This window comes from Carassius gibelio, chromosome B3 (genome assembly GCF_023724105.1).
Source record: "Carassius gibelio isolate Cgi1373 ecotype wild population from Czech Republic chromosome B3, carGib1.2-hapl.c, whole genome shotgun sequence".
NCBI lineage: Eukaryota > Metazoa > Chordata > Actinopteri > Cypriniformes > Cyprinidae > Carassius > Carassius gibelio.
Window position 1 is genome coordinate 47,568,807 of NC_068398.1, and position 72,089 is coordinate 47,640,895.

A 72,089-nucleotide genomic window follows, 5' to 3' on the forward strand; every position below is an offset into this window, starting at 1 on the left:
CGGGCCAATTTTCACGTTATAGCTCACATGCGTGCCGGGCCTCGGGCCTTTTTTGGGTTATCCTTCTATTTATATTTTTAGACATTACATAACAAAATTAGAAGTTGATGTCGACGATAGAAAAACAAACATAGAAAGACATTTCATAACCTCATAACTTTCATAATCTGATTATTCAACCCGTTATAATTAAACTGACATACTGACATGACAGTCTAATGCACGCGTGCTTTTCCATCAGCGCGACCCACGATTACACTTCACTTATATCCACTTGTTGTAGTAGTAGCTATAGGCCTCTAAAGTAATGTAAATTAATGTAAACAGCACGAGACCCTGCTACCGCGACTGTCAAGACTGGCTCGCTCTGTGTTTAATGTCCCGCCAGCAGCATCAGCGAACGTGTCTTCAGCGCAGCGGGAAGAGTGATAGAAGAGAGGAGGACTGGGTTAAAACCTTCCTCTCTGGAGGCTATTCTTTTTCTCCACTATGCTCTGTTAGAGACTGTTCTAACTTTTCATTTGACTGGACTTTATTTTTGTTTAACTGTTGGAAACTAATGGAAAAAAGATTTCTGTGGTGCATTTTTGAGGTAAGATAACCTGCAAGTTTGTTTTTAATTAATATTTTTGTTTAGATTGTAGGCTATTTCTCATTTCGTTTGCGAGTGCTTTTGCGAGCCTGCTTCAGTATTTCATTTTTATTTTATTTTTTTTACTCACTGTGGTTTAATAAATAAACATTTATTATACTAACTGTGTGATAAGCTTGAAGTGTTTTATATATGGATTTTATTGTAGCCAAGTAAAGTATTAGCGTTCATTTGAGAGGCTTAATTGATTAAATATGTTTTAGGCTACTCGCTGTCGACTCGGCTGTTTAACGTTAATCGTCATTTAAAAAAATAAAATGCTCCATTTTTCTAAATTAACTTGATAAAGAAACTAAAAGAAACATAACACAAAACTGCCACCTTTTTTAAGCAAATAGGGCAGGCTTCCGCTGTGTAATAAAATAAATAAATAAAAACACGGGCTCGTGTCGGACTCGGGCTGATAATTCTGATGAGCTGTCGGACACGGGTCGGGCTAGGGCCTGAGCGTCTCGGGCCAGGGCTGGGCTCGGGCCTAGATTTGAGGCCCGTGCAGGGCTCTACTAAGGATTACAAAAAAATTTGGCTATATATGTGTGTGTGTGTGTGTGTAGGAAAATGCATATTTTCAATTAAACATAATTTAATATGGGCTACTTCTGGTGCTTGACACTTGTTTTTATTGGTCATTTTGTTTGTTTAACGAAGAAAATACGCTACAAGTTATGCATTTTACAAGTTTTACTTTCTTTTATGTAAAGCACTTTTAATTACCATTGTGTACGAAACGTGCTATATAAATAAACCTGCCTTGCCTGGCCTACAATGATCTTTTACAAAGTCTTGACATTTTGTTTTAGGGGTGTACTAGAACAGGCTCTCTTATTCGAGGATTGTATTGAAAAACATTATCTTTCACATATTTTACATTATTATAACACTTGTCTCCCCAGTCTGGCATGAATGTCGCGAATAGTTGCTGTATCAAAAGAAGGACCGCCTTCTGAAATGTAAAATGTGCTGCAATGGGTTAGCTGGGCCAGTTTCAGCTGGGCCGGTGTGTGCTGTGATTGGTTAGGTGGGCCGGTGTGTGCTGTGATTGGTTAGCTGGGCCGGTGTGTGCTGTGATTGGTTAGCTGGGCCGGTGTGTGCTGTGATTGGTTTGCTGGGCCGGTGTGTGCTGTGATTGGTTAGCTGGGCCGGTGTGTGCTGTGATTGGTTAGCTGGGCCGGTGTGTGCTGTGATTGGTTAGCTGGGCCGGTGTGTGCTGTGATTGGTTAGCTGGGCCGGTGTGTGCTGTGATTGGTTAGCTGGGCCGGTGTGTGCTGTGATTGGTTTGATGGGCCGGTGTGTGCTGTGATTGGTTAGCTGGGCCGGTGTGTGCTGTGATTGGTTAGCTGGGCCGGTGTGTGCTGTGATTGGTTAGCTGGGCCGGTGTGTGCTGTGATTGGTTAGCTGGGCCGGTGTGTGCTGTGATTGGTTTGATGGGCCGGTGTGTGCTGTGATTGGTTTGCTGGGCCGGTGTGCGCTGTGATTGGTTAGCTGGGCCGGTGTGCGCTGTGATTGGTTAGCTGGGCCGGTGTGCGCTGTGATTGGTTAGCTGGGCCGGTGTGCGCTGTGATTGGTTAGCTGGGCCGGTGTGTGCTGTGATTGGTTAGCTGGGCCAGTGTGTGCTGTGATTGGTTAGCTGGGCCGGTGTGTGCTGTGATTGGTTAGCTGGGCCAGTGTGTGCTGTGATTGGTTTGATGGGCCGGTGTGTGCTGTGATTGGTTAGCTGGGCCGGTGTGTGCTGTGATTGGTTAGCTGGGACAGTTTATTATTTTGTGTAATGCTATATGTTTATGTGGTTTAAGTTTCAAAAAACACATTCTCCACCCTTGCAGGAGTTTTAAAAAATCAGTTTCAGTAACCTGACACTTGTGTTTACGCGTGGACGGAATGGCCAAACCACGTAGAAAAAGCTGTGATTTAAAAAATAATCATGTTCATGTGGACAGGGCTTTCACAATGAAACACACAGCAAGTCCACGACATGCCAGCAGCGGCAACAGAGAGAATAAAAGTTACGCCTTCTTTCTTTACATGAACATTTAGGCAGCTATTGCAATTCTTAAGATAATTGCAAAATACGTAACGCCGTTAAATGGATTCTTTTGCGACTCTTTTTCACATAAAGTTTGGTCCATTCATTAAAGAAATCTATTGTATAACTGTGCCAGTTGTTTTAGCTACTTTTATTATGTGTTTTGTGTGTTTGGATTCGTTTTGAAGCTTGGAATGCAGCATGAAACAGTACAGAATCCCATTCATTGTATTCAGATTGAATTTATATTGATTATAAGATTTACATTACATGAAAAAAAATTTGTTCATAGAAATTCTGTGGAAAACTGATGTTCTTAAAAATAAAATGCAAAGAAAACTATATTATAGCTGGTAGACGTTGGAAAGCATAAAAACAAGACATCAAGTTCATATGTTCCTTTGTGTAACAAAGCTTAAGTATTTCAAAGTATTCTAAAGTATTTTGATTAAGTTACTAAACGTGGGTAATCTAATGGAATACGTTACGGATTACTTTTGAAAGCTTGTATTTTGTAATCTGTAGTAAAAAACGTTTTAAAAGTAACCTTCCCAGCCCTGATCATGACTGATAATGCTGCATTTATTACCCAAAATAATTGTACCAGGAACTTTTTTATCCAAAATTATTCTCCCCCAGACCTGTTGGTTTCTGTTAAAAGTTAAAAGACAAAAGTCCTTCCAGCACAGTCAACTGCTGGTATCCAATAACATTCAGCTGCAAGCAAAATGTGAACAAAATTGCTTAAAAAGTTGCTTTCCTCAAATTCATTTTCAATAAAGTTGTTGAAAAGTCCATCACTGGCACTAAATGAGACTTGTGTTAAATCCAATGTTGCTACTGCCATCTATTGGCACCTGTGCATTACGATGAACTTGAATGCACATTATATGAAAGGCACTTAGGAGGTTATCCATATAAATTTTCCCCCGGCCTTTATTTGTCCATGTTGACCACGCTCCCGGCCACTATCAGAGGCCTGGCGTTTATTTGACTACAGATTTTTATTTGAGGAATTACAGTATACAGCCATTATAATGAAACAAAATATTATATCAATTGCTTCTCTTTATTTTAACTTTAACATATAGATATAATGAATACAGACCAAAGATTATCTGTTAGATTTACCTAAAACGAATTATATTTTATGTTTACCACTAAAGTGACATCAGATCCAGCGGCACACATCAGAAGCACTAGCCGAGGTGAGGCTGCTCTCAGCGGATAGATGATCACTGAGCTTTCGCTGATCGTGTGGAGCTCACCGTCAAAACCACAGATTTGAGTTTTAAACAACTACTGAAATACTTTTAAAACTACATTTAATGACACAATAATTGTAATATTTTGAAAATTATCCAAATAAATGCTGCGTGAACCGCCAGCAGGGACTTTGAGGGGCATTTGTTTTTTACCCTGAACTTTATTAAGATCCTGGTTCCTGCGGTGGAAACACACCGAGTCCCAGCCCACAGTCCCTAGTTCCTGGGGAAAGTTCCAGAGGTGGAAACGCTGTTCTAGACGTGGGGGCGTATTAGATAGAAACGTTTTAGGTGGGAGTGGCTCTCGTAACTTTTATAAAGAATATCTCTTTGGCTTTGAGACTTCAGTCTTTGAAGCTTTACAGATCTTCGTTATGCACCAAGAGCTTGTAACACTCCAAAGAGAACGGAAAATTTTTGGACTTTGAGCTTACTTTTTGAGCTTACATTACATACTAACTAAAGTTGAAAAAATGACAAAGCACAATAGGACCCCTTTAAATGTAAAATGTTTTTTTTTCTCTGTTTTGCAATAGTGAAAGACGGCTTCCCTTATTGATCACGTCTCAGGTAGATTGCATATTTTCTTGCACAGCTGGATGTTGGACTGCTTAAAAATAATCATGTTGTTTGTATTTGCCAAACCTGAATCACTGAAGTAAAAACGTGGACGGATTTATCTGTATTGCGAGCGATACTTCGTGAAGGGGCAAGAAATGGGCCAAGAGAGGTCACTTATGGGACCCATAAAACAAAACCAATAACCAGGACTGTCTTAGCCAGGACGGTTGGCAACTCTAGCCTTATCCCATCTGTTCTGGCATCCTGGCACACAGCAGCGGTCTACCATGTTGAAAAAGTAAGATTTCTAAGGTCTAAACAGTCTGGTTTTAAATTATTGTTCAACTACTGTCGAAACCAATGCTACAGTCACTCTAGTGCTCTCCTGATTGAGAGCAGAAGCTAAAGGCTTTTGTGCCTGTGCTGAATATGATTACACATCGCTCCAGTAGTTATTAAGCCAATTTGACATTACACAGTTTACACAAAACTTGACAGTTTTCTTCTCATTCTTAACAATCCTTGCTCATCTTCCATTTGATCATTTTTGAGCTTGCTGCTACAGACACGAAGAAAATGCATGCAAGATCTGAAGTAAAAACTGAGTTTCCGCCAAGATACACCTTTGAAACAGTGTTCTTTTTCCAAACGTTTTATTTTAACTTATTTAATGTAACACAGAAATTATGTTAATCAGTTTTATGAAAAAAATTTGTTTTCTCTGTCTTGTTTAATTGACTAATTGTTTCCAGTGTCGACTAGCTGGAGCTGTACCGTTTAGTCAACTAGACCCACACATCCCTAGTGAATACCTTCACGAGTCTGCAGCTGCAGCCATGCTGACGTCAAGCTCAAGCTTGAGGTGTGAAACAGGCCCGAGTCTTTAAATGACGTTTCAAGCTTGAGTGATACATGAAAGTCTTCTCACACTGAAGACACTTGTAAGGCCTCTCTCCAGTGTGAACTCTCATGTGAATCTTAAGGTTTCCTTTGTACAGGAAACTCTTTCCACACTGAGGGCAGATGAATGGCTTCTCTCCACTGTGAACTCTCTTGTGATTCTCAAGGTTTGCTTTGTTTGCGCAAGTCTTTCCACAGTGATCGCACATGAAAGGCTTCTCTCCAGCGTGAGTTTTTACATGATTCTTCAGGCATTTGCTGTCTTTAAAACTCCTTCTACATTGATGACATATAAAAGTCCCCTCTCTTGTGTAAATCTTAATGTGATTGTTAAGGTTTTCTGTAAATCTCATAGTATGAGTTTGCATGTGGACATTAAGGTTTTTTTTTTGTTTAAAACTCTTTCCACACTGATCGCATGTGAATGGCTTTTCTCCAGTGTGAACTCTCATGTGGGTCTTAAGATTTCCTTTTTGTGAGAAACTCTTCCCACACTGTTTGCAGGTGTGTGGGCATCGTCTAGTGTGAAGACTCATGTGGATATTAAGGTGTTTTTTCTGTGTAAAACACTTTCCACACTGAGAGCAGGTAAAAGGTCTCTCTCCAGTGTGAAGACTCACATGGGTGTTGAGATGTGTTTTGTCAGAGAATCTCTTTCCACACTGTTGGCAGGCGAAAGGCTTCACTCCAGTGTGAATGTTCATGTGCCTGTCAAGGGTTTGTTTGAGACTGAAACTTCTTCCACACTGTTTGCAAGTGAAAGGCTTTACTCCGGTGTGAATTTTGAGGTGCCTCTTAAGGGCTTGTTTGTGATTGAAACTTCTTCCACACTGTTGGCAAGTGAAAGGGCTCTTTCCAGTTTGCTCTTTCATTTGGCCTTTGTTTTGTGAGGATGTTTTTTCAGTATTTGAGTTGCTAAAATATTTTTCTCCAGTCATGAACTGATGAGGTTTCTCACATTGATATTCTTCTTCCATATCATTGAGCTCTTGAATCTCCTCTTTCAATGGCATCAGGTCTAAAGCAGAAAGAAACATACATAATTCAACCCTGGTTTAATGGCACATAGCAACAAACAAAAAAAAACATTTATAGATGTAAAGCATCAAACAACCATGTCTGCCAGATCCTATACCCACAAAGTTACTGTGACCTGTAGTTTCAGAACCTTTATGTCAATATTGTGAGCTCTTTGGTTTCTTTAGGACATATCCCAAATTCTTTCAAGCTGCCAGTTTTCAAGACCCTCAGAAAGCAAAACAAAACATAACAAAGAGGAACTGCTTTGGAACTGGGATCCTGTGGGTCTCGACCCACAAGATTTAACAAGCACAGAGTAAATGAAGTTGAGAAGATGATTAAGGGTGCTCTCACACTAGCACTAGCACTTTTGGTGCACACCCGTGCACGATTGACGTCAGAGTTTGGTTCATTACAATGATGTGAACGCTGTCACCCGGGAACTGTACCGGAGTCCGCTTAGAAAGGGTGATCCGGGGTACGGTTTGTGTGAACTCCGGTATGGTTTCACTGCTGATGTGAACGCAATCGTGTCAAAAACGCGGAAGTGAACCGCTATTAATGACAAATAATTTGATAAAAATGTGTGTGTTTCACTCACTTTCCTGAAAAGCGTGACTGACGCGCTGCAACAGAGAGCTGTACATCTCATTTCTGTTTACCTTCAGCATTCTTTCAAGCATTTGTAGTACATTTGTAAGACAGACGTAAGTGCCGTTTTGTACCAAAGCTTTGTAAACGATTAAAAAAAGTAAATATATGAAAGTAATGTTATGCAGTTGCTGCCTTCTCCTGCGCCGTCATTACTAGGCATAGGGGTAAATAGCTGGTGTCTTGATGACGCAAGCTAACCGTGGTTGGGACCCAAATAAAACGTGATCAGCTGGTCTCCAGATAACCTTTCTATTACGCACAACATGTTTTGTCTTTGTTAAGATGTATCCAATAGCATATCTGGGAAATATACTGAATTCATAAAGCATTTCAAATGATGGCTGAATTATGGAATTAATTATTATATTTGTAGATATATAAAATATTTGTCATCAAGATGACAAAACAAAATAGTTTGCTTAGCAAATGGTGATCATTGTGAATGACATGTTTGTAAATGACTGAGAATGAGTATTGTGACAATGAACATTTAAACTAGCATTTGTTCTGTAACGGTCAACTTCCAGCACAGACATGGAGGAAAAAGTTATAAATCTACTTTCATTGGAGTATGCTGTGGAGTTCAGCCAGTTTGACAACACCACGCTGAACTCCCTGTTCTGGATCGGGGCTAGTTACCATTGCCCTGTTGACCTCCCAGACACCACTGGACTGTGCTGGAGGGAGGCAATCATCCGGTGTCTAGAGAGCATCTACACCCAATCCAGAACACAGCCAGACCCAAAGCACAGAGCCCACCATCACCCTGCTGTGCAGAGCCAAAGCTCGAAACCATCATTGACAGAGCGCCAAAGTCCACTGGAACCGATAAGCCGCGGTGGTTGGTTGTCTACTGCCACCGGCGGTAGTGCAGGTGACGTCACAAACTCATTACAAAGTTTTGTATATAAGTGTAATAACTGTGATAGTTGCAAATTCTAAGTCTATGGTAATTGACAAATTAACTCAAACACAGCGTTTCCTTTAGATTGGCAGATCTGAGCGCAGGAAAATACAGTTTATGTAAGTGAAAGTGACATTCAGCCAAGTATGGTGACCCATACTCAGAATTTGTGTTCTGCATTTAACCCATCCGAAGTGCACACACACAGAGCAGTGAACACACACACACTGTGAGCACACACCTGGAGCAGTGGACATCATTTATGCTGCGGCGCCCGGGGAGCAGTTGGGGGTTCGATGCCTTACTCAAGGGCACCTAAGTCGTGGTATTGAAGGTGGAGAGAGAACTGTACATGCACTCCCCCCACCCACAATTCCTGCCGGCCCGGGACTCGAACTCACAACCTTTCGATTGGCAGTCCAACTCTCTAGCCATTAGGCCACGACTTATGCATTCAGCAAATTAATTTAGGGTTGGGTGATGGATCTTGTTGGGAAAGCAAATACCACATCGCCGATCTGGAGTCATCTGCATTCATGTCACCCATCAGCACAAGTTTGCACAAGTTCTCGTGATGGCAAATGCTGGCTGGTCAGGTTTGGTGAGGCTTTCTCCAAACTGGCCAAATACAAACGAGACTGCGATAAATAAAAGATGTTAACAAGAAATATGGCAACGATTCCTATTTCAAAGAGAGCATGTGCAGATGAGGAGTTACTGAGCTTGCTAGGTCGCGAAAAAGTAAACCGGATGCAACACAACCGCGTTGCGACAGGTTTAGTCTGTCTAGTGTCTATACAGGACATTTGAACTCTGTGTCAGTACCTGATATGAATTATTATATTTGTAAATATATAAAATATTTGTCATCAAGAAGACAAAACAAAATAAAAATATTTTGCTTAGCAAATGGTGATCATTGTGAATGACATGTTTGTAAATGACTGAGAATGACACTTGTGACAAATGAGCATTTAAACTAGCATTTGATCTGTAACAGTAACAGTCAACTTCCAGCAGACAGACATGGAGGAAAAAGTTATAAATCTACTTTCATTGGAGTATGCTGTGGAGTTGCCAGTATGCCATTTCGACAACACCTCGCTGAACTCCCTGTTCTGGATCGGGGCTAGTTGACATTGCCCTGTTGACCTCCCAGACACCACTGGACTGTGTTGGAGGGAGGCAATCATCCGGTGTCTAGAGAGCATCTACACCCAATCCAGAACACAGCCAGACCCAAAGCACAGAGCCCACCATCACCCTGCTGTGCAGAGCCAAAGCTCGAGCCCACCGTTGACAGAGAGCCAAAGCCCACTGCAACCAATAAGCCAATGCCAAATAGTGCTACATAGCTGAAGATCGCTGTGGAGCCGGAGCTTCTAGTGACATCATACCAAGTGCAAGAGTCAGCTACAGCGATCGCCACAATGGAGAGGGCTGTGGACAGCAAAAGTGCCTCCGGCTCCACTACGGATTTCCGGATCCCCGCCTCGGTTGCTGGAACCATCTGCTCTTCCTTGGCCCTCCGGTTTCTCCCAGCTGTCCTGGCTAATTGGCTCTCCTTCTCTACCTAGGGCTCCACATCCACCTGCACTGCCACCGTTTGCCGGCCCCTGGAGTTGTTGGCCCTTCCTCCGTCGGCTCCACCATAGGCCACCATCAGGGCTATGGCCTGGGTCAAGCCTGACTCCTCTAGCTTTCTCCTGACTTCTCCCTCCATGAGCTCCACCCTGGACTTGTGTTGTCATCCTCCTCCCGGGTGTCTTTTTTCCACCAGAGCCTCCACCTGTCTGGTCTGCCTGTCTTCCTGCCAGCCCTTCGCCAATCCCGTCACCAACTCAGGTGCTGTCCATTTCTTCTGATCGTCTTTGAGATGGTTCTACATCTTCATTTGAGTCCAGCTGTGTTTGATTAAACTGATTGGACTTGATTAGGAAAGCCACACACCTGTCTATATAAGACCTTATACCTCACAGTGAATGTCAGAGCAAATGAGAATCATGAGGTCAAAGGAACTGCCTAAAGAGCTCAGAGACAATTGTGGCAAGGCACAGATCTGGCCACGGTTACAAAAAAAAATCCTGCTGCACTTAAGGTTCCTAATGGCACAATGGCCTCCATAATCCTTAAATGGAAGACATTTGGGACAATCAAGACTTATTATTAGAGCTGGCCGTCTGGCCAAACTGAGCTATCGGGGGAGAAGAGCCTTGGTGGGAGAGGTAAAGAAGAACCCACAGATCACTGTGGCTGAGCTCCAGAGATGCAGTCGGGAGGTGAGAGAAAGTTGTAGAAAGTCAACCATCACTGCAGCCCTCCACCAGTCGGGGCATTATGGCAGAGTGGCCCAACGGAAGCCTCTCCTCAGTGCAAGACACATGAAAGCCCCCATGGAGTTTGCTGAAAAAAAAAGCGGTATGTGTGTAGAAAACCAGGCACTGCTCATCACCTGTCCAATACAGTCCCAAAGGTAAAGCATGGTGGTGACAGCATCATGCCGTGGGGGTGTTTTTCAGCTGCAGGGACAGGACGACTGGTTGCAATCAAGGGAAAGATGAATGCGGCCAAGTACAGGGATATCCAGACCAAAAACCTTCTCCAGAGTGCTCAGGACCTCAAACTGGGCAGAAGGTTCACCTTCCAACAAAACAATGACCTTATAGGGTTAGTTCAACCAATAATCAAAATTATGTAATTAATAACTCACAAGTGGAGCACGTTTCACGCCAGAGTTAGGACCCCGCCCTGCCACTGGTGCTATGGGCGGGTGTGCCTAGGAGGTACGGTTTTAACCAGGGCGACGCACCGTGTCTGGCACATGCGTGCATGAGACGGGGCCCTCCCAGGAAGGAGTCAAAGGTGACCAGGGATGAGGTGCTTTTCCCGGCCTACCCCGGAGCCTTGGGGAGGGTGGATGTCTGGCCAAAGCCCGCATTTCAGACGTAGTCGTTTTTTCCCCCCTGAATTCCTCCAGGCTGAAGTGATACCCTCCTGTCCTTCCCTCAGAAGAGCAAGCTGTCCAGCAGTTAACTCTGCCTCCTCAGCACTGTCTGAAAGAGTCTTCTCCACAGTCAGTTATCAGAGATCGCAGATTCTCCTGAGAAAGTCAACACGCTCATTTTCCTAAACAAAAGCTTTGGTTTTAGGGGTGGGCCAAATAATACAGGAGAGATAACATCATTATTTAACCTGTTAACCTGAACCTCGAAACCTGCATCCTCAACACCCCTCAACTCGCACGAATTTATTTTACGAATCGATTAACCCTAAATCAGGCAATGTGACCCACGAGTCACACTTTTTATTGTATTTGTTGGGGTTAAGAACAATTTTTTTATTAAATCCTTTTATCATGTATCAATGCCTGGCCTGTCTCAAGTATGTTGGTCACATGATTTGCTTCAAGTTTTCAGTGATCTACTAGTCAGCCTGATCTAAATCCAACATGGCTGCCAGTGGTGGAGAACATTCATATTTTGAAGTAGATAATTATATATTAAACTTACTTTTCTTTTGGAAAAAAAAATTACATCACTAGTAACATTAATTTTGAACATTGTCTTAGGGTGCTGAAGAAAAAGATAGAGTCATATGTTGTTTATCTTGTTATTTAGCACGTTTTGAAACGTATGCAACTCCTGAGTCACGTTGCCTGTTTAGGTTATAAAAAAGAGAATAGAGTATATTGAGAATACACGTAACATTACACTAAATTTCAATGGTTGTAATTTAAGCATGTTTTGGAATATAGACATAAGTTTGGTCTTGTTTTTTTTTTTTTTAAAGAAAAAATAACTTAAAATTATTCCATTTACTGTAACTCAAATGTACTCGAAATATTTTATATAAAATATATACATTTCAGTCTCAATATCAAAAAAACAGTCGGCAGTTGGGACCTTGAGACCTTGAGACTCTTTCCGATGATATGTGTTTTGTTAAGATTAGAAAAGTTTTTTTTCTATAAAGTAGTTCAAATAAATTGTGTAATACAAAACCTGACACCACCCACTAGGTGAGGAGCTTGCTAAAATAAATGAACTATACCCTTAATAAGACAAACGTTTTCAATTGATTTTATTGTGTAATCTTTGAACTGGTGTGTTCAGTTTTCTGTGCTCATAACTTAACACTTCGCATGTTTAAAGGGGGGGTGAAATGCTGTTTCATGCATACTGGGTTTTTTACACTGTTAAAGAGTTGGTTTCCCATGCTAAACATGGACAAAGTTTCAAAAATTTGTTCCAAAAATACTACTTCCGGTTTGTCACAAGTTTCGGAAAGTTTTTTTCGAGTATGGCTCTGTGTGACGTTAGATGGAGCGGAATTTCCTTATATGGGTGCTAAGGACACTTCTCCCGGAAGAGCGCGTGCTCCCGTATAGCAGAGCACTGAGAGCACAACAGACTTCACTGATCAGAGCGAGAGCGTCACGACATGTCACAAAAGAAGTGTGTTTTTGGTTGCCAGGGCAAGACAACCCTGCACAGATTACCAAAAAAAAAACAGCATTAAGGGACCAGTGGATGGAGTTTATTTTTACAGAGCATCAACGGAGTTGTGCAAGTGTTTTTGTTTGTTCCCTGCATTTCGAAGATGCTTGTTTTACAAACAAGGCACAGTTTGATGCCGGATTTACGTATTGTTTATTTCTTAAGGATAATGCAGTCCCAACAAAAAAGGGTCACGATTGTGTGTTGGAACCACAGGCTTGTTAACTTAGCTATCGGCGCGTAAGCACATCAAGTAAACAACATGCGATGTTGTCATCAAACTGCACTTTCCACATGGACAGCTTAAAACAGAAAAGATGACATAAAGTGGAACTTAGTCATTTTCCAAAACCGCTAAGCAAATATATACAGTTTTAGTACATACCACATAGAGACGTCGTTTGCTGATGCTGCTCTTGTTAAATTTCAGCCTCTGGATCTGTGTCACAGCTTCCAAACGCTCTCAACGCAAAAGCCTACTGGCGCTCGTGATTCTTTAGCTCCGCCCACACGTCACGCCTCTAGGCACTCGTGTTTTTCCGGGAAAAATCGGTACAGACTATCTTTCTCTAATGAATATAATAAAACTAAAGACTTTTTGGAGTTATGAAGGATGCAGTACTACTCTATAGGTACTCAAGATTAACAGGAGATTGAGTGAAAACGAGCATTTCACCCCCCCTTTAAAGAACAGGAGCAATGTCCAAAATGTTTTGGCTTAGTACTTCTAGAAAGTAGCACTGAATAAAAGTTGATTTGTGAATGAATACAGTGTTTTTGTCTATTTTCTATTAGAATTGAATGTTTTTGTATTGGTTTGCATTGCATGTATGTAAAGAATGTATTTACTATAAATCCCCATTAATGACATTATTATTAGGTTTCATAAGGTTTATTTTTCACACCACAGATTTGGTTTACAAGATTAGTTCTGTATGTATTTATTGTATTATGTATTCAAGGTTATGGTCGGAGCACATCAAGACCCGGACTAAAGGTGAGATGTGTAAATATTAAAAATAAAGGTGTACATGGTATTTCGGTCGTTAGGATGTTCTAACAATGTTTCATTTCCATTCCACATTTATTTGGTATGCCACTGCAACAAATATGGTTGGGTCCAGTTACATAGTCAGGACATATCTGCGTTAGCTGTCTGGTCCGTTTAATCAAGTGAAATTAACTATCCCTTAAAGTTTAGCTCAAGAGAGCTGAATAATTACAAACATAATTCTGTATAAGCTATTCTAATTTAATGTGTAAATGTCATTTATTTCTGCAGAGCTGGACTTTTTATTATGGATCAATTGACTGAGTTTATCTTTGAGAATGAAAACCAACCTGTTTGTTCCTCACTTTCTTCTTGTTTCAGACTGAATACTTCTTCAATCTTCACATCTCCAATCTCCTCCTTAATGAACGCCATCTTTGTTTGTTCCTCAGAATCTTCTTGTTTGACTCTGAATGGTTCTTCAGTGACGTCTTCAGTCTCCTCCTTAATAAATGCCATCTTTATAATAGTGTGTCACCTGGATCTCAACTTCAGTTTTCTGTGACATTTAAGATGAGAATAAATAACAGAAAAAACAAAACAGAAAAACTAAACCATCTCAATCAGCTCCCTAGTTCAGTATAGTCAGCGCACTGATAAGGGAGTCAGTCAAAGTGGGAGTAAATGGCATGATAATTATAAAATAAACTAGCACAATAAATAAACTATCACAGATATTCTAGAAAGTACATTATTATAATTTATATCGCTGGTATTTGTAGATAACGTGTATTATATCATATTTTAGTTAGTGAGCTTGTTTAATACTGGTTTCTAAGAGTTATCTTCTCATGTTTATGTTTTGTTGTGTTTACGTTGAGCGGATCGTCAGCGCGCGCGAGTCAAATGATTCGAATCACTGAATCAGTGCGAGAAGCAATTGATTCAATACTTAGAGATTCAAAAGTTCCGTTTCTCCATCACTTGCTCATCAATTCGTGTTTAAGGCAAACTAATTCACGATAAAGGAAGCAAAGTGGGGCGCACTCTCCTGTTGCAGATGTGTGGATTAGTTTTAATCACTGATCTATACGTTATATCTCTATTATAGGTCAATGGATTTTATCCCAGACATTAGCGCTCATTAATGTTAGATAAAGCGCTACAGTATGACATTAAACAATAATTAATTTGACATCGCTTATTAAACACTATGAAATGGCTCCAATGGGTTGAATCGATTTAAAACACTTCACTTTAAATGGCTAAAAACACAAACCTTTCTTCAGTCGAATCACAGCGTGGCGCGGTTTTATGACGTCATACCACCAGAGTAAAATAAAAGTCCTCATCATTGCATAAATGTATAAGAAAAAGGTTTTATATGTGGCATAGTATATATATATATATATATATATATATATATATATATATATATATATATATATATATATATATATATATATATATATAAAACTACCAATGAAAGGTATAAGGCTGTGTGAGATTCTGTCTGAAAGGCAAAAAAGAATAACTATAAATATATAAGGTTTGTCAACCAAATGTAACCTTTATTAGGGCAACAGACGCATACTACTTAATAATTGTTGCATGCTTTAATGTTAGTACCGGTATTTACTGTGTGCAGAATTTGAAAATTAAAGATTGGCTTCTATAAACATTCTGCCAAGATGAAATGTATTCTCATATTTCAATATGCATTTAAAAATTTATATTTAAATGCCCTCCTCTGGTGAATTGTGTACTACACTGCTGAAATAAGTTTAGCATATTTTGCAATGATTCAACATTTTTTAATAAACTGATTATTCTGTGCAGCAGCAAAATCATCCGTTTTACTGAAAAATCAAACTCGGGTCGTCCAGGTCACCGAACAAAGTGTGAAAGCACCCTAAGATGTCCTCTGTCTATAATTTTACTTCAATACTCGATTTCTGGGACTATAGCGGATTATGTTTCTATGATTTTTTTTTATTTTTTTTTTAAATAGTTTATATATTTGAACTTGAAAGTGCATGTCTACAGACAATAAATAACCAATCAATTTAAAAACGTACCTCACGTTAATAGTATTGTCAGCACTTGTCATTATTGGAAGCATCCATGTATGGTTCAAATACAGATCCCTGCCATTTAGAGAAGAGCCACTGCCATTCATGCCAGATTGTATCTGCCCAAGAAGGTTACTTACTTACTGGCACAGATGACTTGTCTTTTGATTAAAGTTAATAATAGAGAGTCTTTGAAACTGGAGGACATGTGTGCAAAGAAAGTCGCTAGGATTTTCCAGGTGTGTCTAATAAGCCAATGAGTTTCATTGGATTGAAGTTATTGCTTCTTTTTACATTATGGATTACTAGGGTATGTAAGCTAGCGGAACGGAAATGCTGTACAATGTTGCTAGTTAGCTAACGCCAACATAATCTCCCTAGTCTCTTTTTATGGATGTATGGATCTCATACCTGTCAACACTCCCATTTTTCCAGAGAGTCTCACGTATTTCACACCAATCTCTCGTCCCCCTCCCATTTTGTTATTTCTCCTGGGAAACTACCGTAATTTGTATGGCCCTACCTCGTTATATGAATAATCACATCAATACATTATTCCAAGGTTGTCCAGTTGCCAGATCTTGTATGAAACGCATCCTACTCACACAATAGATACGTCAAACAATTTTGAACCCATTTGTGACCTCAACCTGGCAACCTAAAGCTCTGTCGCATAGTTGATATATGCGCAGATAGAGGGGGGGATTTTAATCAAGCGTCACTAAAAATGGCATTAGAAAACTCAGGTGGTGCTACGGTGAACAAACCTAAATACAGCTGCAAATATAACAGCTAGTCGGAAGAATTAATTTCTTATCATGAAGAAGCATCGACAATTCCCACACTTTTTGCAAGAAATGACACACTGATTTCAGTATCGGACACGGTAGAAAAAAACGACGTTAATGCAGCACAATAAATCCGGCACAATCGTGCTGTGGAGGCAGAAAGGGGCACACCTGCGATTTCAAACTTTATCACTAAAGGACGGACGGAGGCAGAAACCATATTACAGAGTGAACTAAAAATGGCTATGCTGACTGCAGAAAAAAAAAAACATTTCATTTTCAACATTTCATTTTTGCAACGTTTTACATTTTACATTATTTTTAAAATTCACATAAATTTTAATCATGGTGAGAAATGTGATCATTTCATAGTTAAGTGGAAGATTGCTGCCATCTAATGGAAAACTAAATCTTTTGAAAGGGCTCAGTGAAAAAATCTGTGCATGATTGTAGGCCTAATCACTCCTGTTATTTGTGTTTAGGCTGTAATGTGGCTTAGGTGTTATTTAGTATAATTTAACCATCCATATAGAAGCCTATAGAACCCCCTTCCTCAAATCTTACCCTGGAGGTCCAGTGCACTGTAGAGTTTAGCTCCAACCTTTATTAAAGTCACCTGTCTGCCATTTTCGAATGATCCCAAAGACATTGATTGACACTGATTAGCATGCTCAGGTGTGTTTGATTAGGGTTAGCGCTAAACTCTGCAGGAAAGTGGATCTCGAGGTCCAGATTGGAGGATCCCTGCTATAGAACATAAATAAATAAATTCATGAACACAATTACTTCTCATCTGTATTTGTTCTCATGTGTAAGTCGCTTTGGTTTAAAGCGTCTGCTAAATGATTAAATGTAAATTACTGTGTGCAATGGGCTGTCGAGGGGCCCCATAAAAAATATTGCCTAGGCTGGCCCTGTCTATTAATGCTAGTTTTACAATGTGTTAGCCTTTTGACAGAAACTGAAACAAAACACCATCATCTTTTTTTTTTTTTTATCTATTATCATCGCCATCTTTGACCACTTCTTTTTCTTCTTATTATTTTGTAGGTGCCATTGCCCCAGAGCTTGCTTATGAGGTCAAAAACATCTGCCAGACCCAGCCATTTGGATTACTTTGTGATGAGTCAAACAACATGCAGACAGAAAGAACTAGTGATACTGGCATGAGAACATGCTATGATGAGAGCAGTCTAGAGGTTGTGACCAAACTTACAGTACTGACATGCGTGATGAAAGGAAAGCACCATTCATTCATCACCAAACTAAGAGCTTGTCAGCCTTATGTTCAGGATGTGGGTTGCATATGACACCTTGCTCAACTTGTCAGTGCTGTGGCATGAAGGCCATCAAGGCTCCAGTGGAGGATGTTAAATACATGAAGTACTGTACCACATGTTTCACATGCACCACTGTTTTAATGTAAAATTTGTTATAATAGGGGTGAATAAAAAAGAAACATGAATAAAACAAACATCATTCTGTGCTTAAAACAATAAATCTTGGTTTTCTCTCTTTTTCCAAGACTTCTCCTGATAGAAGTGCAGGAATCATTTGGTATATTTGAGGGAAAACCCAAGAATCTGATCGTTGCATGTAATCAACAAGCACTGTTGCAGAATAATACCACACTGCTGGAAAACTCATCATGCAGAGATCAGATGTCTTAACCAGGATCTTTTTCAACTCATATGTGACCAGAAACCACATCTGAGCACATTTAACATAGAAATGTTCCAGGATGCAGATTTGCAACAGTGACTGAAGAAACGTACTCCTATTGTGTAGAAATATATATAGTGCTTCAGTCATTGTCAATGTTAGATATTTTAATGTTACAATGTTGCATTCACAGATTCCTTATTCTGTTTTTGCCAAGAGGTATTTCAGAAGAAACTGAATTTAAAGACCTCCTGCTGCTGGCCTTAAAATGCTCCTTTGGTTTTGGAAAGGCTTACATGTAGTTTTGTTTGTTTTACAGTGACATTGTTGACATCAATTTGAATGTAATCCATGTAAATATTGTTAGAGTATAAAGTTTGGAATATTTTTTGGCTATTAATGAAATTAAATAAATATTACATTTGAAACATCTTAACAAAATGATGTCCCTCCCTCTTCTCCTTCCCTTCCTCCTTACTCTAATGGGACGACAGACTCCCAAATATTAGACAGGACACAACAAATAACCCCAATCTTGTCAATCATTGCTAGTGCCTCACCTGGTTTTGTTGCCATGTGCTCTATGGGCATAACCCTGCTTTGCAGAATCTGATATTTTCTTCTGACTAAACCAATGACTCGCTCAACATGAATACGCAAATTCGCCATTTTTCTAGTTTTTGCCACCTCATACAATGACAGCAGTTTTCTTCCATTGGTAAATGCAGGTATCTGTAGTGAAGCAAAGTAAAATCCCACACTTTCACCAATATTGAACCCACGGTCTGCTAGAACACTATCTCCAGGTAACAGGTTTTTTTAGGAGGCCACTCTCTATTGTGATCTGTTTATCGCCGACTCTCCCTCCCCAGGCACACGATATGTAAGTGACATATCCCTTACGAAAATTAACCATGGTTTTACTACAAATAAAACCAAAAAACCATGGTTTTTGTAGTTAAACCATGGTAACCACAAATTAACCATGGTTTTGCTATATTAACCATAGTTTAACCATGGTATTTGTAGTAAATCTGTGGTTTTACAAATGGCAGTCAATACGCCAAAAAACCATGGGTTACTACAGTTTTACTATAATAAAACCATGGTTATTTTTCGTAAGGGTAGCCTTGGGGTGCAACACCAAGCAGAAATTTTACAGTATGCTGATGCTTGTAATTTGACCACGTTTGAGCTTGGGCTAGTAAATTAGAGGGCTTCTCAATAAAAACTTTGAAACAATCAATTATCACAACAACTAACTACATCTAAATGCCTGTCTGAATGCCATTGGCATTGTAGCTTGAAGTACATGCCGCTCTGGCCACTCAATTTGAAGCCCTGTGTAAAACTTTGGAAAACTCTTGTCTTCATTTTTTTCAAAGGACTCCTGGTTGAACTGTGCGTCCAGTGCTTTGGTCCAAAGATCTCCCAGCTCTGCTGTGTTCTGTCCAGGACATCCTCCATCTTCTCAATGTCATCCATCGTTAGTTCAGTCTGGCATCCTGCATCTGCATAGTCTGCAATATAGTAGTCGGGAGCATAATTAGTTACAGGTGAAACTCAAAATTAGAATATTGTGCAATAGTTAATTTATTTCGGTAATTAAACACAAGAGGCGAAACCTTTTTCACAATATTCTAAATTTGAATTTGGGGTTTCATAAGCTGTAAGCCATAATCATCTCAATTATAACAGATATCGGCATGAAATATCTCACTTTGCATGAGTCTATATAATATATTAGTTTACTCTTTTAAGTTGAATTACTGAAAGAAATGAACTTTTGCACAATATCCTAATTTGGTAAATGGACTGCATTTATATAGCGCTTTCAACAGACCACATGGCCATCCAAAGCGCTTTACAATTTGCCTCACATTCACCCATTCACACACTCATTCACACACCGACTGCGGTGTCTGCCATACAAGGCGCCATCCAGCTCGTCAGGAGAAGCTGGGGTTAGGTCTCTTGCTCAAGGACAAGGCTCATTTGAGATTAATAGCGAAAGTGAAACCATTTCTGTCCACTCGTGATCTCGAAAAGCTCATTCATGCATTTATATTTACAAAACTAGATTACTGCAATGCACTTTACGTCGGCATAAATAAGTCACTGATTAAACGCTTACAACTTATTCAAAATGCCGCTGCGAGACTTTTGACAGGTACCCACTCGTATTGGGCTCTTTAAATTGGCTACCGATTGACTACAGAATAAATTTTAAAATTATTCTGTTCATAAATCACTGCATTTTATGGCTCCGTTGTACCTGGCAAATCTTATTGAGAAATATACACCAAAACTGTCCTTGAGGTCAGCTGACCAGCTGGTTTTAACGACTCCAAGAACAAAGCGGAGAAGTGGAGATCGAGCTTTTGTAGCAATAGCTCCTAAACTCTAGAATGACCTACCCCTTTCTATTAGATTGGAACGTACATGTACAGTTTTTAAACATAAGCTTAAAGAATACCTCCTGGCTCTAGCATTAAATGGGGTATAGTAGTTGCTTTTGTAGGTTATCAAACTGAGGGGTTTAATTCATTATTTATATGTGGTGTAAATTATGTATGTTTTTATGATTGCTTATGTGTTTGTACAGCACTTTGTTCAATGACAAGTTGTGTAAAAGTGCTTAATAAATAAATAAGAAGAAGTAAGAAGGACACCTCGACACTTGGTCAGGTGGAGCCGGGGATTGAACCACCAACCTTTCGGTTTGTAGACAACCTACATGAACCACTGAGCCACTGCCGCCCTAATTTCTTGAGTTTCACCTGAAATTCATGAATATGTATTGTAACGGAAACAAGACAATTTAGCTCAAAGGGAATCATTTAATAATTTAAAGGGAATTTGAACAGAATCACTGTTTCACGGCTGGTCACTTAGACGCTCTGCGATTCAGTGAACGAGCCATTTAACATCCAGCGCAGATTTGATATTAATATCCAAAGTATAGTGAAAACACTATCAATTAGCACAGTAACAAGATTGGCAGTTTAAGACATTAACTTGTAAGCACAAAACACAAGATATTTCTCTTTTCAATATGAATAAGGCTTTATTAGACAAATCTAAGACATATAAACTAATCTAACACATAAACGCACGCACTCACACATTCACACAAGTTGCAGGAAGATCGAAAGTTAGGAAAAGATGAGTTTAAGAGAATGGAAATATGGAATCCCAAGTTTACAGCAATACGTTAAATTGCATAGACATGAACAACCATCAATCACTTAATTAACGCTCGCACTGAGTTCCTCAATGAGGTTAAAATTATATTAGATACACCAGCACAAATGTCTGAGGATACATTGCCTTGGTTTCCTGTGAAAGGGAGTCCCGTTGAGAGGGGTATCCCGGTGTCGCTGATTGGCTGGAAGTTCAGTCGCTGATGTGACGTCTTGGGAAGCCCGTGGTTGTTGGACGTTGACTGAAAGTGCAGAGTCGTGTGCGCTGGTTGAAGTTGAACGGGCACTCGAGGTCAGGCGTCGGAGACTCGACGTTACAAAACTTAACTCAGAACACGAAACTCTCAAACGGAAAAGAAAAGAAATAAAGTTTGACGAGACAAGGTTGTGTTCCTTCTCACGCTGGAACCACGCTCAAAGAACAATGATGACTAAACAGCATGGCTAGAGACTAAAACTAGGTAGCACAGCTACAAGCTAAAAGCAAGCATGGCTGATAGCAGAAGCACAGCTAGAGATTAAAAACAAAGATTTTATGGTGTCCTAAGTATTTAAACTGGCCTGTTGGCCACACCTCAAATGTTGTCTTGACCAATCAGATATTGTCTTGGCTCGGGGGTATCATAAATCATATGTTTATCTTACAAAGCATGTGGTTCGAATTTTCCTGCTCTTGCAGGGTATAATTTTGGACATGATTCCTTTAACACGAATATGATTCATGTGACAAATAAATGATTGTCAGGGCTATTTCAAGCAAGTAGATTCAATCACACACATACCAGACATGACTATGTATCCTTCAGCTATCCCATAGTTATTAAAAAAAAACCATACACAATAAGTGATTATAACATGATAGTCAAATGTGTGGGTTACACATAAATGAATCTGGAGTGAAGCGATGGACTGATTCATTTATAAGTCTTTTTGAGTTTATTCTGGTCCATATATGTACAAAAAGCAGTTTCTTTGCCATTCTCATGACAAAAACTTCTGTGGAGACCAGAGGTTCAAAGCCCTTCCCCCCTTTGGAATTTCAGTCTGGTCCTGCTGGGTGGGGGAAGTCAATGGAACTTGTGCAGTACTCTCATGCGTTTTCATGTAATGTCCAGCGTTGCATTTCAATTACGAACAACAAATTTGACAATCTCTTCTGCGAATTAAAATTGTCAATAATTGTTCTAGTGGTGTTAATGTTGAAAGCTGTTGTGTGAACAAGTTGGTTGGTTGTTATCTTCCTTGGGACTTGTGGCACAGAATGTTTTATGACTTCCTGAGGAATTTGGCTCGTGTTCAACACAGCTTTGATAGACTCTTTAATTTGTCTGGTTCTATGTGCATTTATGTGAAGTTATCTTTTTGACAAACTTTTTACAAACATGCAAGTTCTCTGGTCCAGTTACTCAGGTTGATTTTCTGACAATCACAATTGTAACATTTAATAATCATGCTTAGTTACACATCTTAGTACAATAATTTACCTTGATCATTTAATGTCCCATTCCCGCTGATGTCCTTTGACTGTGAGTTGTCAGCTGACTGCTTCGGTTCAGAGCTCTCGGCTGTCTGCGTTAGATCCGGGCTCTCAGTTGTCTGTTGGAGATTCAACAAAGCATCTGCCAGAGATGGGGACTCGAGTTTGAGACTCGGACTCGAGTGGGACTTAAGTCGCACAAACAGTGACTTCAGACTCGACTTGAGACTCGTCCTCGAAAGACTTCAGACTCGACTCGGACTCGAGCTCCGGGACTCGTGAACAATGTTTATTTTTAGTAAACGTCAGATGAGCTCGCTGTTAGAGTTGTGACGTTCGCGAACGAACCGATTCTTTTGAACGGCTCATAAACATGAACGATGGGAGCCGAGTCACGGCTGGAGGGGAGCCGTTCTTTCTGTCGCTCTTTTTTCCTATGCGTGTTTCAGAGCGCGTGTTTCACACAGATGCACACAAATGAGCTCCTCCGCGAGATAGAACAGTTATAGGGGGAGGGGCGCACCCAGCGCAGGCCAACCCTTTATAGCGTGATGATATTAGTTATTAGTTGTGCACGCATCCTTCACGTGAGTACTCCAGTGGAAAAAAACCTGCGTGCCTCTGTCATTGGGTAGGAGCGGAGCCATGACGTTTTGCACAGATATTCATTGCAGCCCACTTTGTTATTGTTCATTGACTTGAAGGGGCTGATGTCCTATTTGCAAAGTTTACAGTCAGGGGCGGATTTAGACATTTTGGGGCCCAAGGCAAACACAGACATGGGGCCCTCTACATCTCTTGTTTCCTTCCTTTTGTCAATCCTTATTTTAAAAAAAAAGCCCTACTTGTTACTTCTCTTCAGCAGTCTTCACACAGCAATGATGTATAGACATCTGGAGTTGTATCTGTAAGAAAAAAGGAAGAAAAATAAAAAGGATAAATTCTATCCTTGCTCTGAACAGGGCCTCTCTGCACTATTAAGCAGCGTTCTTTGTCAGTGAGATGTTTTGGCCAGAGTGCTTGGTCATCTTCAAGTTCAAGTGTAACAAATTGGTCAGAATAGCCGTGTTTCCACTACCGAGCTAGGACCGGGCGTGCTAGTGCATGCCAGGGCCAGTCGCGTTTCCACTGTCACTTCCGGGGCTTGATCGTGCCTCGCCGGGGCTTCCTCGGGGCCAACGGCCAGGGTTTTTTGGCCCGACGAAAACCTTGGGCCAAAGCGGGCCAGCTGGGGCTAGAGGAGGAGTTATGAACAAAGGCGGAGTTTCTCCGTGTCTAGAGAGCGTCAGCGCGGATCATTTCAGAAAGATGACAGCTTAAACACCAGCATTAAAGACGTTTTAAAATAAGTTGAGCTCAAAACTCACTCTTAGTTCGCAGCAAGTGTTTGCTTGATCCGATGTGGATTATAATCACTAAACAAGGCAGAAATATTTATAAGCGATGTAAAAGACTATGCACGCTAAACATTAACGTTACACAGTAAGCATGTTAAATATGACCGCTTGGAGAAATCAGACGTCAGCTTCTTACTCTCTATTACAATTGTGTATTTATTAAGTAACATTTTATCTGTCGTCTCGTTTCAAGAGTTTAGCTCCATGTTGCATATCATCAAAATATAATAATGATTTTTGTTCGGGAGCTTTTATAAAAATAGCGAGTCTGCGCCGAGGCTATTTTCATAAGCGTTAAAAATAAATAAATAAAATTGAAATTAATTGTATTTATGTGTGATTCATTTTGAGTCCTGATAAATTAAAAAAATTCTATAATTAAAACATCGATGATTTTGAATTTGAATACATAACAAAGCATGCAAACAAACGGCCTCTTTTAAGCCCTGGCTCGCACTGGGCCGACAGTGGAAATGCGGCTAGTGACTGCTAGTACTCATTACTCATCAATTTTGCTAAAAACTTTTTGCTTTCCTCCTGTTTCTTCCTTTTTTCAGCACCGCTTGGGTAGCTTCACTTCATTTTTACTGTCAACACTCTCTCTCTGTACACAATGTCTATCACTGTCAATCACTTCTTCTTCGTCAGTTTTTTGGCGCATTACAGCCTTGTCACTTTCGCAGATGCGCAGTAAGTGAAATAATGGAATAGTCCAATGTAGTGAGGTGGGGGGGGGGCCCTCCTGTCTGCGACACTAATGATTTGATGCCATTTTTTCGCAAATGGAGTTTTAGAAATATGTATTTTGCACAAAGTAAAAAAAAATAAAAATCTTTAAGCAAGTTAATGGGGCATTTTGGGGGCCCCTAGGTAGCTCGGGGCCCAAGGCAATTGCCGACCTTTGCCTAATGGTAAAGTCCGCCCCTGTTTACAGTAGTAATAGTATGTAGACATTTCCATTTTATTTATTCTAATTTTATCTACTTTAAATATTTTTGGTTCTCTATCAAAATGTTCTTGTGTGATAACAATGTTCGGTAACACTTTAGAATAAGGTTCCATTAGTTAATGTTAGTTAATGTATTAATTAACATGAACAAACAATGAATAATACATTTATTACTGTATTTATTCATCTTCGTTAATGTTAGTTAATGAAAATACAGTTATTCATTGTTAGTTCATGGTAATTCACAGTGCATTAACTAATGTTAACAAGAATAACTTTTGAGTTAAATAATGCATTTAGTAAATGTTGAAATTAACATGAACTAAGACTTATAAATGCTGTAGAAGGATTATACTTGCTTAGTTCATGTTAACGAAAGTAGTTAACTAACATTAACTAATGGAACCTTATTCTAAAGTGTTACCCAATGTTCTTGTGTGGAAGTGTTTGTAGTAAAAGCTGTTTTGCACAGAAATTCATTGCAGCCGGCTTTGTTTTTGATGTTTATTTGTGAGTAGGTATTGTATGAATAACATAAGTCAGCGTAGCTTTGTTCATTCTTAAGCCAGACAAGAGGTGTGCAGCTATACAGCCAGGACAGACAGAAGGCCATTACTGAATCCATACATGCAAAATACAGATATTAACTTAAAAGTAAAGCATTCTTGGTGTTTTTGTCATGTTGCAATAGCCTGTTTACACTGATTATATACCAAAATCAAAGTTGATATTGTATGCTAATAGATAGAGTTGTCATAATAACATATTACATGCTTTGAATTCCTTATATATAGCTATTCAGTGTTCTAAGCAGCTTGGATGGGTCGCTGTACGTGATGCAACATTTATTATAACCAGAGACTTAATATAATAAAGAGACTTGAGACTTGACTTGGACTCTAGCTCAGAGACTTGAGACTTGACTTGGACTCGAGCTCAGAGACTTGAGACTTGACTTGGACTCTAGCTCAGAGACTTGTGAGCATCTCTGGCATCTGCACACTCTGACCATCTTTGACTACCTTGAGCTTCATTCTCTGCTCTCGTTGCAGAGATGCCTCTTGATTTGGGGTTAGTAATTTGGTAACCGAAGTTGACTGTCAGAGCCCAGTCTACCGACTCAATGTCAACCAAAGCACTAGGGCAGCCTAAAAAGCATTAATAATCATTACTAAGTAAATCAGCATTTAACGACAACCTATAGATATATAAACACAGCCACAAAAAAAGTAATCTAGCTTACATACCTCCGACAAAGTGGGTCGCTGCAGACACGGGCATTAGCCGACTCTGCTCCTCCCGACCGCAGACGTACGTTTAAAATCCACTTTTTACGTCGTTGTTCTGTGAGATTTTTACATTTCTCACCTTTATGAATGACAATCTTAGGAACTCTGAAAAAACCCTTTCCTTTTTCGCGGTTAGAACGATTGGAGCAGCCATAAACTGTACAAAACATGGCCATTTTTATAGACGGCAGATCCTCGCTAATTCACTTCCTGCCCTCCATCTGAATTATACGCGTTCGCGAAGCAGCAATGTGACGTCACGTGAAACCAACCTATTGAGTCTTTATTTTCATTTTAACATATACACAAATTGAATACAGATCAAAGATTACCTGTTAGATTTACCCAAAACTATTTATATTTTATGTTTAGCCACTAAAAAGGGACATCAGATCCAGCGGCACATATCAGAAGGTCTAGCCGAGGTGAGGCTGCTCTCGGCGGATACATAATTATTGAGCTCCCGCTGATCGCGTGGAGCTCACCGTCTCTGAGATCAGAGAAACACATTTTTAAATAGGCACTGTCTTTATAAATTAACCACAGATTTGAGTTTTAAACCACTACATTCTCACCTAAAATACTATTAAAAATCCATTTCATGACACAATAACAGTCATATTTTGAAAATGATCCGAATAGATCGTTGTTTTTACCAGCCCAAAGTCCCTAGTTTCTGGGTAAAGTTCCAGTGGTGGAAATGCGACTTAAGGCTAGAACTAGGAACTGAGACTAGGAACTAGAAATTAAGATAGGGAAATGGCTCTGTAAAGTGCTATCACTTGGAGAGCAATAAACGCAGACAATACTCTACAGCAGTACCATCAGGAAACAGGGAGAATTCATTAACATTCTCCTTAGCTAGACAGGTACAGCATTCATCAACGGTTCCTCTGACCGTGACATGACAGGCTGAAAGAGCATTGCTGGGCAATAGTTCCAAACAAATATCACAGTACCGTTTTGTGTCTTTGATCAACATACAGCGTATTGTTTCCTTAATGAATGAATCAGCCTTTTGAACAAATCAGTTGAATAAATGATTCAGATTATCAAACCTTAAAAGGATAAGTTCACTTCCAGACAACATTATTTTTCTCATATAATGAAGATATTTGAGAAAAAACATCCATAGGAATTTTCTCCATATTCTCCATATTAGTTCACTTCAATGGTGGCCAACAATTTCAGCTGTGACCTTTAGATAAGACCATTATTCTTTGGCTGAGATTGTGTAGAGCCTTTTGAAGCTGCATTTTTTGTTTTTACCTTTAAATGGTTGGCCATCATTGAAGTTCACTATATAGAGAAAATTCCTGGAATGGTTTCCTCAAAAAACTTGATTTCTTTGCGACTGAGGAAAGAAAGTAATGAACATCTTGGATGACAATGGGGTGGGTAAATTATCAGGAAATTTCTATTCTGGAAGTATACTTATCCTTTAACAAAGTCAAATGTTTAGTTCCTGGATGAATCAGCTGTTAATGAGCATACATGCACGTTTTATGTAAAAATGACTCAAATTCATAAGCATGTTAAACCCTCAAATCTGATGGTTTACAACATTTTTGTGATTTCAAGCTCTTTTTTTTTATGGGTAAATTACTCAGAATTGGCTCAAAAGTTTCATCAATGAGGCCCAGAGTCTGTAAGGTTTATCTTTCAATTAGAAAACATGCACCGGCCATATGAACATCCAACTCATTATTGCACTCGATAATCCCTTTATCCATTCATTTAGTAGCTTTTAGTTACTCATCTTTTTGTAAAACCACTTTCATTACAATTGTGTCTTCCTTGTGTTGACGTTAAAGTAGGCAGCTCTACAAGTTAATGAGATCTCACCAATCTTTCATATTGTTTAGATGACAAACGTCCTCCAATTTATCCAATTATTTATACAACAATCTTCTATGGTTCATCTACCATATTCAAGTCAAGACTGACAACATTTACTTAATCATTTAAATTTAATAACGGTGCGGAGTTCATTATAATTTTTTTTATAACAAAAATTCTAAAGCATAGATAAGTGAACGATGTAAATAAAACAAGTGGTTGTGATAGTAAACAATCAGATGTAGCTAACATCCAGCTGAGGTGTGAACAGAGCATTACTTTTACACACACGTATACATTTTCTGTTGCTTTACTATTTTACAAAAAACATAAACAGGGTCCCACATTTATAAGTCCTATCATATGTATTTGTTAAGTGCGATGGCAAAATATATATTTATTACACTGATCACAATTGAACTGATGTTCTTCAGAATTAATGCATATGGCTCAGTTTTGTAAATCAACTTTTTAAAACTAATTTATAGCTGTCTTTTTAAAGAAATGTGTAGTTTTGCAGCTGCTGCAGCAACGCTGATGTGAAGTTCAAGCTTGAGGTGTGAAACAGGCGGAAGTCTTTAGATGATGTTTCAAGCTTGAGTGATACATGAAAGTCTTCTCACACTGAAGACACTTGTAAGGCCTCTCTCCAGTGTGAGCTCTTATGTGAATCTTAAGGTTTCCTTTGTACGGAAAACTCTTTCCACACTGAGGGCAGATAAATGGCTGCTCTTCAGTGTGAACTATCACATGATTCTCAAGGTTTGCTTTGTTTGTCCAAGTCTTTCCACAGTGATCGCACATGAAAGGCTTCTCTCCAGCGTGAGTTTTTACATGGTTCTTCAGGCTTATCCTGTCTTCGAAGCTCCTTTCACACTGATGACATATTAAAGCCCCCTCTCTTGTGTGAATCGTAGTGTAATGGTTAAGGTTTTTTGTAAATCTCGTATGATATTGCATGTGTACAGTAAGGGTTTTTTTGTGTGTGAAACTCTTTCCACACTGATCGCATGTGAATGGATTTTCTTTACTGTGAGTTCTCATGTGCGTCTTAAGATTTCCTTTTTGTGAGAAACTCTTCCCACACTGGCTGCAGATGTACAGGCATCGTCTAGTGTGAAGACTCACGTGGGCATTAAGATTTCTTTTCTGTGTAAAACCCTTTCCACAGTGAGAGCAGGTGAAAGGTCTCTCTCCAGTGTGAAGACTCACGTGGATGTTAAGGTGTGTTCTGTCAGAGAATCTCTTTCCACACTGTTGGCAGGCAAAAGGCTTCATTCCAGTGTGAATTTTCATGTGTCTGTTAAGGCTACTTTTTTGTGTGAAACTTCCTCCACACGTTTGGCAGGTGAAAGGTTTAATTATTCTAGTTTTTTTGTTTTGTGAGGACGTCTTCCCAATCTTTAAATCTCTAATATATTTTTCTCCAGTCATGAACTGATTAGGTTTCTCATATTGATATTTTTCTTCCATATCATTGAGCTCTTGACTTTCCTCTTTCAGTGTCACCAGTCCTAAAGCGGAAAGAAACATGCAAATTAACCCCAGTTTAATAGCACAAAAGCAACAGACATTCAAATATTTACTGGCTCGCTAGTTATCGCCACAGCGCACACCTGGAAATCGTAAACTTATTCAGAACCGGTTTTGTTCCTATGAAAAGAACCGGAACCGTGAGCAATTTCTAACGCCGCCTTCACACTGGCAGTTGAAATCAGCTCCGATATGACTACGAAATCATATTTCAGCGGTGTAGTACGATATCCACTGGGGGAATATTGCGTATTACGGAGCGGATTTCAACTGCCAGTGTGAAGGCGGTGTAAGTTTCGGTTCCGAAATAGGTTCTTGTGTAACATGTGACTAAGCCCCCCCGCGCTGTGAGCAGCCTTGCGCCACTGTTCTGAGTATTCGGCGTTTCCCGTAAAAGATGTCACGAACCGAATAACAGACACACCTTGAAACTGTGCATTTTTCTACTGTAATTATAGTACCTAGCTTGTTTGGCTTGGCTTAACTCACCCTCCTTGGCCATCACATCCTTTTGTTCCACCAGGGAATACGCAGCCTGATCAGTTGAAGGTGGTCGTTGGTAGGGCTGTCACTTTTAGTTCGAAAATCGACTGCACAATCGATCGTGCCAACCCAAAAAAAGTTTCGAAAATGAAAATAGGGAATCGATTTTAACCAAATATGTCTACTATTAATTTTAAAAGAGTTAAACAATTAAAAAATGATAGATGTAACAAAACTCGCAAACAAGCAGGAAAAGAAATTAAAGAATTCCGAAAGTGCAGTATGCGTTGCGAAAGCTAGACAGAAAATACCAGACCCAGTGACTTCGAAAGCGACCTCTAAAGCGTCTGGCGCGAATGACTTAAATGTTAAGTCAATGTAAAGACACGTTTATGCATGTCTGGAGGTCTCGCGGCACGGTAGACGTGAATTCGTCTCATTCGCGCATCTGGTTACAGGAGATTCTGAGTTATGAAAAGGACATTGATTACATTCACATTGCAAGCTGAAAGCGACCGGCTTTTGTGGTGGAAAATTTGCAGTAATACCCCCACCTTGCGCAGCTGTACCTGAGTGTCCCTGGGACATCAGTGCGGTCGGAGCGCGTCTTCTGAACAGCTTGACATATGTAGTGAATAAAAAACACTCTGCTCTGGACCCCAAAAATGTTGATCGACTTGTTTTCCTGTCCAATAAATTTTTAATGGCCCTAGTTTTTTTTGCGCATTTCCTTATGTCTGCCTAGTGCCGTCTAGCCTAAGTGTCGGTTACGTTCAAGAAGAAAAACACACATGGCCTGTTCTCAAGTCCATTTAAAGTTTAATTTTTTTGAACAGTTGTTTGAAATGGATTGAATCATTATTTAAAATAATCTTGGAGATTTTTGAATTGCCCAAATCTTAAATTCAGCCGGGTTGAAGCCTGCAGTGATGTTTTTCGTTTATGTTATGGCAGCTGTCCCCTCTGCATATATTTTTTCAAGAATGTTGCACTCCTGTTGCTGTTTGTTATTCTGCACGAAACTTCTTGCCAATAAATAAGAAATATTGCTGACTTTTGCTTTCCCAGCACTCTCTTTACATTCGTCTGTTATTTGAAGTTGAAAAAGGAAACGTCTTTTTTTTTTTATATATGGAAAATCGATTTTACAATCGATTTCAATAAACACTTATGTCTTAAAAATCGAATTTTTTTTATTTTTTCACAAAAGTGACAGTCCTAGTGTATTTAGGTGTTCCAGAGATTTAGGATTAGGTGTTCCAGAGATCCCAGCATTTGCCTACCCTAGCTCCGCAAGAGTCTTCCTCGTGCCTTCCTGCAGGGTGGTGTTGATGGCATAGCGGAATTCTGGTTCCCACTGGTCCCAGGTTTGATTTTGTTGTCTAACATAGGCAGCAATAATTGTTTTTACAGTCCGGTTTATTCTTTCTGTTAGGTTTGCTTGTGGATGATAACTTGTTAGTTTCTGAACTCAACCTCTGTCTTGCACAGATCACCCAGGATGCTGGAGGTGAACTGGGGTGTCCGGGTCAGAAACCAGAAACTTAGGGACTCCCCAACGAGTAAAAATATTCTCCGGAAGAAACTTCACTATTTTCTGTGTCTTGGAATCTCTAAGTGGGAACATCTTCACCCACTTCGTATTTTGACAACCACAAGGATGTAACTGTTCTGTTAACTGGTGGGGAATGGACCCATTAGATCAATCCCTAGACTGTGTCCAGGCTCAGTGACCTGGGAATTTGTAAAAGTCCTGAAGGTTTGGTATTGCTGGGTTTATAACTCTTATTAATAAGTGTCTCCAAACTGGCTCTGTTCCCGCCGACTTTAAAGTTGCTACAGTCACTCCTCTACTCAAGAAGCCTTCAATGGACCACACTGTTCTAAAAAAAATTCGTCCAATTTCTGTTTTGCCTTTCATTTCAAAATTTCAAAAGGAAAATTGTGCTGAATCAACTTCAAAACTTTTTGACTAGTAATTCTATTTATGAGGTTTTTCAATCTGGTTTTAAGTCTGCTCACAGCACTGAGTCCGCCCTGTTAAGAGTGTTAAATGATATTTACCTCTCCACTGATTCCGGGGACTCTGTGGTTTTTATTCTTTTAGATTTATCGGCTGCTTTTGATACCATAGACCACTCCATACTATTATCTAGATTAGAGTCTTGGGTAGGTCTAAAAGAAAACACTCTGAAATGGTTTCAGTCATACCTATCTGACAGAACTTTTTAGTGAAACTGGGAAATGTTTTCTCTTCCCCTGCTCCTCTGACCTGTGGCGTTCCACAAGGCTCTATTTTAGCTCCCTCTCTATTCTCTCTGTACATGCTGCCTCTGGGTTCTATTCTAAAAAAACATGGTGTGTCTTTTCATTTCTACGCAGATGACACTCAAATCTATCTTCCAGTTAAGAAAAACAACTGAAGAAAAACGATCACTTCTCTTCTCCAATGTTTAGAGGAGGTTAAATTATGGATAGCCCAAAATTTCCTCTTCTTAAACGAGGACAAGACCGAGGTAATTGTTTTTGGTCCTAATGATAACTCTCAGTGTATAAGCCCTGAGCTTGAAAGTTTATCCATTTTCAGATACTCACGGGTAAAGAACCTAGGTATTACCATTGGTCAACACTTAAAATTTGATAGACATATCTCTTCTGTTATATATCTCTTCCAGTTTCTATCAGCTTCGTTTCCTGTCTATAATTAAAAACTTTCTCACTTCAAAAGCTCTAGAAATGGCTGTTCATGCATTTGTTACATTGCGTCTAGATTACTGCAATTCTTTATATTGCGGTATATCTAAATCTCAAATTGCACGACTTCAGCTTGTCCAAAATGCTGCAGGCAGACTTCTTTTAAACTGTCGTAAACATGAACACATGACTCCAATTCTAAGATCCCTTCACTGGTTGCCGATTTCTCAGAGAATAGACTTTAAAATTCTCCTCTTCATTTATAAATCCCTTCATAACGAAGCTCCTATTTATCTGAACTTCTTCAACCTTATACTCCATCAAGAAGCCTACGATCCTGTGACCAGGCTCTGTTGGTTGTCCCTCGCGTTAGGCTAAAGCATAGAGGGGAGCGTGCATTTGCGGTGGCTGGGCCACGACTCTGGAATACCCTGCCTTTAGAGATCAGACTGGCCCCTTCCTTGTCTATTTTTAAGTCCTTGCTAAAAACTTTTTTATTTTCCTTAGAGTACTGACTACTGTGTTATGCTAAATTTTGAATTGGGTGGTTTTAAATTTTTGTCTGGTCTATTTTTCATGTATGTGTAATATTCTTGCTCTTCTTTAAAGCACCTTGGTCAGCCTGGAGGCTGTTGTGAATGCGCTATACAAATAAAATTGAAATTGAAAATTGAATTATAATGGTTATAGTGCATGAAGTCAGTTCTTAGTGTCTGGGGGTACCACCAGCTGATATTTAACTCCTTTATTTTTCAAAGGAACTTTGAGGTACCATATCCCTTGGAGGTCTTCAAAGATGATGGGATGTTCTTTGGCTGGGTGAGAGTGGATGTCAGTAACAAGCCTAATTAGTTTTGCCACTGTATTACCTTCATATTCCTTGAGCATTCAATGATGTCATTAAAAAGTGATGCCGAGCATCGTTCACAAGTTTCTGCATGGACCTAACTAGGCCACAAAATGGGATGCTTTAAGGAAAATGCATAGCCTATAAAGGTAATAGGCTAAATATATCTGACTTAAAATAACAGATTTAAAGCGTGTTAAGTTTAGATAATTAGCTCAAGAGAGCTGGTTAATTACAAAAAAATTTAATTTCTAAAATATTAGAAAAAAATTGTCTCAAGTATAATCAGTTTTAATGAAGGATTGTGAATACATAATACTTAAAAAAAAAATTTTTTTTTATGTTTTAGCTTATCTCAAGGGCATCCAAGATGTAGGTGTCTTTGTTTCTGCAGTAGTTTACATTTTGATATTTTTAGGTCAAACTGTTCTTGTCTGTGACTCATATAATGGAGGTCTATGGTCACCACCAACATTTACACAGAGATTTCGGAAGTGTTACCTTTCACTGTGAAGATCTAAACATATTTAGATGTACAGGAAATTGCAATGGAAGATAATTTTGATATATCAAAAGAAAACGTTGATTTTTTTTCACAACCATATTTATATGAACCAGAATACACAGATCAAGCACTCATGAGCGATGGAGGAAGCATCAGCTGCAGCAGCATGTCTTCAGAGATCTCTTCAAAATTGGTGGTGTTTTAGTAACAAGTGTTGTGAGATGCCAACAGAAGTGGAGAGCATATGTTGTCACGAATGGAACATAGCAATGCCACAACTACTAGACAACGACGATTGGTGGTGTATCGTGTGGTAAACAATGAGTGACGTACACGCGCGAGAGATCGCTTTCCGCGCTTTTGCAGACTAAGCCAGAACGCGCGAACATGTCACTCAGATCAGTTGGACGTGGTTGTGTATAAGATGTAAAAACTATATAAATACTATTCGTTTTCTCACACAAACTGCTCGTTTCATGTCTTAGGTCATCAGTGTGTACTTACGATGGGGAACTGTTTAATTTGGACTCCTCTGTTCATGCTCTTTGAGGTGGTGACCTTAGACTAGGGATGTGACGGTTAGTATATAACCATTAGACCGGCGATTATAGTTGAACACCGTCATTAGAACTCTATAACCGCCAAAACCATGTCATTAAAATATTTTTTACAAACATTTTTTATCAAAAATTATTTTCATTTTTTAGATAGGATCATGAGATGCGCAATATATCGGAAGACATGGTTTTTACCACTTAATGAAGTTTTGTAAATCGTCAGACATTATATTTACCACTTCATTAAATTTTGCTTTGTAGAAAACCTTTCTTAAAAACGAATTTAGTTTTGAACAAATTTTATCTTAATTTTAATAAATGTTTCATCAACCAATTGCATGTATTTTAATAAATAAAAATCAAATATAGCAGAAAATGATAACCGTGAAATGGAAGCACCAGCGCAGCCGCGTTCACTTGCACTGCACTGTGAACTAGAGTGCATCTCATTGTAAATGAAACTCAGCGTAGGCCTATGCCTCATACATTAGCATTAAATATCTTTGCTGCATTCTTTCTAGAACAGACAATGGCTTTTTTTTGCGGCTCGCATCAGCAAAGCATTGCATCGTAAAATAGACCGCAAAACAGTCAGTCAGCTAATCAGCGGATGGCGGGCGGGTGCGGCTTTGAAATTTGCTCAAAATACTTTGGCGCGGATGATGAGTTTTGTGACAGATCTCCTTAATAAACGGAGGTCTGAAATCTCTACCCCTTTACCGATCAGAGCGCGCGCTGACATGGAGTTAACCCGCTATCTCCAAGATCAACCAATTGACTACGGCAGATCCACTAGCATGGTGGCGAGACAATATGAAACAAAATGAAACACGCTATCCGCTCCTCCAACCCCCCCACCCCACCGACGGTTATGTTATGAACCGTCACATTTGACTCGCGCACAGGCGTAACTATCGGTAAGCAGGGTAAGCGGTTGCTTACGGGCCCGGACCAATCAGGGGCCCGCCCGCGTTACTGGAAGATTTTGATTAACAGCCAGGTCCCCCTATCGCATTTGACTACTTTTAGTTTGATCGCATTTAATTTTTTTGAGAATTGATTTGAATAAACAATGACAACAGCATATTTGACTGAAAATTAAATAAATGTTTGAAACGAATAATGATGAATTTGGTGTAATTTGTTTCTAATTGGAACTGGGGAATCCCCGGGTGAACATGGCATTGCGTGCAAAACAGTAAAAAAACATTGAACTTGAGACAGACATGGAGTCGTCAAATTATAAACACAAAAGTGGTTTGCACTGCTTTCATGATTTTTCTGACCATCCCAGTGACAGTGGCCTCTGCAGAGCGTTCTTTTTTAAAACTAAAACTGATAAAAAGCTATCTCAGGAGCTCAATGGGACAGAGTTGTCTCTCTGGACTTGCCATACTGTCAATTGAGAATTCCCGTACGTGCAGTCTGGACCTTAAGGATATGAGTTGTAGTAGGGGGGCCCGCCTTGATAATCCTGCTTAAGGGCCCGGTGTTGACTCGTTACGCCACTGGACTCGCGTCATAACCGTCATCACCAATTCTGAAACCGGTGTTCTGTCGATTTGTCCTACGCTGTCAGATTTTCCTACCTCCCACCAAAACAGTGGGTAGTACAATTCCACAACGAAAATTCTACTGTAAAGTTATGGTTTATTAACGTCTACATCTACCACAACCCTAATCATACCCTTACAGTACTGCAAATACAGTAATTATGTGTTATATTCGCGGTTGTAGCTAAAAGGGATACAGTTACAGAAAACCAACAATAAATATTATTTTCTACCAATTAGATTGCGTTTTTATTAAAGTCTACACCTACCCCAACCCTAAACCTACCCTTACAGTAAAGCAGATACATTAAATATCGTTGTTTAGCATGAGACAAAGGACACGATATTGATGTGCGCGTGCGCAGTAAACCCAGATAGGAAAATCTGACAGGGTAGAATAAAATGTCAGGACACCGGCACACCCCTACCTTAGACTTCCATTATATGAGTCACAGACAAGAACGGTTTGACCTAAAAATTTCTAAATGTAAACTACTGCAGAAACAAAGACACCTACACCTTGGATGCCCTTGAGGTAAGCTAAAACATACCAAAATTTAATATCAAAGATAACTAACCCTTTAAGCTTCCATGTGCATCACACATAAGTGTGATTTAAAACGGCATCAACTACATTTCTTTCTCAAAACATAATGTGTACATGTCATTTATTTCTGCAGAGCTGGACATTTTATTAAGGATCAAATGACTGAGTTCATCTTTGAGAATAAAAACCAACCTGTTTGTTCCTCAGTTTCTTCTTGTTTCAGACTGAATACTTCTGTAGTCTTCACGTCTTCAATCTCCATGTCTTCAGTCTCCTCTTTAATAAATGCCATCTTTATAACTGTGTGTCACCTGAATCTCAGTTACTTCAGTTTTCTGGGACATTTAAGATGAGAATAAAGCGTCAGCTAAATGAATAAATGTAAATGTGAGAATAGATAACAGAAAGGAAAAAAAATACATGAAAACTAAATGATTCAATCAGCTCCCTAGTTCAGTATTTTTAGATAACATGTATTATATAATGTTTTTGTTCAATTTGTAAGAGATATCTTCTCATATTTATGTTTTGTTGTGTTTGCATTGATCGTCAGCGCGCGCCGAGTCAAGCGATTCGAATCACTGAATCATTTTGAGAAGCAATTGATTCAATTGGCTCAGAGATTGGTTTAAACCCTTTTCGTTTTATTTTCCCCATCACTAGTACTCGCTCATCAATTCGTGTTTGATTAACGATAAAAGAAGCAAAGTGAGGCGCACTTTCCTGTAACAGATGTGTAGGTGCGTTAAAATCACTGATCTAAGGTTACATATTTCTATTATAGATTAGTGGTTTAAATCCCTGAAATTAGCGCTTATAAATGTTAGATGAAGCGCTGCAGTATTACATTAAACAATAATTAATTTTACATCGCCTATAAAAAACTATGAAATTGCTCCAACGGGTTGAATCGATTTAAACACTTCAGTTTAAATGGCTAAAAACACAAACCTTTCTTCAGTCGAATCACAGCGCGGCGCGGTTTTATGACGTCATGCCATGAGAGCAAAATAAAAGCCCTAAACATTGCATAAAAATTAATAGAAAATTAAATAGGTTTTTTATGTGGCAACGTATGTATTCCATTATGTTGTACAGTGAGATTCTGTCTGAAAGGCAAAACAGTAATAAGTGCGGAAACTGACCAGGAGTCAGAAGTATATACACATGGTGGTTTGGGGCATTTTTATAATGGACCATATTATTTTTTTTTAGTTTGCTCCTAAATATAGAATGTTTGTCAACCAAATGTATCCTTTATTAGGGCAACAGATAAAAGCATGCTACAATCATTAAGTAGCATATGTTTCAAATGTTATTATTTATTGTGTGCAGAATATAAAACTTAAATTGCCTTCTTTCAACATCCTGTCAAGTTTAAATATATTAAATTATGCATTTAAAGTTTGATGTTTGAATGCTTTCCTCTGGTGAATTATGTGGGTTTCCACATTTATAATCTTACATTAGATTATTTTGCACTAATTCAACATTTTCTAATAAACTGATTATTCTGTGCAGCCGAAAAAAAAAAAAAAAAAAAACAAACATCTGTTTTACTGAAGAAAAAAAAACACCTCTTAGATATATAAATGCTCTATTCACATCTGAATAATTACAGTGCAAAGGATGCAGAACAAGCTTCTCTGTTGGCCTCTGTGTGGTCCCCTGGGTACCTTGACACACATACCTGAGTATAATTGTTGTGGCACTGCAATTTGAAATGTCAGCCAGTTTGCTTTCAGAGTCAGTTTTCTTCAGAGGGCAGTGTTATTGTGCATATAATTATGCCTAGAAAACAGAGATAGCCTCCTGTATTTTCGAAAAGAGAGCCGGAACGTCTAATGAAAAAGAGCCAAAAAATAATAAATAAAAACTCAAACAGATATTTTGCTAACCTCACTGTTCTCCAGTGATTTCTTTAGAGGAAAGTGAAATGAGGAGACGGTTCCAGGAACGCCTTTAAAGAAAGTATTCTCTCCACCGCTAGGTCAAGGAAAAGCCTGCAGAGAGTGTTCTCCGCAAGCCACTTCATCCACCTAACTTTAAATTGAAGAACTGCAATTACACAGCATACACCCAGCACAATGCAACACAAGGCGCAGCGCAAGTGTGTTTGCTAGTTTCAGTCCGGCGCTGTTCGCTGTTCTTTTCTCAGTTGAAACCTTCTAATTTCTGTACTACGTGATGAATACTTAAAGCTGCAGTAGGGAACTTTTGACACTCTAGCGGTTAATAAACAGAACTTCTTGCGTCTTGCGGAGGAACATCGTAGCCGGAACTACTTCTCTCTGTTTATGTCTATGAAGAATCACAGAGGTACTGGGTTACTCCGCCGCGGTACCCCCGAAGCAATCTAAAATAGTCCGCATATAAACACTTATTATAGGTGCACCCTAGTGATTCAGGACAAGCTAAAAACACGGTTTGGAAAATGGATTCATGGTGTACTATATACATTTTTCTACCTTTTGAACACAAACAAAGTTACGGACCGCAGCTCTGATTGGTTGTTTCCTAACGGGAGCGATGGAGTTTCTGCAAATGGCAATAGGACACTGGGAGGAGCCATAGGAGCTTGATTTTTTAACAGATTATCTGTCTCCTATTCTACTGTCAGGACATAATGACAGGTTTAACAAATATGTTAAAAATATATTTTTACAAAAGTTACCTACAGCACCTTTAAAGGTAAATGGCTGTAATGGTGTCACGGTTCATGGGTCAGTGCGCTCATCTTGCGTCTGATTGTGTGCTTCTGTTAACTAGCAGCAGCTGCGTTAATGAGCAACAGCTGCAGCTCATTTGCGCTGCCTTTAAGTTTGGCTGGATTCCTGTTCGTGTTGTTGGTTCGTTGATTCTCGTCTGTCTTTCTTGTGTAGTTGTGCTCCTGTCCCTCCAGTTGGGATTGTCTTCTCTGGACTTTATTCCTCGCCCGCCTAGGATTCCTGTGCTGGGTTTGAGAGTACTGTTGCTTGAGTGATCTGGACGCGATTCATCTGGGGTTATGCCATCGTCTTCCTACGTTCTCATTGCTGACTGTCTGAGTTACAATTAAGCAATTTTTACCTCACACTTAGATCTCGTGACTCGATCATTGTGACAAATGGTCATATGTATAATTGTACTCCTTTGTTTGGAATAATCACATTACCTATGTCCACTCTGTAAGATTTTTGGCAAATCGCTACAGAGTTTTTTAGATCAACCATCTGCCTGAGTCCAGAGAAAGTTTTGACTCTTTGCGTGTATTTGCCTGCACAACGTTTTACGCAATCAGAGATCTGATGCCTATGTACCACCTGCCTATGTGGATTATGAGGATGCCAACCATCAGCTTATTGATGCGGCATGGAGGAGAGAGGGAGCCTTACAGTCTGCATCAACAGAAATCCCTCTGTGGAAGCCAAGAAGCAACGAGACACACTCTGCCAATACTTGGTTTCACCTGCAGGGAGTGTTTCATGGCAAGAGGATATGGTGTAGTAATTGTATTGGTTATTACAATATATAATTAGTTTGCAGTAAAAAAAAAAAAAACTTGTAACCAAGTTGGATGGTGGACATGCTTTTGAAAAAAAAAAAGATAAACTTCCTTTGAGATGACACAAATCTTAAGAACATTATTTTTTACTGCACAGATAACAGATGTTAGTCAAATGACTGATTCCCTGAAATCAAAACCAAACAACTGCATTAATATATTTAAAAATATTCTTTTATTTTAATTTTTTTCAAACACAAATGTTTTCTTACATTACAACCCTTCAACCTTTACTACCACATAAGAGGTACATTACAAATTCTCCCAAAGTTAGTGAAGGTAAACTAAGATAACACAGATAGTTTTTGCACATGCATTCAAACACGGCTGTGCAAATATACATGAACAAAAATAATAATATTGATACATACTCCCATATAAAATATTACGTTTTTCAAAAATAATTTACTTGTTGAATCTGTATGTGTGATAAATATGTGCCCTAAGCACAAATGCTTGGCAGTGCTTTTTTTTTATTTTTTTGCAGTTTTCACTGCAAGTCAGTTGAAAGGAGTAGAACAGACAGGTACATAACTTTCAATATTTATTGCACGTCAACAGACAGCAAGAGTTTTATCCAGCACTTCAAGTATTATCTTTGTGAGAAAGGGTGTTTTTGGCCACTAGCTTTGTAGATGCGTGTCACACATTACATGTACACATTACATGCACGTTCTTGCCTTTGACCACAATGAATTTGAAGTAGTGTTTATATCTTCACCTTGAAAATGCCAACTTTTCATCAGATTGCTGCTGACTCGCCATCTCGCCATCTCTGCTGCGAATCTCTGTGTAGCTGTTGCGTGTGTGTGTGTGTGTTTGGCGCCGCTGGCGCAGCCGCGTGTGCCGGCATGTGTGTAAAAACACTGGCTCTGATTGGCTACCATGAAACACATGACTCAGCCTTAGCCAATCACAACCGCTTATCTCGTTATTAGCCCACCTCCTCACAGCCAGGGGTGCGTTCGGATTGAATAGTTTATTAAATCAATGCATAGTAACGCACCGCATTTAACGTTCAGTAACGTTAATGGCGTTGTAACGACGGGAAAAGTAATTAGTTAGATTACCGCGTTACTGAAAAAATAACGTTGTTTACCTAACGCCGTTCTTTTAAAACTAACATTTTTATTTAAAACATTGTCTTACCTGCAAGCGACGTGTGAGCATCATCCCGCTGTCTCTTCTTTTTTCCGCCCCCGACTCTTGGTGCCTTTTCGAGGCCATGTCTGAGGTCGGTGTCTGCCAAATTTGACATTGATTGAGGCATAATGGAACAGACCACTGGGAGGTGGGGAAGGGGGGGCACCAGAGGGAGACTGGCACAGAGATTCACCTTTTTCTAGACTAATTTGGTCTAGGCCTATATTACTTTTGTATTGCTTTTGTATATTAATATGCTTTTAGAAATATTTTATTTGTTATTTATAGTAGGAGCCTATTGTGATGATTTTTTCACGACCCAGATTTTTTGGTGCCCCTCCCCCCCCCCAAGCACTTGGTGCCCTATGCGCAGTGCGTGATGTGCGTGTGCGGAGCGACGGCCCTGTGTACCTCCAAATAAAGTAAACCAATATGTGAACAAAACTTTTGGTGAAGGTGCAATAGCAAATAACATTGCAACCCTTTACAGGGGTAGATAATTTTTTTTTTGTATTAAAGTAAGCATCCTTACAAAAGACAGTGGTAGGGGCTGACTTTGTGACTGGGCCTGGTGGTCCAGTTCACTTTGAGGGCTCTGCTGGGCCTTGGTTCTGCTTAACCTAGGCCTTTTAGCAGTGTCACCATGTACAGACTCTGAGGTTTCCTCTTCCAATGCTGGGCAGCTTGGAGGCTCGCTGCAAGAAGCATTTCAGACCATAGGCCATTATCAATGGTGCACACATCAAGCATGTGATCATCTTCTACTTGGCTGATGGTCCAATGTCCTCTGAGTCAGAGTCAAGCTATAAACAGCACAGGTAAAGACAAAAGTTTAGTGAAGACTTTGTAAATTTTGAGTAGGTAATTAACTTTCACATTTACATTTATTAATTTAGCTGACACAATTGTCAAAATGTACTTACACTGAACTTAACAGTATAAAGTATAACAATGAAGTTACAATGTAATAAATGCCATCAGTCTACGATAACTTACTACCTTTGCATGCAAAATAAAATCAGAGGATGACAGAGCAGATTGCAATTTAAGGCAAGGGATGTAGCCTAGTAGATACAAGACAAGACAACTTTTACTCTCAGAGTTGATTCGGTGGGTCTGTGTGTCACATGGGCCTTTAAACAGTCCAGATGTCTAAGGTTTTTTTCCAGTTTTGCTTGGAGGTAAGGGGTTTCTGTCCACTGCTACTGGGTTTAGGCTTTAAAAGTTTGTCATATTGGGTTCTTAGCATTGCTATTCTTGTTTTCACCTCATTTACTTCAAAGTAATAAAAAAACACCTCTGTTATAACTGCATCCTCCTGTTATAACAGTATTTTTATCATCTCTGTCTCACTCACACACACACACACACTTTTTTTAACTAATCACCTTGTAATTAATATATTTTCATTCATTACAAATAAGAGCAAAATTAAACACAATTAGAGACTATTACTAACAATATGACAAATACAATAGAATAAAGATACAAATGACAGTTTATAGTATATTAGCTCAATAATTTTCTCTCTTTCCCCTCTTTCTCTCTCAATGGGACAAGCGGTAATCTGAACAAAAATACATTAACTTGCATGTGCAGTGAGGGAAACGCAGAAAATTAGTTCATATCCCTAGTTCAATAGTGCGATACCTCACGAGAGGCGACCAAAATTTCGGACATGTCAGAAATCCATCCGACCAACCGATTGCAGGTTGGGAGAGGTTAATCGCCTCTCGTTTCCCCTTGTACACTGCACGAACACTGCACGACAAACGACGCACAACAATGCTGAAAATAAGCCAGAGCCGAAAAAGAGTCTGACGAGTCATAATTCGGCTCAAAATCTGATGAAAATCGCACAGTGTATGCCCGGCCTTAAAGCGCGGGTTGAGAGATGCACATTTGTTAAGAAGGCTAGTCTCCTGCTCAGTGGTGTATGATGTATATGACCCTCTTTATCTCCCTGATCATCACTGATTTCTCCTCAGTGTTTTCTTTCATGTCCTGGATCAGTTTAGCTTGCAATGGGACAATTAAACATGCCGTGGGGCTGCTCTCTTCTTACATTAGAAGTGTGGCACTTGAAAAATTAGAATATCGTCCAAGTAGACGAATACAAACTGATTGAGCATGTCTCGGAGGACATAATTCATCAGAGCCTGGAAAACTGCCGGAGCATTGGTGAGGCCAAAGGGCATAACTAGGTACTCATAGTGCCCAATGGGCATGTTAAATGCTCATCCCCTTGTCTACCAGAGCAGTAACTGTCAGAGGGGTAGCGAGTGATTCAGAGGGGATCTGGAGACTCCTAGCAAGTGAGAGGTCCATAAAGTACCTGGCTACACCAAAGTACACCAAGGCTTTGGGTTGATGCTTATGATTTCCCACAGTGAGTGTGATTGGGAGAAACAATCCTGACTTGGAAGGTGGGGCAATGTGAGTAATTCCCCTTACAGTCCTTCCTTGCCTGTACGGGACCAAGCATTTTCCTAGAGCTCTGGACAGGCAGAATGGAAATGTCCAGGCAGTCGTATAAGTCGTATAACTGTATAAGCAACAACGCTCCCTTATGTTGCGGTCACATTCTGATGGGGAGATCCGAGTACCACCCAACTGCATAGGTTCGGGAAATCCTTGGAATTGAGGTAACTTCACAGTTGGAAGCGAAGTGACATTGGGTGTGAGAACAGACTGTTAATTCAAATTCCTCTCCCTCAAGACGATTATACAGCCACACTGCCAGGTCAATTAGTCTCTCAAGATTGTGGGTAGGCTCCCGTGTTGCAAGTTCATCTTGGAGTTCCTCAGAAAGACCTTTCCGGAAGCATTTGAGAGATTCATTGTTCCAACCACTCCCTGCTGCAATGGTATGAAAGTGGATGGAATACTCAGCAACACTGCGGGTACCCTGTTGGAGAGACAGCAAACTTTTAGATGCTTCTCGGCCACTAATGGGATGATCAAAGACAAATTACAAAGGGCTGTAGCTCAAATCTGAGTGAGAACCATCAGCACTGGGTGAGAAATTCACAGCAAGCACTGGGGTCTCCAGAGAACCATTGTGGTAGAGGTAGGAGGGGTTCTACAAGGGGAGCTGACGTTTGAGGACCCAGAAGGGGAACAGAAACTGCAGTTGAGGCTGTAGCTTGAGTAGAGGGTCATGACATCAGACAATAATTGTGATGGCTTAACCGTCAAGGCCTCCTGCTGGACTAGGACTGCTTCATGACGTTGGACTGAAGCCTCATGCTGAGCAACAGTAGTGAGTAGCTCTTGTGTGCTGGGCATCTCTGGGTTCATGCTGGCTTGGAGTTTCTGTCAAAGCCAGGACTAGAACTCGGGTCTCCGCACTTTGGAGAATTCGAGATGCAGAGAAAAAAAGCGATAACCAGCAAAAGAATTTCTCAAAAACAAAAACTGTCCAAAGGGGCATTCCACAAGAAATAATTCAAAGATTCAAAAAGATATTGAAGCAAAAACTCCACAAGAGAAAGTCCACAAAAATAACAGAAAAGGAATAATCCACAGGGAAGAGGGGAAAAAAATCCCAGATACAGAGAATACTTACTCAGGCAACTGGCTTCAGAACAACTAAACTCCAAGCAAACAAGCTATGAGACAAAGTCATTTAAAGGTCCCATGACATTGATTATTTCCTTTTCTTTAAATGTTTTTTTAATGTTCTCTTAGGTGTACTTATATTGTTAGTATGATTTTTACATTTAAATTTTAGAAATAAAAAAGCATTTTTATATCCTGACATTAGCCCTCTGGCTTGAATGCTCTGTTTGAAGGGGCGTGTCTGCTGTGAGACGCTGAGTAAATGACAACTGTTGTGATTGGCTGACATCTTTGCATACGAAATGTGAGGAACATGTGGAAATATATTTATATTTATATATATTTACTATTACATCTGTTGAGATTAACGAATCGTGGAAGTGTTGATTATATAATTATTTTTCAATCTTTCCCCATCACATGAAAGGCTGCAGTGATGAGCATTGAGTAGACAGAGTCTGTTTATCGCGTGAATGCAGTGATCTCGTCATTATTGCAACACGTTATCTCACAAAATGCTTTCACCACAACTAACAGCAAACACATGAATACACCACATGAATACAGTAAGAGCTTTGTTGTGCAATATAACGGCGTCATTCATTGTAACGGCAGTTTAGTCAAGAGTGCAAACATACTCGAGATGTGTGACAGCTCCGAAAAAATAAATTTAAATAACAGATTTGTTTCATGCTACTAAGAGAAACAATGTGATGTTGATAATTTAGTCACTGGCTTGATTCACTGATGCATAAACAGTATTAAACGATTTAGAAAGAAAGTCTGTGTGAACTTGAATGATTAGCTACCCATCAGAAATCACTGATCACAGATCAGGCATTAATGAACACTGTTACTCACTGTTTTGGCAGTGCTGTCGAATACATATCATAAAAGTCTGTTTGTAACGCCTGTGTTTGTAATTGTATATTTATATTTGTGGTATCTCATTATATTTTTACAGCTCCTTTCTCAGGTCTGCTAAGAACAGGTTGATTTTAGCCTGTCTAATTAATATTCATGAACCTTTCTTCTGATTGTTCTGTTGTTTTCTGAGTGACACCCGGACAGGCCAACCTGGAGACTGGACAGAAAAAATGTCAAAAATGCTTGTGTTTGCAGCGGACACTTAGTGAAAAGGTTAAATAAAGTATTGTCTTTTGTTGTTATGGATGAGTCTACAGATTTCTGGCTGTATGTTTCTTGCATCTCACAATGTCTTGTATGAAAAAATGTCTTTGCATGTGTGTAAAACAACAAATTGACAAATTATATACAATCATTTGTAATTGTATATACATTGTTGTGATAAATTGTGGCTGGAACAATAATGTAGCTGTAAAAATGGTTGCCTGCTAAAATCGAAATGTATATACATCTTCAATATGACTGGATAGACACGATGAGTTTGTCTCTACTGTACATGTTACATGTGATCCACTTCACAGTAACAATCCTGTCAGATCATCCATCCTTGAGTGAGAGTGGCCGATCTGGTTCCGTGGTTGAAATTAACCTTTTCGACATGTTTCAGTGCTGTTGTTGTTAAAAGTTCAGCAATGGCACGGACTCAATGTAGCCTGGGGGTTTGACAAAAGGAGAGTGGGACTGTGGGCGTAGCTCAGGGTGTTTTGACTGATGGAGGTGACTGTGTAGTTCGGACATAAACTTTTTATGGAATTCACAATAGTTTGTGACAAATCACAGCTACTTTAAACAGGCTGTGTGCATTTTACTTTGGACTGAGTGTTTAGAAATGTATATGGTAGTTAAAATATCCCTAGATCTCAGTTATGTGAAAAAACCCAGAAAATTTAAACTTTGACAATATGGGACCTTTAAGACTCAAAATATGTGAGAGTAATACATATTAATCAAGATAATTTATTTTAGGAATTCAACTCAAATTGTGAAACTCATGTATTAAATAAGTTCATTGCACACAGACTGAAGTAGTTTAAGTCTTTGGTTCTTTTAATTGTGATGATTTTGGGTCACATTTAACACAAACCCACTAATTCACAAATCTCAACAAATTAGAATACTTCATAAAAAAAAAAAAAAAACATTTTTAGTGAATTGTTGGCCTTCTGGAAAGTACAAACCCGACTCCAAAAAAGTTGGAACACTGTACAAATGGTGAATAAAAACAGAATACAATGATGTGGAAGTTTCAAATTTCAATATTTTATTCTGAATACAACATAGGTGACATATCAAATGTTTAAACTGAGAAAATGTATAATTTTCAAGGGAAAAGTAAGTGGAATTCAAATTTCATGGCATCAACAAAAATCTAAAAAGTTGGGAAAAGGCCATATTTATATTTACCACTGTGTGGCATTCCCTCTTCTTTTAGAAGTCTGCAAACATCTGGGGACTGAGGAGACAAGTTGCTCAAGTTTAGGAATAGAAATGTTGTCCCATTCTTGTCTAATACAGGCTTCGAGTTGCTCAACTGTTTTAGGTCTTCTTTGTCGCATCTTCCTCTTTATGATGCACCAAATTTTTTCTGTGGGTGAAAGATCTGGACTGCTGGATGGCCATTTCAGTACCCGGATCCTTCTTCTACACAGCCATGATGTTGTAATTGATGCAGTATGTGGTCTGACATTGTCATGTTGGAAACTGCAAGGTCTTCCCTGAAAGAAACGACGTCTGGATGGGAGCATATGTTGTTCTAGAACTTGTATTCCTTTCAGCATTGATGGTGCCTTTCCAGATGTGTAAGCTGCCCATGCCACACGCACTCATGCAACCCTATACCATCAGAGATGCAGGCTTCTGAACTGAGTGCTGATAACAACTTGGGTTGTCCTTGTCCTCTTTAGTCTGGCTTACATGGCGTCCCAGTTTTCCAAAAATAACTTCAAATTTTGATTCATCTGACCACAGAACAGTTTTCACTTTGCCACAGTCCATTTTAAATGAGCCTTGGCCCAGAGTAAACGTCTGCACTTCTGGATCATGTTTAGATATGGCTTATTTTTTGACCAATAGTTTTATTGAGTGTTAGCTGGCAACCGTGATTGTGTTCACGGACAATGTTTTCTGGAAGTATTCCTGAGCCCATGTTGTGATTTCCATTACAGTATCATTCCCGTATGTGATGCAGTGCTGTCTCAGGGCCTGAAGATCATGGGCATCCAGTATGGTTTTCCGGCCTTGACCCTTACACAGAGACTGTTCCAGATTTTCTGAATCTTTAGATGATATTATGCACTGTAGATGATGATAACTTCGAACTCTTTGCAATTTTTCTCTTAAGAAACTCCTTTCTGATATTGCTCCACTATTTTTCGCCCATCTTGACTTCTGAGAGACACTGTCACTCTGAGAGGCTCTTTTTATACCCAGTCATGTTGCCAATTGACCTAATAAGTTGCAAATTGGTCCTCCAGCTGTTCCTTGTGTACATTTAAATTTACCGGCTCTTATTGCTACCTGTCACAACTTTTTTGGAATGTGTAGCTCTCATAAAATCCTAAATGAGCCAATACCTGGCATGACATTTCAAAATGTCTCACTTTCAAAATTTGATGTTATCTATATTCTACTGTTAATATGATATACATTTATGAGATTGTAAATTATTCCATTCCTTTTTTACTCAAAATTTGTACAGTGTCCCAACTTTTGGAATCGGGTATGTATGTTAATTTACTATATATGTACTCAATACTTGGTAGGTGATCCTTTTGCTTTAATTACTGCCTCAATTCGGCGTGGAATGGAGGTGATCAGTTTGTGGCACTGCTGAGGTGGTCTGGAAGCCCAGGTTTCTTTGACAGTGGCCTTCAGCTCATCTGCATTTTTTTGTCTATTGTTTCTCATCTTCCTCTTGACAATATCCCATAGATTCTCTCTGGGGTTCAGGTTTGGTGAGTTTGTTGGCCAACATCATGGTCATTTAACCAACTTTTGGTGCTTTGGGCAGTTTGGGCAGATGCCAAATCCTGCTGGAAAATAAAATCAACATCTTCAAAAAGCTGGTCAGCAGAAGCAAGCATGAAGTACTCCTTAATTTCTTGGTAAACATGTGCAGTGACTTTGGCTTTTAAAAAAATATAATGGACCTACATGGAAACTTAACACTAGACTTCAAGCAACTTGGGCTATGAGCTTCTCCACCCTTCCTCCAGATTCTAGGACCTTGGTTTCCAAATGAAATACAAAACTTGCTCTCATCTGAAAAGTGGACTTTGGACCACTGGGAAACAGTCCAGTTCTTCTTCTCCTTATCCCAGGTAAGACACCTCTGACGTTATCTGTGATTCAGCAAATTCCTTGACATTTCTGTGTGTAGTAGCTCTTGATGCCTTGACCCCAGCCTCAGTCCATTCCTTGTGAAGTTCACTCAAACTCTTGAATTGATTTTGCTTGACAATCCTCATAAGCAGCAGTTCTCTCGGTTGGTTGTGCATCCTTTTCTTCCACACTTTTTCCTTCCATTCAACTTTCTGTTAACATGCTTGGATACAGCACTCTGTGAACAGCCAGCTTCTTTGGCAATGAATGTTTGTGGCTTATCCTCCCTGTGGAGGGTGTCAGTGATTGTCTTCTGTACAACTGTCAGATCAGCAGTCTTCCCCATGATTGTGTAGTCTAGTGAACCAAACTGAGAGACCATTTTGAAGGCTCAGGAAACCTTTGCAGGTGTTTTAAGTTGATTAGCTGATTGGCATGTCATCATATTCTAATTTGTTGAGAATTGGTATGTTTTTGTTAAATGTGAGCCAAAATCATCATAATTAAAAGAACCAAAGACTTACACTACTTTAGCACAGGTTGCACCTGTAGTCAACCGGTTTAAGAATACTTGAAATAAAAAGATAAATTAAAGATAAAACACAAAATAAAACATAAGCCAATATCAGTTGTACGGTACTATCTCTGGTGAAGTGTCACATGACTGTCATGATGAGCACCCCCCACTTGTGCCCTTCACAAATAATGAGTGCATAATGCTTGTTTACAAAATGATAAAAATCATTTCAAAATTGAGAGACAATGTTCTCGTTGTTGTAAAATCCAAAAAATTTAATTAAATTAAAACAGACAAATTTTCTTAAAAATACAGATATTCAGAGCACTGGCAAAAAAACATTTAACTGAACTGATTTGTTATTGTGTTTAATTTGACCGTTTGGTTGTAATTGTATTTATATGTACAGATAATATTGTTTTTATGATGTTTAACATCCATGATGGCACTAAAGGTGTCCTGATATTTATTGTAGATCATAGTGCTGTTGTCTTTGTCTTGATGAGGTTCTTCACTGGAGCTGAAACCCGTCCTGAGTGCTGCGTCATCTTCACAATTCCATCTGAATCGGACAGATAAATTACTTAATAATAATAATAACAAAAAAGTTCAGTATCAACATGAAATATTTACTATGCCTACAAATAAAATGAGGCTGGAAAGGATAGTGTCTTTTCTATAAGTAAACAAATCTAAACCATAAAAATTACATATATTTAACCTAGTATAAAGATTAAATATTTTAAATACATTTATTTCATACTAAGTATAGTTCTAACCTATTAACATATTTATGGACATATTACACAATTTAATTAAACTTTATTTGGAGTACTACTTGTACACAATGCACATTTCTTAAAAATAACATTTCTTAATTAAGACTTAAATGTTTTAATGTCACTATTGATAAGGACTGTATGATCTTTGAATAATATCAGTCTTCACATGCAAAATATTTAAAGTATACCTGAAGTATTGCAATAGTTCCACTTTTGGACAATCTAATATATTTTCTACTACTTCAGCACTACTTAAATGCATTAAGTAAGTAGAAAATTAGTTATTCCAATTTAAGAATACCAATTTAGTACACCAAAAGTACAACTACAGGGTATTTCTATTAAATGTAAATGTATTTTGTAATATTCTTAACAAGAATGAAATGTATTTCAAATCAATTTCAAGTTAAGCTTGTCACTTTTACTAAGACTTTGCAATAAAGTCTCAATTGTTCATATTAATGCATTAGCCAGTCTAATGTGGTCTAACAATGAAAAATATATTTGAGCTACACTGTTAAAAATATTACGTAAAATATACGGTAAAAAACCGGCAGCTGTGGTTGCCAGAATTATACCGTAAAAAATACGGTAAAACTGTTTTTGGTTTAATGGTTTTATACTGTAAAAAACACAGTTACATTGTTGTAGGTTTAACGGTTTTACTTTATATTTACAGTTTAATACCATAATTCAACTGATATAATATTAATATACGAACTTATTGAAGCACTGAAATCGGTTTTGTACCTTTGTATTACACTGTTAGCCACCAAAAGCAGGTGGTGATGGGAGAGTCACGTGGTGAAGCAAAGCCCATCACAAGCAGCTTTAAAATAGTAAGATACATAGAAGGTGCACGGTGTCATTCACACAAGCACTAAACACCATCATGGTGAGACTCATTAAACTGAAATATGCAATAAACATAAATTGAACAACATTTTATGTAACATACAAAACTAATAAACATAACAGATGAGAAAAAATTAAGAGGAAACATAGTTATTTCAAGGAAAAAAAATCAAATTCAAACAAAATTTGAAATGCAACGCAGAGAATTCTGGGAATGTAAGCTCACGTTTTTTTCCCAGTAAAGTTTACAGGAAATTACCGTTAACCAGTAAACAGGTTTGTACTGTAGCATTTTCACAGTTCTTTACCGTTAAAATCACAGTCATTTTTTACAGTGTACATTTTTGTACCTTTGTTAGTGTTTATTCATGTTAATTCACAGTGCACTAGATAATGCTGGCACAATATAGAATTTGAATATGTATTCGTAAATGTTGAAATTATCGTTCAGATTTATAAATGTTGTGAAAGTACTGATCAATGTTCAGAGCACATTGGACAGCCACAATTACACAAAACTTTGATAAAACTGGAGAGAAATTGTAAAAAATCCATATTTTTAGAAGCAGTTATTAAAGAGACAAATGTTTCTTACCTGTCTGACCATTATCCTGCAAACATTCACTGAATAATACAGGAACCACAATCACAGGAGCCACAATCACAGGAGCCACAATCACAGGGGCCGCAATCACAGGGGCCGCAGTAATATGAGCCACCATCACCAGCACCACCATCACTTGAGCCACCGTCACAGGAGTCGCAATCACAGGAGTCGCAATCAAAGGAGCCACAGTCACAGGAGCCACTGTCACAGGAGCCACTGTCACAGAAGTCACCATCACAGTAGCCACAATCACAGGAGCCGCACTCTTTTGAAGGCCCTCCAGACGTCTTCTCCTCAGTCCTTTGCTTAGGTTTAGGACTTTGGGTTATTGTATGACAATGACATTGGCATTTGTTATTGCAATTCTTTTGGCAGTTTATACATCCTTCTTTGTTGTTCTCAAAATCCATGGCTTGTCTAGGAGTTTGAAGTGATCTGTTTGAACAGGTGAGCTGATTTGGTAAAATCCTCAGATCTTACAGCAGATCAATTTTATCTTGTGTGAATCAGGATGTGGTTTGAAGGCAAGGTCTCTCAGGTCTGAGCATGTGCAGAAAGATGTCTCTTACACACTCATACACAAATGTGGACGTAAAAACAAATCACAGCGTTCCTTCTCCTTGCAGGATTAATATTATATTCTGGTATGTTTTAGAAGCTTAAGAAATATGCTTTTGAGGACGAGTTGCACCAGCTCCAAGCCTGGTGAAAGTTAATGTGTTGAAGCAGTGTATGCAGATGTTTTTCAATATGACATTTAACCCTTGTAACTTGAGCAACAAGCTGAGCTAATCAAATGTTCTTGCTCAATAACTGAAGAGGCAAAAGATTTCTGGAGTTCATCTGTGTGACCTTTGTGTCTGTAAAGGCAAGTGTTGGTGCTGCATGTCTCCACAACCAATGACAGGCTGTCGATGAAAGCTTCAGATGAGGCAGGTGGATGAACTGTCAGACTACCTCCAAAGTAATCAGAGAACAACAATAAAGGAAATTGTCAAAATGAGTTGCTACTGTAAGCTCTTCTTTCATGTGAATTAAACATTTGATAACACACACGCTATGAAGCATCAGGTATAAGGAAATAACTAATTTATTGTCAACACAACTCAGTATACTGAAGAAATTATGCTTTGCGTGTGTGTTTGTGGTTTCTCTACAAAATATATACAAATAATATATAAGTATAATCAATAACAGTAATCACAACAAATATAATCACAGTAACTTCCACAGTGAATTTACTATAATACATATGAAGTAATTAATACAGTAGATGGGAAAACTGGACAGAGATGAAGCTGCTGTCTATTAGCACGCATGTGCCAGATAAGTAATTTGACTCTTAGAAATGTATATTTGATAAACCATATAACGAATAAATACAGAAGATTATGTCATCTAAACATAACAGAGATATATGTAAATCTAGTATGTAAATATACACACTTAACACTTAACTTGGACACACTGAGCAGTTAAACATTCATAAACCTAGTAGAGAATAGTAGACTGCTACTTACTTTATTGCCCCGTACACACCGTTAGCAAAGACTGCTGTACAGCTTTCATCTCTGCATCAGTTCAGTGGGCGGCACCAAAGACCTGCGGAGCACTGATTGGCTCGCTGGATAGATATAGCATGAGAGTCAACTTTGATGTATTGCAAAGGAAACGAAGACACATAAATACAACCACAATAGGGTTTTTTTTTTTTACAGAAAGGTCTGCGGGAAAATAGAGCAACAGTCAAAAACTTGAGACAAACAGTAGAATTGCAAAACTGAATGGCAAAGGCATATAAGCCTGGAGTCAGTCTAAATTAGATAACCCAATATGACTGAATCTTATACAGATAGGTTTGTGTGGTTGACACATACTCAGATGAATCACCATGTGGTATTATATACCATATTAACTTTTCTTAGGATTTAATGGATATAGGGACCATAACTGATGTGCTGCAAATCTTGGGCAGCATTCATTTTCTTTATGATTTCAACATGGCCAAGATCTATATATTAACCGTTTAAGTGTCACAGAATTGGAAACAACAGTAACAAAAGCACAAAGAATGGAGTGGAGTAGGCTAATGTACATCACATTATATTATCACAATATATTCAAAAGAAACCATCTCTTTCTCTCTCTTTCTCTTTCTCTCTCTCGCACACACACACACACACATACAATATATTTTCTTGTAATGAGGGCTTTTCCTGCAAAGCTCTGTTTACTTTCAGTTTCACTTGAGCAGAAAAATCTTCAGTTTTTAGTGTTCTTATGATCACATGCCAGAGGTCAGAAGGGAGGATTATAACAAATGTTTTATGATTTTTGAATAATAATAATAATAATACACTTTAAATAAAATAAATATACAACCAAAAAATAAAAAATAAAATGAATAATCAAGTAAAAGCAATCCTAAAATAGAATGCTTTAAGAAGAAATAATTTGTTTCCCTGGTGCTTCCTAGGAGAGAATATATAAGAAGAATGTAAGAAGAAAATGCACCATCATCCCTAGAATGAAGCCATCTTGGGAACAACTAAAAGACCACTCTGAGAGGAATGCAGATTATGGCATTGTGTGTAAGGCATTCTTATAATAATATTGCATTGCGTTTGGTCTTGTACTCTATTGCAAACCTTGTCAGTGTGTAGCACTTGCTTTGCCCTTTGTTGCGAAACAGTAAAGTGTGTTCTGCTGAATTCCATTTCCGTTTTGTCAAATGGGTATAACAAAGGTTAGTACACTGCGGTAGCGTTCACGGCAGCCCACGTGTGAAGAGTATGAAGACCATCGACTCTACCGTGCGACTCCACAGAGCAGGGACACAAGTATCGCTTTTGACTCAACCTCTTTTTTTTTTTTACACCTCTCTTCACTTCTGTTTCTGTTTTTATCTGTTTTATGAAAGCGTTAGTTCTGGTAAGTCATATTAGTCAAGCTCAACTCAACTCAATTTATTTCTAAAGCACTTTCAAAAACCATAATGGGCACCAAAGTGCTGAACGTTAAAGAGAAGAAAAAAAACAAATATATACAATCCATATACTGTCAGGGTTTGGCGAGGAGGAACTCAGGTGCAGACAGGAAGTAACTAAACACAGGATTTATTTAACAAAAAGGGAAAACAAAAACCCACGAGGAGGAAAACAACGGCTAGGCCAGAAACTAAACAACTTAACAGGACAGGATTGACATGATAAACAAACTCAAACTACAAACAAACACTCAAGGTTATATAAGGACTTCAGGGATACAGACACATCTAGAGACACTCACGATCTGGTAAATAATCACAAATGAGGAACAATGAACCGACGAAAAACAGCACACACTAGGAGATCTAAATAGGGGAACTAATCAAGACACGACAGGTGGCACAGATAGGACAATCACGACAAGACTAGGATAACAAGGGGGCGGGGCAAGGGAACGAGACAACACAAGCACATGGCCCAAAGACAAGGCCATGTGCTTGTACACAAAACACGGGTCTGTCATGATCCTGCCTCAAGACTAGGGAAAAATCAAGGACACGAGGGCAGAATCATGACATATACATACAAATTAGTTTAGTTTAGTTAGTTTAGTTTTATTGTCATTGCATATCTCTACACAACGAAATTTAAGATGACATCAATCACTCAGTTAGCAGCTTAAAGAATAAAAAAAGTGACTATCAACAACAGTCAATAAATAAATATACATGAATATTTAAAAATACACAGTATAATTCAAGTCCAAATTAATTAGTCTTCCATGCTTTCAGCCTTTCAGCAGCTCATTTATGGCCTTTGGAAAAAAAACTGTTTCTCATTCGGTTTTTCCGCGCCCTCATGACCCTGAGCCGGCCTGAGGGTAGGGTGTCAAACAGGGCATAGCCAGGATGTGTAGGATCTGCCCTGATACTTGCTGCTCTTCTCTGCAGCCTACTGGAATAGATATCCTCAAGGCTTGGAAGAGGTGCACCAATGATTCTCTGGGCAGTTTTAATTACCCACTGCAGATCTTTTTTTTCCTCAGTAGTGCAGTAGTGCTAGAAAACCACACTGTACAACCGTATGCCAGCACACTCTCTATTGTGCACCTGTAAAAGTTTTTGAGGAGTGTCTGTGGGAGACCAGTACTTCTTAGGGTTCGCAAGAAAAAGAGTCTCTGCAGAGCTTTTTTCCCTATCTCTTTGGTGTTCATTCCCCAGGTCAGATCCTCCGCCAGATGCAGCCCTAAATATCTGAAACTTTGGACCTGTTCCACCTCCTCTCCATGTATCTCTAGACTGTCGTGTTTCTTGATTTTGTATTTCCTAAAATCAATTATGATTTCTTTTGTTTTCTTTGTGTTGAGGATTAGATTGTTTCTGCTACACCATGATACCAGTGATTGGACCTCCTCCCCATAAGCGGTCTCTTCATTGTTGGTTACCAGCCCTACCACCGCTGTGTCATCTGCAAATTTGCAACACATTATTAAAAGGCAAAGAAAATAAATATGTTTAACATCCTCTGAAAATACTCTAGAGTAGAAGATGTATTTAAGGACAGGAGTAGCTCATTCCATAGTCTAGGGCAGTGGTTCTCAACCCAAAGATACTCCAAGATATTTCTCCAACTTAGTTTAAGAAATATGGTAAAACATCTCTGGAGACAACCTCATATTATTAAATTTGAAAGTGCTTTCCATATTTGGATCAACATAGGCTACATTTGTGAATGCACATTTTTCTGCAGTGTCGCGCATCTTACAGACTGCATCTTAAGCCTCTGTTGCTGGCTGTGTATGCATCTGGATTGCTCATGTGGAAAGTATAACACAGGCTTTACAAACGCAACTTCATTGTGCTGTTATTCCTTTTGAGCCGAAGTTCACAAAATTGGTCAGCTCCTGACAGCATCAGGTGTTTTATTTATGGGGAGTATAATTATTTTATTTATTTCAATGAATGTAATCAATTAGATATCAAAATGCTATAATATTATAAATCAGGTTAGTTTGTATTGCTGACGTAATATGTAAATGATATGCGTGCAGCCCGAGAGACTTGAATTTAGCAGTAAGAAATTAATCGTCATCCAGTTTTTTATATCGACTATGCATTCCATTAGTTTTTCAAATTGTTGTGTTTCACCGGGCCGCGAAGAAATATAGAGTAGAGTATCATCAGCATAACAGTGAAAGCTAACACAATGTTTCCTGATGATATCTCCCAAGGGTAAAATATAAAGTGTGAAGATGGTGGTCATATAAGTACGATTTAAACCATGCTAATGCACTTCCACTGATGCCAACAAAGTGTTCAAGTCTATGCAAAAAATTTTTGTTGTCAATTGTGTCAAACGCAGCACTAAGATCCAATAGCACTAATAGAGAGATACAACCATGACCTGATAAGAGCAGGTCATTTGTAACTCCAAGGAGAACATTCTCAGTACTATGATACAGTCTAAATTTGTCCTCATTCAATTGGAGAAAGTTGCTTGCCAGCCAACACTTCACATCAGCCAAACAGTTATTCAAAGACTGGAGAGATGATTGCTCCCCATATTTTGACAGGAAATAAATTTGAGAATCATCAGTATACATATGGTAATTTATACCGTGCTTATCAAATATCTTTCCTAATGGAAGCAAATAAAGTTAAAATAAAAGGGATCACAAAATCGAGCCCTGAGGAACCCCATGTCAACGGTACAACAGAAGAAGAAGCTTTCCAAACTGACTGAAATGGTTCTACCCTTAATATATGATGAACACCAGTCTAAGGCTAGACCTTGTACCCACTTGGTCTTTGAAATGATCAATGAGGATATCATGATCAACCATGTCGAAGGCTGCCCTGAGATCCAACAGTAGAAGAACAACAGGAGTACCTGAATCTATATCAAATAAAATATCATTTGAAACTCTCAGTAACGCAGACATGTACTATGACCAAATCTGAAACCTGACTGAAATCTATCGAAAATATTATCACTAAAAAAATCATTCAATTGTACAAATACAATTTTCTTTAATATCTTTGAAATAAAATATAGTTTCAAAATAGGACAAAAATTATTAATATCTAATGCATCAAAATGTACTTTCTTAAGAAGGGGATGAATGATGGCATGTTATAAACTATTTTGAACAATACAAGTGAACAAACAACGATTAACCATAGATAGCACACTTGTACCAATTGAGTCCATCACCCCCTTAAATAAAGGGGATGGAATAACATCACATGAAGAACCAGAAGGTTTCATATGTTCAAAAATGTCTTTAAGCTGTGACAGAGACACAGGAACAAAACTTGTTAATGTTGTCAAAGGAGCAGCAAAAGTAGCAGGATTACTAGTGGATCAAAAGCTGAAATATCAAAAAAATTATAATAATCACAAGTGTCCACAGAATAAGAAATTGAAGGAAAGATAACAGGTTGAAGTACTACATTAATAGTAGATACGAGTATTTTTGAATTATGACAAATTTTTTTAAATAATTTGATTTAGCTAATTTAAATGCTTTTAGAAACTTCTTTAAACACTCTCAAATATTCAAACGAAACTTGTAATTTATCTTTGAGCCATTCACGCTCAGCTTTCCTACACTCTTATCTAAGGGTCCTAATACTGCTGTTCAACCAGGTGAAGCAGCATGGCCATAGGCAAACAGAAACTATAACACTAGACAAAAGACTACGCCACCTTAAGACTTGCACCCAGGGAAATATTACGCACTCACAGGTTCTAATCAAGGCAATGCAGGTTCGGTTCCACAAGATAGAGCGAGAGACATGGTTACCAAAACACAAAGCTTTATTAATCCAAATAATAAATTAATAAAAATGGGGAAATCACATGAGCACTGACACACTTAATGTTTGTTTACTTGTTGCTGATCACACAAAAAGAGCAAAGATTTACAGGGCTGTGGGCAGCTGAAATCAACTCCTAAAGAGTAAAAAAAAATGCAATTATCACACACTAACGGTGCACCCATTCACATACACACACACTCGATACCCAGTGAGATTTTGGTTGGTGATCGACACGCCACAACACTGCACACGGTGACAAGATAGCACCACCACTGCACACATGTGGAAATCTGCCTCCCTGCCCTTTTTGGGGTTTGACCCAAAGCACCTATAATAAACAAACCAGATCAAAAACAAAAAGGAAGACAATTTACAATTCCAAACAAAACATTCACAAAAGAATAAAGGAACACTCCGACTTTTTGGGACTTTAGCTTATTCACAGTATCCCCCAGAGTTAGATAAGTCCATACATACCTTTTTAATTTCTGTGCGCTCTGTAAGTGTTATCTGACGCACCCACCACTAGCCTAGCTTAGCACAAAGACTGGATGTAAATGGATACTGTTAGCATAGTAATCCCAATAAGTGACAAAATAATACAAACATTTTCCTATTTACATGTTGCGATCTGTATAGTCGCAGCGTGTACAGATAACAAGGCTATATGAGACAGAGGCCATTTTTAATCGTATAAATACTGGGAACTATATTCTCACTAGGCGTAGGAGCACAGCTAACGTTACTTGGGCGGAGTGGCTACTTGGGCGGAGTGACTCGGCTCTCATCAATCAGTTTCATCTGTCATGGTAAGTCCTGGAGATGCCAGGAGGCGTTCCTGGGGTGGGGGGATACTGTCACAGTGCAGGGTGTCTTCTCGGCTTCCCCTGCGGTCTGTGTTGTCCTGTCATGTTCGGTAGCTTGTGGTCTAGGCAATCAGTGCTGATCGAGATCCGGCAGCGCGAGTGGTCTGCAGTGTGCCGGCCAGCTCTGGGATCTCTGTTCACCTGTGCAACTTAATTATTATGTTATTTTGTGTTTTGTGGCGAGAATAAAAGATTCTCCTTTCAATACTTTGCATCTGAGCCCTCTGTCTATCCCGTATCCTGACAGTGCGGACCTCATCAAGAGATCTAAGCACCACCGACGGAAATGGTCGAGTGCACATGGAAAAACATATTATTTTAACCAATTATAAATAGACTTAAAATTAAAATTAATAGTGCATTTGAGGTGGTTTCTACAAACCCGATTCCAAAAAAGTTGGGACACTGTACAAATTGTGAGTTAAAAAAGTAATAGAATAATTTAATAAACTCATTTAATAAATCTCATAAACTTATATTTGATTCACAATAGAATATAGATAACATATCAAATGTTGAAAGTGAGACATTTAGAAATTTCATGCCAAATATTGGCTCATTTTGGATTTCATGAGAGCTACACATTCCAAAAAAGTTGGGACAGGTAGCAATAAGAGGCCAGAAAAGTTAAATGTACATATAAGGAACAGCTGGAGGACCAATTTGCAACTTATTAAGTCAACTGTCAACATGATTGGGTATAGAAAGAGTCTCTCAGAGTGGCAGTGTCTCTCAGAAGTCAAGATGGGCAGAAGATCACCAATTCACCCACTGCTGCGTGAAAAATAGTGGAGCAATATCAGAAAGGAGTTTCTTAGAGAAAAATTGCGAAGAGTTTGAAGTTATCATCATCTACAGTGCATATCATCATCCAAAAATTCAGAGAATCTGGAACAATCTCTGTGCGTAAGGTTCAAGGCCAGAAAACCATACTGGATGCCCGTGATCTTCGGGTACTTAGACGGCACTGCGTCACTTATAGGAATGCTACTGTAATGGAAATCACAACATGGGCTCAGGAATACTTCCATTGTCAGTGAACACAATCCACTGTGCCATTCGCCGTTGACAGCTAAAACTCTATTGATAAAAAAATAAGCCATATCTAAACATGATCCAGAAATGCAGACGTTTACTCTGGGCCAAGGCTCATTTAAAATGAACTGTGGCAAAGTGGAAAACTGTTCTGTGGTCAGACAAATCAAAATTTGAAGTTCTTTTTGGAAAACTGGGACGCCATGTCATCTGGACTAAAGAGGACAAGGACAACCCATGTTGTTATCAGCGCTCAGTTCAGACGCCTGCATCTCTGATGGTATGGGGTTGCATGAGTGTGTGTGGCATGGGCAGCTTACACATCTGGAAAGGCACCATCAATGCTGAAAGGTATATCCAAGTTCTAGAACAACATATGCTCCCATCCAGACATCGTCTCTTTCAGGGAAGACCTTGCATTTTCCAACATGACAATGCCAGACCATATACTGCATCAATTACAACATCATGACTGTGTAGAAGAAGATTCTGGGTACTGAAATGGCCATCCTGCAGTCCAGATCTTTCACCCACAGAAAACATTTGGTGCATCATAAAGAGGAAGATGTGACAAAAAAGACCTAAGACAGTTGAGCAACTCGAAGCCTGTATTAGACAAGAATGGGACAACATTCCTATTCCTAAACTTGAGCAACTTGTCTCCTCAGTCCCCAGACTGTTATAAAAAGTGTGGATGCCACACAGTGGTAAACATGACCTTGTCCCAATTTTTTTGAGATGTGTTGATGGCATGAAATTTAAAATCAACTTATTTTTCCCTTAAAATTATAAATTTTCTCAGTTTAAACTTTTGACATGTCTTCTATGTTGTATTCTGAATAAGATATTGAAATTTGAAACTTACACATCATGGTATTCTGTTTTTATTCACAATTTGTACAGTGTCCCAACTTTTTTGGAATCGGGTTTGTATGTCATTATTTTTCAAAATACACAAGCACAAATACAATGTATTATTTTTACATTAAATAAGCTGTCACAGAGTATGAAATGAATATCCTCTAAACCCACGTTAGCTCTGTTCCAGTAGGAATGCCTTCACCTAGATACAATTAATATTGATATTTTCACAATATTTATGCTTGCAGAACAGATGGAAAAAGATCCGTCAATGTGCATTTGGTTATTCCAGTTTTCTGAGTAATTTTTTATCCTTCAGATATCAATATATTGATTTATTACCAGTGCTGGAAACAGTTATGATGCTTAATATTTTTTGGAACCTATGACAGTTCGTCTAGGATTCTTTTATAAATAGAAAGATAAAAAGAACATAATTGAACATCTTAGTAGACACTGAAGACTATATATATATATATATATATATATATATATATATATGTATATATATATATATATATATATGTATATATATATATATATAAAAATGTGAGTAGTCTTTTTTATCTGATACGTCTTACTCTTACTCAAGTAACTATTCAGACTATTACTTTTAGTTTTAATTGAGGTAAATCTTTAAGTACTTTTACTTGAGTAGTTTTTGGGTGTCCCATTTTGTCCCCCGAAATCACATCTACTGATGGTCACATACCCGCAACAGATCTATTGCCAAGTGGTCACCCTATACATGGTACGCCAAAGAGTGTATACCATTAGAGAATTAATAAAATAAAAAGTTTTTGGAAAGAATTGTTACAAGTTTTTACAAAAGTCATATAAATGTAAAATCATAAATGTATAAAAAATATTTGAGAAACCCTTTATTAAAAAAATATTGTGGAAAAAAACGTTATACATTATAAGTACAGTAATATGAATTTTTTAATAATCTGTTGAGTGTAATAACAATAGCTATGTAAATATCACTGAAACTTTAAAACTAATAAAAATAAATGTTTTTTTTTTTTTACGTTAAATACTTAAAATCTCAGGGGGTCGTTCAAGTAAATAATTTAGGTCACAGGGGTTCAGCTGACAAAAAAAAAAAAAAAAAAAAAAACCTGATGTAGACAGTGAAACCAGAGTTTTTGGCTTGTGTCAGAGCATGTGCTGTTATCTGCCTACTGGAAACTTTTTCAAGATTCTGATTGGCCAACATGGTTTTACGGCTTAGATTATATGACCACACTGTCTTTTACGTTTTCATGTGGAAAGAGATTTATTTTTAAAACGGAAGGAAAAACGTAAATAAAAAAAAAACCTGTATACGTATGGACATGGACTAACAGGATTTCTTGCTGGATAAAGGGCTATCACCTTCAGCTCAACCTGGGTAAGATAGAACTGCTTGTGGTTCCATCAAACCCTTCGTTTCATCACAATTTCACCATCCAGTTAGGCACATCAACCATAACCCCTACAAAAACAGCCAGAAACCCTGGATTTATGATTTCTTTCTCAGACCAAATTGCTGAAACTGTTTGGTCCTGAAGATTTGCTTTATTAAGCATTAAGAAGATCAGGCCCTTTAATTTGGAACATGCTGCACAACTCCTTGTTCCATTGTTCATGTGCCCCCTAGAAGCTTACATTCTGCCAGTGAAAGTCACTTTAATGTTCATCCCAAAGAGCTTATTTAAAGATGAAAAATTCTTGATCTAAGTGATATCGTTAAGAAGATGCACAACGTCCACATGTTGACCTACTCTTGAATAAATATAAATCTGCGTATCATCACCATAAAAGTTATAAATAAGGTAAAGAGATATTAGTAGTTGACCAAGTGGGTAAATATACATACTAAAAAGTAAGGGACACAATACTGACCCCTGTGGGACACCAGTATGAACAGGAACAACCTTGGCTCTATAAACACCTATTAAAACAAATTGACTGCGTTCAGTAAGATAGAACCTAAACCAAGCAAGATCTCTCTCTGACAAACCAAAACATTTTAATTAAGTGTTGTATTCATTTGGACCGCAAACCACAACCTCTAAGATTTTAGCCAGGAATTGGAAGATTTGAGATCAGGTGAACATCGGAAAGAATCTTCACATCAGAGTTTTTTTAAATGGGAGTGACAGCAGCAGCAATTTTACATGTTGCTGGCACCACACCGGTTGACAAAGAGTCATTTATTTCAGCAATAATTGAGGGACATAAAGGACCAAAGCACAAGGCAAAGAATCAAGTATGCAAGTGGAAGCTTTTATACAAAAAACCTGCTTGAAAAGTAACTTCTATTGTAGTGAAGTATATTTGGAAAACAGAGTGCCAGAAAAGCTTTATGTATTGACTGTTAAAACAGCAGCCCCAGAGGAACTATGTATATAGTGCATATAACAATGTATATTATTGATGGCCCGGTTCGCAGAAAAAACAGTTTAACTTAAATCTGACAAAGCATCTGTAATATGGTTTGCTATAAATAGCACGTAAAACAAACAGGGTTTAGCTAATTGTTCAGCTTTTGTTCATAGATGCGCATTCTGGTTTTTTTCAACAACAACAACAGCAATGAAAAAAACAAAAAAACCTTGGACAAACCATCACTCTTGTTCCATGTGAATGGTGCGTGCGTGCACAGATGAGACCTGAGCAGTACATGTTAATATCTGTGTTTAAACTAAACTCATTTAAGCTTTGTCAGTTTAAACACTGAAGAGACAGAGGATGTGAGCTCGCGCACGCAGTGAGAAGATTTGTGTGTGCGCTCATCCAAAGAGCAAATGGACAAATTCAGACAAAAATTCAGGTCAAAATGCCTGTTTTGGAAAGTATCCTTCACAGTCTTGTCCTCACTGTGTGTGCAGACGCTAACACACCAACCTGCTGCTAATCCTGAGCATGCTCTGTACTGCTGGAGACACGATTCTGTAGCTGACTCTTCAGGAGAAGACGGTCTTGGTGCTTGCTGGACACTCTGGGATGTCCTGAAGACTTCTACACTACAGTCAAACCTGTCTTCTTGAAGTTCTTGATGATCTGGTAAATGATGCTTTCAGGTGCAATATTCTTTGTAGAAATTTCCTTACATGTAAAGCCACTTTGATGCAAAGTGATGATGGCTGCACATGTTTCTTTGGAGGTAACCATCATTAAAGGGGGGGGGGGGGGGGGGGGGTGAAAAGATTGTTTTCACTCAATATCCTGTTAATCTTGAGTACCTACAGAGTAGTACTGCATCCTTCATAACTCCAAAAAGTCTTTAGTTTTATTATATTTATAAGAGAAAGATAGTCTGTACCGTATTTTCCCAGAAAAACATGAGCGGCTGGGGGCGTGACGTGTGGGAGGAGCTAAAGAATCACGAGTGCGAGTAGGCTATTGTGTACACGTGGAAAGTGCAGTTTGATGACAACATGGCATGTTGTTTACTTGATGTGCTTACGTGCAGATAGCGAAGTTAATTAACAACACAGAGATATTTGAAGCAGTTTTACTCACTGCCTGCGGTTCCAACACACGATTTTTCGTTGGGACTGCAATATCCTTAAGAAATAAATGATATGCAAATCCGGCGTCAAACTGGGCCTTGTTTGTAAAACAAGCATCTTCGAAATGCAGGGAACAAACAAAAACACTTGCACAACTCCGTTGATGCTCTGTAAAAATAAACTCCATCCACTGGTCCCTTAATGCTGTTTCTCTTTTGGTAATCTGTGCAGGGTTGTCTTGCCCTGGCAACCAAAAACACACTCCTTTTGTGACATTTCGGTCTCTCGCTTTGATCAGTGAATGTCTCTGCTCTGCTCTACGGGAGCACGCGCTCTTCCAGGAGAAGTGCCTCAGGACCCATATAAGGAAATTCCGCTCCATCTAACGTCACACAGAGCCATACTCGAAAAAAACTTTCCGAAACTTGTGACAAACCGGAAGAGGTATTTTGGAACAAAAATACTCCTTCAAACGTACAACTTAATTTTTGAAACTTTGTCCATGTTTAGCATGGGAATCCAACTCTTTAACAGTGTAAAAAACTTATTCAAGTGCCTTACTCAAGGGCACCTCTGTCATGGTATTGCCCACAACCTTAGGGTTAGGAGTCAAACTCTCTAACCATTAGGCCACTACTTCCCTTTAATAATCTGAAGAACCTCCTTTCTCCACAAAGAACCTTTTGTGAATCATACGGGTTCTTCAGATGTAAAAGGTTCTTAATGAAACCATTTAGACAAAAAAGGTTATTCTATGGCTTCTTGAAGCACCTTTATTTTTTAAGAGAGTATGACAACATTTCCAGGATGCATTGAGGAGCCCAAACTACACTCAGTGGGCAGGTGATGGTTATGGTCCATGATATTGATACAGATAGTGAACATTTCTTTGTGACTGCATATTTCAATTTGGAAAAGACGTTTAGTTCCCACTTTAAGCAAACCTTAGTTACCAGGTCATCTACGAGATGGTTTCTAATTCTGATAAAATCAACAAAAGATGAGACATAAACACATGACGGTATGATTGAAATGTAAAAAAAATAAATAAAATAATAATATTATTTTATACATATGTATTTTATTTTATATCATCATTTCACACATTATGGATCTGCATTGTCTATTATTTATTTCAATAAAACTATATATTTTATATAACTTCTTATATAATTTGCTAAGAAATGTAGCAAATTACCTCACAAGGGAGATGTATATAAATAATTACAATTGATTATGATTAATTACAATTATTTATATCAGGTGCCAGTAGTAGCTACAGCAGAATTAAATTGCCATCAACTAATATGTTCGTCCAGTGAACTTTCAGTGTAAGTTTATCTAAATGCTAAGAAAGAATATTTTCGTGGCCACAAAAAAAAAAAAAAAAACTTTCATACAATATTAATGCATTAGAGAGCATATGGCAGGCATCAAAATCATAAATGGACATTAATTTACAAGGCAGAATCAGAAACTCATGGAATTAGTGCACAAGAGTTTTATTAACTAAACACTAATCTAACAAACAAACAATCACTCATACAGGGGAAAGGGCAAATGAGATTTGATGGATGATACTATCAGGAAAACCAGAGACTGAAGCTATGAAAAAAGTAATTTATCCTCTGGAGTAAAACCATCAGCACAGTTTAAAACAGGGTCTACAGCTTATCTTAAACCTCGGTTTCGTTTAGTTAAATGCACATTACTTTCATTCCATGCCATGGTAATGAGTGTCTGGATGCAGTCTCGGATGAAAATCTTGCGGGTCACTGATGTGAGGCCTTTATCTTCTATCGAGGTCACTCCACTGGGATGTCAAAGAGCCTATAGTGTCTTGAACTTTTGGAGGGAAAGTTTATGGTCCTTTGGCTGAGAGCATGGTAATTTGTATATAGAACTTGATTGGATGTTGATGCAAAAACTACTAAAGAATCATAGAACAATAATATATTGCCTATGTACCAACATATACTCTCGTTTAGATCATCAGAAGACAAATTCATACATACTAAACATGGTATGAGTAAGATTACATAAACGAGTGGTTCTATCATAAGCATGCATAAAACAGTATACAATGCAAAAGACAATAAACAATAAAAGTAACATCATACACAATGATTTGAGGATATTCATGATAAAAAAATTATGAATTAATCTATGAATTAATGTTAGAAGCAGTATTTTGTGTTTGTTTGAGAGAATTAAGTAGGAAGATTCAACACAATACAATATTCCTTTAGGAACAGATCATTGAAGCATTTTATTCCAAACTGAGCACAAACAGTATTTAACTAAGTAATTGGAATGTCAGTGATCCTGGACAGGGCATCGTGAAATTAATTCCATCGTGTTGAAGTAGGCACTATGAGTTTTTTCTTGAAAAAATGATCTACTAAGCCACAGAAGAATGAACACTTTGAAATAAGTGTCTTATCTAAGTAAGATGAAAACGCACACAGGTATTTTGTTTAGTATGCGCCTAAAAGACGGAGACTCTACAGTACGCAGAGGTAGCATCTCTTCCACTACGTAGCTTGCAATCATTTTTTAAGCTCACCTTCAGATACTTTCTGCACCGCCTGTGTAAAATCAAGTTTTGGCTGCTTAACAGGGGTTGCTGTAGCGTTATCTGACGACGAACATGGATCACTCAAAAGTGTTCGTAGATGCTGCCTTGTCAGGTGCTTCAGTAGATTACTTGCACTATTGACAGCGGCCAAAAGTTTTTTCTCCCCAGGACATAGCTTACATTGTACCGTAATGTTCTTGTCTACCTGTGTCAAAAAACTGAAATAATTGGAATATTTCTATTTTTCTAAAACAGCCACTCGCTTCTGCCGACATCTTCCACTTCAGACAACATAACCAACTAGCGCGCAGCGAACTCGTTACACGCAACTGCACTACAGCTAACGATTTTAAAGAGGCAGTGTTCACTTTTAACTTTGCCGATACATTTAGATTTTAAATTCAATATTGATTTATGCAAACCTGTTGAATTAATTTACAGTATGTAACTCGTACATTATAAGTAACTGTAATGAAATTACCTACAAATGAAAAGTAATCCCTTACTTTACCTTTTCAGTGTTTAAGTATTTTAATCACAGTAACTCTGGACATGAGGTTGAGTAAATTATGACAACATTTTCATTTTGGTGTGAACTATTCCTTTAAATTCAAGGATCTCTAATTTATTTTAAAATCCTTTTCATTCAGACCATCTATGAATTTTAAATCTTTAAATTAGTGCTGCCAAATGATTAATCATGATCACATCCAATACTGAGCTATGGGACGGCAAATCCTGACTAACCAGTTGACCGATCTCATGCTACAGTATCTGAAATGTTATTATGGTCATTTGGAAATGCCCGACCAAAGTCTCTCAAAGAATTTCTGTATATTGGCCTCCCAGAACTGTTAAACGACTGCATTTCCAAACAGCACCATTCACCTCCGAAAGCAATAACAACATTCCCTGTGTTTTGTCTGCTCGTTCTAAGGTGCAAGTTGTTTATTATATAGGAAAATTATTATATTCAGTAGCTTATCCTACTTTTCCTAGTGATGTTTGGTGGCACTTTATCAGGAAGTGACGATTTTGTACTCTGACTCATTGGATGGAAAGAGTGTTTGTTCGCAAATGTTTTGAGCGATATAACAATTTTGTGCACAAGTCAAATTCGCAAATTGCATGGAAACCCGGCCATTGGTATATTTTCTGTTTCCTTTTAAATGGCAGAGATGATACATTTTATTTCATAAGAAATTTGCTATTCTCTAGACTGAACGGCAGGTGATTTTTGAAATTGTTCTATTTTGAAAATCTATTGGCACAGAAGAAACACTAGAATTCCTTTCCAGAGTGAATTAGCAGATGGTGTTTCAGGTCTCTCTTATATGAGAAACTCTCGTCACACTCAAGACACATGTAAGGCCTCTCTCCTGTGTGAACTCTCATGTGAGTTTGTAAGTTTCCCATAAATCTGAAGCGGTTTCCACAATGAGAGCAGATGTAAGGCCTCTCTCCTGTGTGAACTCTCATGTGAGTCTGCAAGTTTGCTATAGATCTGAAGCTCTTTCCACACTGAGGGCAGTTAAAAGGCTTCTCTCCAGTATGAATTCTCATGTGAACAGCAAGAATTGTATTGTTTGAGCAAGTCTTTCCACATTGAAGGCACATGTGTGGTTTCTCTCCAGTGTGAGTAATCACATGATTTGTAAGGGTTTTTCTGTCTGAGAAACTCATTCGACACTGATGACAGGCAAAACTGCTCTCTCTTAAGTGAACCTTCATGTGCCTTTTAAGGGTTACCTTATATCGGAAGCTTCTTTCACACTGATCACATGTAAAAGGCGTCTCACCAGTGTGACTGTTTATATGATCCATAAGGTTTATTTTTGTTGTAAAGCTCTTTTCACACAGTTTGCAGGCGTAAGGCTTCTCTCCAGTGTGAACTCTCATGTGCCTGTTAAAGTTTCCTTGCTGAGTGAAACAGTTTCCACACTGAGGGCACGTATAAGGCTTTTCTCTAGTGTGAATACTCATGTGGCCTTTAAGTGTTGCTTTTTTATTGAAACACTTTCCACACTGCTGGCAGGCGTAAGGCCTCTCTCCAGAGTGAGCATCCATGTGGCGTTTCAGGTTTCCTTTTGAAGACAAACACTTTCCACACTGTTGGCAGGTGAAATGACTTTTTTGTGAGGAAGTCTTTACAGATATTTCTTCAGTTACGATATCACGATTTTTGATTTCATCAAGTACTTCACTCTCGTCTTTCAGGGGCATCAGATCTAAGGTGAAAAGAGACAAATACAAGTTAACTCCAGTTTAATGGGCACAAAGCAACAAGCAAAATGTTTAGACGTAAAACATCAACAACAACAAAAAAACTCCACTGGGCGTATCAGATTGCACATATTATATTATATTGTGGTGAAGTGGGCATGGGAAGCCGAAAAAGCTGCAGCGAGAGAAAGAATGTGGGGACGAGCCGAGCCGCAGTTTACTTTTGTTCATCCCGTTTTATTTTGAGTTAATAAAGAGCCTTTTTTGCCACCCCTGACTTCCTTGTCCATTGTCTATCAAACTGTTCTACACTGGTGCCAAAAACCCAGGACAAGGAAGTTGGACACCTTTCGTGATGGCCCAACAGCTCCGGGACACTTGCTGCAGGTGGTTGTTGGCAGAGGATCACGATGTCGAGGGAGTGGTCGATCTGGTGGTAAAGGAACAGTTCATCGCTCGGCTACTGGTGGGTCCGGTGCCACCGCCCGACATCGCTGACGCAGGCTATCCAGCTGCCTGAAGACCATCTGGTGTCGTGCTCCGGGGGTGAAGCCCCTTTCTAACCTCGCTCTCTCTCTCTGTCTCTTCTCCTTCCCTTTCCTCTCACCCTATTTCTGTTCCCAGGTCGCATAGTAACGTGCCCCCTCGAGTCCCACAGCGAAGTGGGCCTTCCAGGGGAACAGACCAGGGACACGGGAGGGCGCAGGGCCTAGTGGTCCATTCGTCCCTTTCTCCTCTCTCCACCAATCTTTTGGCCATCCTTCTGCCGCAAGGGCGGCGGGAAAGCCTGGGCCGGCCGGCAGAAGATGCAGGGACCCGGGGCATTTTCTGGACCAGTGTCCAATGATGGAGGTGGGAGCATTGATCCGGGTTCCCGACTCCCCAGCGGCTGCCCCCGATAAAGCTGGGCTGTACCAAATACCTGTGAGTATCGAAGGGGGGTACATATCAGGCTTTGGTGGATTTGGGCTGTAACCCAACCTCCATTCATCAAAGCCTGATGCAACAGAGGGCATTGGATACAAGCTGCAAGGTTAAAGTGAGGTGTGTACACAGAGATGTGGTGGACTACCCTTTAGTGCCTGTTAGTATTCTGTTTCGGGGGATAACGCTAAGAGTGAAGGTGGTGGTTAATTCCCACCTTAGGCATCCGCTGATTCTGGGGACAGATTGGCTAGCTTTTACACAATTAGTGGGGGTTTTGTGTGCGGCTACTTCTTGGGAGACAGGACAGGGAAACGGAGAAGCAGTGGCACATGCTGGGGATGCAGTTGCGGGACCTTCATAGGCTGACTCAGAGAAAACAAGGGGAAGCAAAGACACGTGAGCGGCTCATGGCCCGTTTTTTTTTTGGCCGGGCATTCACGAGCACATCCGCTGGTGGTGTAAATGGCTCAAGCCCCTATTGTTAGCATTGCGGGAGGTTCCACAAGCCTCCACAGGGGTTTCCCCATTCAAGCTTCTCTATGGTCGTCAGCCCCGCAGTGTGCTTGACGTCATTAGGGAGGCTTGGGAGGAGGGGCCTTCAAACAGCCGTAGTGAAATTCAGTATGTCATGGACCTTCGAGCAAAACTTCACACTCTGGGGCGGCTGTCTATGGAGCATTTGCTCCAGGCTCAAGACAAACAGAGTCGGCTGTACAACAGGGGTACGCGAGCGCATCAATTTACACCGAGAGAGAAAATGCTTGTGTTACTTCCAACATCCAGTTCTAAATTACTTGCGAAGTGGCAAGGACCGTTTGTGGTTACACGGCGAGTGGAACTCGATTATGAGGTGGTGCGATCGGATAGAAGGAATTCAAGTCAAATTTATAATCTCAATCGTCTAAAACGGTGGAATGAGGTGACCTTGGTTGAGTTAGCCATGACAATTTCAGCAGAGGATGACCAGAAGCAGCTGTCAAAACCAACCCTCTCGCTCTGGTCCCTGGGGGAGATCACCTCTCGCCGCGGCAGTTCGCTGAGGTAACCAAGTCGCAAGCAGATTTTGTAGACATATTTTCACCCCTGCCGGGTCGCAAGAATCTCATACAGCACCATATCGAAACGGCCCCTAGGGAAGTGGTGTGCAGCCGCACCATCATTTACTGGAACACA

At 39.0% G+C, this 72,089-nt stretch overlaps 2 protein-coding genes across 6 annotated transcripts; both read right to left on the bottom strand.

Annotated features, from left to right (window-relative positions):
* Window positions 1-736: 736 nt before the first annotated feature.
* Window positions 737-37,852, bottom strand: LOC127952318 (gastrula zinc finger protein XlCGF8.2DB-like). Of its 4 annotated transcripts, none has more exons than XM_052550709.1 (3): window positions 37,813-37,835; window positions 13,817-14,025; window positions 737-6,419 (listed from the first exon to the last, which is right to left on the bottom strand). In XM_052550709.1, exons 2-3 carry the CDS (start codon window positions 13,983-13,985, stop codon window positions 5,353-5,355), a joined length of 1,236 nt encoding a protein of 411 aa, XP_052406669.1. In that variant the 5' UTR covers window positions 13,986-14,025; window positions 37,813-37,835; the 3' UTR covers window positions 737-5,352. The 4 variants fall into 4 exon arrangements, with proteins under 4 accessions (XP_052406669.1, XP_052406670.1, XP_052406671.1 ...); XM_052550710.1 differs by lacking the exon at window positions 37,813-37,835 and adding an exon at window positions 14,746-14,791; XM_052550711.1 differs by lacking the exon at window positions 37,813-37,835 and adding an exon at window positions 14,746-14,782 and having other exon boundaries at window positions 13,817-14,015.
* Window positions 37,853-50,003: 12,151 nt separating this feature from the next.
* Window positions 50,004-53,744, bottom strand: LOC127952325 (proline-rich protein 27). 2 transcript variants are annotated; one of them, XR_008152900.1, is made up of 3 exons: window positions 53,639-53,724; window positions 52,107-53,071; window positions 50,004-50,436 (listed from the first exon to the last, which is right to left on the bottom strand). XR_008152900.1 is itself a non-coding variant. In XM_052550726.1 (3 exons), exons 2-3 carry the CDS (start codon window positions 52,351-52,353, stop codon window positions 50,351-50,353), a joined length of 333 nt encoding a protein of 110 aa, XP_052406686.1. In that variant the 5' UTR covers window positions 52,354-53,075; window positions 53,639-53,744; the 3' UTR covers window positions 50,004-50,350. The 2 variants fall into 2 exon arrangements, 1 of the variants encoding a protein (XP_052406686.1); XM_052550726.1 differs by having other exon boundaries at window positions 52,107-53,075; window positions 53,639-53,744.
* Window positions 53,745-72,089: the final 18,345 nt, after the last annotated feature.

Coding starts and splice junctions, on each gene's coding strand:
- LOC127952325 (XM_052550726.1), bottom strand. CDS start 52,353: ATGGTGACTTCTGTGACAGTGGCTCCTGTGACAGTGGCTCCTGTGACT. Junction 50,437..52,106: donor GCAGGATAATGGTCAGACAG/GTAAGAAACATT, acceptor TGTCCGATTCAG/ATGGAATTGTGAAGATGACG.
- LOC127952318 (XM_052550709.1), bottom strand. CDS start 13,985: ATGGCATTTATTAAGGAGGAGACTGAAGACGTCACTGAAGAACCATTC. Junction 6,420..13,816: donor AGAAAGTGAGGAACAAACAG/GTTGGTTTTCAT, acceptor TTTCTGCTTTAG/ACCTGATGCCATTGAAAGAG.